The sequence below is a fragment of the Gossypium raimondii genome, chromosome 11 (assembly GCF_025698545.1).
Source record: "Gossypium raimondii isolate GPD5lz chromosome 11, ASM2569854v1, whole genome shotgun sequence".
Lineage (NCBI taxonomy): Eukaryota > Viridiplantae > Streptophyta > Magnoliopsida > Malvales > Malvaceae > Gossypium > Gossypium raimondii.
In genome coordinates this window covers 54,821,244-54,892,731 of record NC_068575.1, presented here as the reverse complement: position 1 = coordinate 54,892,731, position 71,488 = coordinate 54,821,244, and the positions used below count along the sequence as shown (strand labels likewise).

Below are 71,488 nucleotides of genomic sequence, written 5' to 3'. Positions count from 1 at the left end.
CATATAATAATCTATCAAAAAAATCAATCCCCTTGTTGCAAATTAGAACACCATTTAAACTACAAATGTATTCTAAACTTGATTGATGGAACTTGGCAACAAAATCCTCCTCCTTTTTAAAAATCATTTAATAAAAAATAAAACGTATTATCAATATCACTAATTAATCTAAAACTATAATAATAATAATAATAATAATGTATGAGCTGACAAAAGAAAAGTAATAATGTATGAAGTGAGACAATCATTATCCAAACAAAAATAATGAACTTGGTTTATGTATATAAGAAAAACGAAAACAAAAATGGCTTCCAAATAAAGAGTTATAAGTAGAATGGGTAAAAGTTAAACACAACCAAGGATAATATATGTCCAAATCAAAATATATCTTAACAAATTTTATATATTTAAATTTGAAAAAAAATCATATGCACTTAGGGTTTGATTTTGGGCGTTGTTTTTGAATAACGCTATCTAAATACGTCAAATAATTTAGTCGCTGTTATTGCACAGACAAACTTTATGAAGAACCAAAATCCCTTCATCTTAGCCACTTCTTGGTTTTCTTTTTTATTATTATAAATGCCGGTAGGCTACCCTTCTCAATTTCTTCAAATGTTTTTAACATGATTAACGTCTCTAAATTTAATTAAACTACAATACAAGGACCCAAACATAAAAAAAAATCTTCAAATCTGACCCCACACATCTCAAAAACTCACTCTCTGGTGGCCAATAATTGGTGGTCTTTAAAGTAGTGAGGGCTCTTAATTAGTCGTAATAGTAGCCGTAGGCCAAGCCCAAAAGAAAACACTCGAGGCAAATTTGGTCTCCACATGGGCTGTCTCCCTCCCTTTCCCATTAGGAATATTAAATATTAATTATCTTCCAAAGCTTCCCCATTTTCTTCGCTTCACATCGCAACAACTATTTTTTAATTATACATCTTACCCTTTAGAGGTATTAATCTATACCCAAAAAAACCAATCTCATTGCTACATTAAAGTTTTTTATGTAATTATTCAACAATAATTAATTAACCCACTCAACTTAGCAATAATTTTGATGTGATTATTAAAGCTTTAGCTTAACAAAATTGTGTGGTTAATATAACTTTAGTATTTCAGACTCCATAGAAGACCTTGTCACTGTTTCTTGTTAAGGAGGCAGCTTGAAATTTTTGACCAATTTCTTTTATATAATATATTTTCCTATTCTAGATTGGAATAAGATTTTCTTTAATTCCTCCTAAGTCAAAAGAGTTTCTTCTGATATTGAAAATATGCCTAAGTCGGAACAAAATCTTCATCCTTACCTTCATTTAAAGTTTTGTTATCTTATGATCCAAACATGCCCTCCTTTGCTTTTGATTGTTCTTAAAAATGAAAAAAAAATTGTAATTCGCCAGTCTCATATTCTAACCCTAAACAATATTCCTTATTCCTTACCGCTTATCAAAAAAAACCATAATTTAAATTTAAACACTTTTATGCCTAATGAATCAAGATTTGGTCATGTAAGGAAATAGTGGGTATACATGGAAAATTGAGGTGAAGCGAAAAAAATGTTTAACCAAGTTGTCTACTTCTTTTGCCTATGATTGGCTTAACAGAATAGTGGTTTGGTTGTTTAATTATAACCATAATCAAGGTTGAGTATATGAATTGGATTCCGTACATCCACTTATAATAAAATATCCATTATTTGCTTTAAATGAATGGTCCAACTTTAGAGACTAATAAGTCAATCTTCATTTCTTTTCTTTTTGTCAATCATAATTAAGATTAATTTTTAATTTAAGTGAAACGAGAGTAAAATTTTCCTCACATTATTTTTTAATCTAAAATATTGAATTTAAAGATTTACCCATAATTAAGATGAAAATACTTTATTTATAAACAAATTTAATTATGAATAAAAATAAAAATTTCTATAAAAACTTAAGAAATGTTGATTTAGAATGGAATAAAAGATTTCGTATATATTTTAAATAATTACAAGTTTAACATAGCAAATATTTCACCAAATGATGAGAATACCATCAGCCTCAATGGAAATTTTTCCTTTTAATATTCTCTGCTGTTGTCTCAATCTTATAATCATTTCATTCTTATTATAGAAAGAGAAAGGTCATGATATATATGAAATTATTGAGGCCTTAACCAAATTTTTGAATAATTTAATTTCTATTTATGTTATTAAAATAGATAGATGAATATGAATAAAATTTTGATGTTGGTTTATTAAAAGAATTCAACATCAACAAATTTTGTTTGCTTCATTTTTATACGTGAATAAATTTATTTGATAAATCGTTTAAAATTTATTTAAAACTCATCTATTATTTGACTATTATATAATATTACTATTATTGTTTATGAGTTTTCTTAAATATAATTATTAATTATTGTATATTTAAAAATGAGTTTGAAATTTCATTATATTAAATATAAATTTCCCCACTATTTTAAATTCAAAGCTATTATTATAAATTTTTTGCTTTAAAATAAAAGCTATTACTATAATATTTATTTTTAGTAATCTTTATTTTCCTTTTTACATCTGCATGAGTTGGTGCAGGTTATGATGCATCAATATTCGAAAGAGAGGGCTATTGGAGTCTGAGCCGAAGTTAGGGCGGGGCTGGCAGCTGACCACCCTCCCAAAATGAAAACTTGTAATTTAGACTTTTTAATTTTTTTAAAATTTTAAATTAGTAAAAGTAAAATTACAATTTAACCCTTTAAAATTATAAAATTTTGATTTAATTCTTTAAAAATTATAAAAATATAGACTATAAAAAATTAAAATTTCATTCGGCCCTCCCTAAAAAATTATTCTCGCTTCGCCCCTGATTGGAGTGTAGGCATTGTGGTGCAAAAGCTGGATGGGGAGTTTGTGCTTGCTATATATCTTTCGCGGAATTTGAAAGAAATGCTGATTTCAAAAAACATTTAGGGTTTTGGATCGATTTTTGGGATATTTAGAGAAATAAGTCGATTTTAGAGTAGAAAACGCGTCCTGCAGGTATGCTCTCTAACATTCACATTAGCTCATTTGGTCATATCGTCAATGTTAATAGTTTTGTTTTTGAATCTCATGTTCAATTTATCTCTTACTCACATTTGTATCCTTATTTCATGGTGTTTCAAGCTTTACTTTTATTTTAAATTATTGTTTTTAATATATTAGCTCCTTTGGTTAGATGATTAATTAACCGTGATTTTATCCTTGAGTCATAGGTTCAACTCCTTTATCAAGTTTTTTTAATTAATAAATATATTGTTTTAAAGTTTTTTAATTTTAATTCATCTTTTAATTATAAAATCAAATAATTATTGCCAACTATCATTGTATTTAGTAAATATATTTTTATATGTGTAATATTTTTTTCAATCTATATCATGAGTGTAGTAAATTTTAGTATTTTATATTTTTGTATGTGTATTTAAAATATTTCACATATAAACATAATGATATCTGAAATATTTTAGACATAAAAATAACAATGATATTTAAAATAATTATTTGATTTTATAATATTAGAAATCACCATACCCACGGTATAGGTGGAGAAATTAAATATTTGACATATAAATATTATATATAAATAAAATATATTTAACATAAAGATAAATATCAATTTTATCAAAATATATATTTATTATATAATTGGAAATAATTATTTAATTTTATAAATAAAAGAGTTATTAATTAAAAAGATTAATAAAAATAAAATAACTTGAAAATAATATATTTATTAATTAAAAATAAAAAAAGCTTGAAATAACATTTCATAAAATAAAAAATACAAATGTGCTTAGAAGAGAAATTAAACTTGGGGCTCAAGAATAGAATCATTATTAATTAACCATCACTCCAAAGGAGTTAATGTTTTAAAAATAGTAATTAAAAATAAAAGTAAAGCTTCAAACAAATGAAATAAAAATACAAATGTGAGTAGGAGAGGAATCAAATCCAAGACCTAAAGACAAAACTAATAACATTTAATCATCTAACCAAAGGAGCTAATGTGTTAAAAAGTCAGAAAGTGCGCCCTGTAGGATGCGTTCCACTGCATGTTAGTGAAAATGCGCCACATAAGACGTGCTTTCACTTCTTTCTCCAAAATTGACCTATTTTCTTAAATATCCGAAAATTTGACCCAAAATCCTAATTTTGTTTTTTTTTTATCAAATTCGGCCATTTATTTGAGACTTTGGATGTGGGCTCAACAAATTTACCATGCAATGCAGGATGAGGATTGGTTGTAAATAAACTTGATTGCAGGTTGAGTAACTTGTACAGATTTGAAAGTTCGTTCGAAAAGTAGAAATGTTTGAGCAAAAATATAAGTCTGGAAAATAAATTTTGATAAGATTTTTTGACTCAAGCCCGGCCTGAATTTGTCTAAATTTTTCACTGCTGTTTACTGTTGTTTTGTTGTTGTTTGCTATTATTTTACTATTATATTTCTACTATTTTGTTGTTATTGTTTTGCTACTGTATAACTTTAGTTTTATTATTAATTTTGCTACTATTTTAGAGGCATTTGCTTGCTAATTTGCAATTATTGTAGTGTTATTTAAGTATAAATATCTTTTAGTACTTTCAATTTGTTGGAAAGCATTTAATGCTTTTAGTATATTTGATGTATTATATTTTTTAAATTTGTTTTTCTATAAAAAAAATTAATACGGGCGAGTTGGGATCAGGTTTAGCATTTTTTATATGTGTTGAGTTTGGACAAAATTTTAAACCCATTTCTTGAGTCAGACCAAGGAAAGTAAATGGGTCCAAAATTTGGTATTGGCTCAGTCAGACCCATGATCTGGTCCAGTTGAAACTTGACAATATTATACTCAAATGTAACTAACTCATATTTCATGCTTGATTCCTATAAACTATGCATGTCAAGTTTGGCATAAATTAAAAACTTTTAGCTATATGTTTTACGTAAAAGCTTTTAATAGTTAAATATATATTAATATAGATAATATTTTAGATCAATTCAAAAATTTACATGCATGATAAGTACAAATATCTTGATAAATTCAACTACTGGATCGTTAAAATAGTAATTGTATAAAAGTTATGGAAGGGTGTAAAACCGTTTTAAGTTTTACACCGATTTAAGTGGATAACTCCCCTATAAATATAAATATGGATGTAATTAAGATATATTTGCATATATCTATCATATATTTATATTATTAATAAAATCCCTGACTGAATTGGTGTCACGAGTCAACCGGACACCAACTCAATTAGTAAATGACTAAAATAACTTTACATATTTAAAATAAGTTATATTGAAAGAATTTTTGTCTTTTAATAAAAATAACATTCCGTATTTAAAATAAACTATATTATTTGAGGTTACTTATATATGGTGGGATTTAAATCCATGCCAATTATATTAAAAATTCTAAATTTACCACTCCACCAATGCCTTATTTTAATTTTGTTATGAATACTCTATTACTTCCATTAATTGAGAGTTGCATGTTTTAAACACACATCTCTTTTCTAAATTTATGATTTTCATACTATATCTTATAATAGGATTTCTAATCATTTATTAAAAGCTAAAAACTAAAAATTAAATTATAAATATATATTATGAGAAATATTTAAAAATATCGATAAATTTATAATTGAAACTTAGATAATAAAAATTTATAATTTTCTTTCATTTGCTTTTATTGATTTTTTTAATTTAGAAAATTAAATTATATTGACTAATTTGAACAAGCTCTTAGACTTATCATTAGCAAGGTCCTCGACCAAGTTGGGGGCTTCCGCTATCACATTAATACCCTTTGAACCATTGTGCACCATCTTGATAATTCGATATTAACTTCCCTAGAAACATGTGATACCACCCAATGCTCATTATCTTTTAGCAATTGATGAATGCATTTGACTAGTGCTGACGTCGAAAAATCCGAATTCTTCATAAAAAAAAACCCTAGTCAAATTGTCCGTTATTCTAGAAAGAAAATATTTTAATAGGGGACTAAATTAAACATCACCTTCTTACAAAATTGGGTTAACTTAAATTTAGGTATAATGATTCAATTATTAAATCAATGTATTTAAAGTTGATCACTAGCTCTTTAAAAAAATAAAAAAGGTTGACCATTAGCTGCCAATCGAGTCTTAAAAAAATTAGCCTGTAAAATTCATATAAACTTATAATATTTTACACGTACGTAAAAATTAGAATACCGTACAAACAACTTTTCCCTCTAAATGTAGCCACCAAGACAAATATTATGCGCAAAATAAATAAAAATATATGAAATAAACAAATAAAATATTCTCTAAATTGAATCAAAATAATAAACTAAAAGATTACAACATGACACATTACTTACAGAAATGCATCAAAGTTTACGCAAAAGAAATTATAACTTATAAAAATATAAATATAAATATATAATATTCTATATGTAAAACTGGAAATGTAAAAGAAAATAACATAATATCTAAAAAACTTACCCCATGAAAAAAATCCTATGAAATTGTATATATATATATATATATATTATGGCACTTTTAGCCTTATTTGTACTATATTTAAGTCATTTATTGAGTTGGGATTGAATTAGCAATAAATGTCATTTTTTTAATTGGTCAAGTGATTTTTTTTTTTAAGATTTAAGAAAATAAGTCGATTTTGAAGAGAAAAAGTATGAAAAGCGCGTCCAACTGGGCGTATTTTCTACACAGTTGGCAAAAAAACTAGGCAAGCTTTCCGCACAGTTGTCAGGAAAGCTCGTCTAGCTAGGTGAGCTTTCTGCACAATTGTCAAGAAAGCTTGTCCAGTTGGACGAGCTTTTACTGATATGTCAGAGAAAGCGCTTCTAGTTGGATGCATTTTCTTTGAAATTTTTAGAAAAAACTTCTAGCAGGGCACGCTTTCCTAACATGTCAGTAAAAACTTATCCAACTGGATGCATTTTTTATACTCTCTCCAAAATGGACCTATTTTCTAATTTTTTTTGAAAAAAAGCATATCTTACCAATTAACAAAAAAAAAAGAGAGAGAGAGAGAGAGAGAGGCATATATGCACAAATTAACTTGAGTTAGGACACCACCTCAATTAGAAAATGATTAATTATCATTTTATTAAAAAAGCAACAAATATTATTATATGAATATTTTTACTTTTTTATATTTTATTTAAATTCATGTGAATATTAAACCTAGCACACCGATATCTTTAAAGACTCATTTTATCATTCTAATCGAAGGTGCATTTGATTTATACATCATTTTGTAAAAATATTTTTACATTTATTTCATCGACATGTATATACCATAATTGAATATACTTTTTTTTCAATTTTTTCTTTCCTACATTATGGATATCTAATCTAATTTCTGTTTATGTTTCTTAAAAATTCAACCTTCTTTCAAATTGACTGACAATCAGAACAATTCTTAATTGTACATAAACATAGTATGCTGTATTGAAAATTGAAATATATATATATATATATATATATATTTAAAATCACATACTTAACATTGATTCGATGGTTCCAATGAAACACAAGCACCAAAAGGAATTATCCACAAATTTAATTAATTTGATAAATTTTATAAAAATTATTTTAATACGATAAATATGATTAAAAATCACACCATGGGTAGACCACCCATCCATATCCAAAACTGACCATAAAAATTCATATTTATGAAGAAATTGAAAATAAGACCGGAAATTCTCTGCCGGGTCTGCCTGCCATGATGCAGACAAAGTAAGAGGCAGCGAACGCCGAGAAAATCAAAGGACAAAAAAATAAAAAATAAAAATATCAAACGGCGCTGTTAATTGTAACGCCCGTTCTGCTCCCTTCTCCTTTATATCTTTGGTCAATTTTTTATTTTGGTCCCTCTAGTATACTGAAATTTGATTTTTAGTATATATTATCTTTTATTTTTATAATAATATCATTAATTAATTAAAATAATTGACATCATAAACTATTTTGATAAAAATAATAACATAATAGTTTCTTAAAAGCACTAATTTTATATCAAAATTTATTACCGGCATAATGTGTTAGATGTTATTATTTCCATCGGGATAATTAATGGTGAAAATGATTTGAACCATTTAAGGATATTATACAAATAAAGGAACTAAATTTTATCAAATTGAAACATATGGACTAAATTTCAACATTGAACATAATAAAAAGACTAAAACCAGAAGTTGACCTATATCTTTCTTCTGTTACGTTTTGTGGATGTGGTGTCAAACGAATCAAGGCTATCCTTACGTGATGTACAATCATTACGGCTTATATTCAGTCTTAGTTTACAATACATTTAGTAATGAAATAATTATGGTTTATTATTAAACTTAAAGAAGCCATTTTCATACTTACTATCACATTTTAATTCAAATGAAAAAAACCATACATTTTTATGTTATTATTAAGATGTTTTGATATTTTATGTAAAATTAATAAAAAAAAGCTCATGTATAATAAAGAATGAGGTTTCTATATAAACTTTCATTCAGATCTGTCATAATCTAACTTTTTATTACAAAGAGAAAGTAAGTATTTTAGGCAATCAAGCACATTGAATATTACTAATATAAGTACCGACAATTACACAATCATGATCAACATTATACTTGTAATTACATGTTGTTTAAAAAAGAATACATCTTTTCTGGTAGATGCATTTAGAAAAAAGAAACGTGTAAAAATGAAATAAAACCATAATTAGTAAAAGAAAATAAATTAGTTGGTAATTTTAATCAATAGAAGAAACAAGGCAGCGAAAATCACATGATGGGAAGGGGGAAAAGGCTTAAAAAACTCAGACTTTGATACAAACTAAAATAAAGAGAAGTCAAAGTGGAGAAACTATTGGGTGAGACACAAAGAGATCCGGTTTTAGGGATGTCGTAACGTTGATACATTGTCTCTAAGCTCTGATTTAGAGAGGGAGTGGGAGGGGCAAACAACAACGACAAGAACAGCGAAGGAAAGCAACAACAGCTTCAGTCTTACATTATTATGAGTGCTTAAAAAAAAAAGGCAAAGCAGTATTGGAGACTTGAAAAGGAAGGTGGTTTTAAGGGGACCAGACAAAAGCAGAAAGCGGTTTTGTAACTGAAACGGGGCGTGGCCAAAGATTATTAAAAGAGGGAAAAGAAAAGAAAAGAATCCTCACTGTCGTTACACAAAAACTACCAACAATGAATTCATATATAACCGTCAGGCCTAGTTAGTCCTTTTTTTTTTTTAAATAAAATTTCTTTCTTTCCTTATTTCGACTCTTCTTGGGATCTTCTCTGTTTCTCATTAATGGGGTAGACTTTGCCACTCTGCCTGGCTTCAAAGATTTTGGTTTTTTTTTTTTTTTTTTTAATTTTGCTTTTCTTCTTTTGTGCTTTATTTTCTTTGCATCGTGGATACAACCTTGTTTTGATGGCTCATTTAGAAGGTAATCAAAGGGGTTCCTCGACTGCTCATGCGGTTTCAGGTGAGTGTTGAATTACATACAAAAAAAAAAGTGTCTCTTTTGGTGTCTAAGAAAATGGCTTTGTTTGGTGGCCGAGAAACTACAATAAAACTAAAAGTGGGTTTGTTTTAGACGGTTGTATCGTTGCGGTACCGACATTGTTGTTTTTGCAAGAGAAAATGAACTTAGCTCAACTTGGTTTCTTTTATCAGCTTTAATTTTGCTTGGGTGGAAGCTTTAAATCATGACAAATACTTGAAGGGTTGTTTTTGCTTGTTTCTACTATCTATATGCATTTTTCTTGCGTTTTCTCAGCAACCCACCGGAGCTCCAAGTTAGAGTTTTTCCTATATGGTTTCTGTTGGACCTGCTTTTACCTTACTTTTTCTCTTAACTCCCGACTTCGAGAGATTTTTTTTTTATGAATTTCATTTATTATATTTTGTTTGATAGGTTCGGCTGGTGATGATCTATATCAAGAATTATGGAAGCTATGTGCAGGCCCCTTGGTGGAGGTTCCTCGGGTTCACGAGAGAGTTTTTTACTTCCCTCAGGGTCACATGGAACAAGTAATTCTCTCTTTTTTTTTCTTTAAGAAATTATTGGATTCTTCCTCTCTTTTTTGTTAAATTGCTTCCGATGGAAAATTCGAAATCAACCATGGTCTTGTTTATAAAAAAATTCTGCTATTTTTTTTTGAGTTTGTACTGATGTGTTCTGCAGTTAGAAGCATCGACAAATCAGGAACTTAGCAATCAAACCCCACTGTTTAATCTTCCTTCTAAGATCCTATGTCGTGTTCTTCACGTGGAGTTACTGGTATTCTATCTCTGATTTTGTTTCTTTTTATTCCTGTATGTTTTGAGCTTGAAGAGATCATCTTATTATTATTTGTATGTTTTTTTCCCCTTTTTAAATAGGCAGAACAAGAGACAGATGAAGTTTATGCTCAGATCACTTTGCAGCCTGAAGATGTAAGTAAATGCTATGTCGTCCTTACGTCATGCCTTTTCTTTTTCCAGTGGATAGATTTGCCGAAGGTGAAGAAGGTTAGAGAAATAATGGGTTACTCTAATTGTTTTTGATGCATCCTTATGTTATCATTACAGCAAAGTGAGCCTACAAGTCTTGATCCCTTCCCAACCGAGGCTCCAAAGAGGAAAGTTCATTCCTTTAGTAAGATTCTAACGGCATCAGACACTAGCACTCATGGAGGGTTCTCTGTTCTCCGAAAGCATGCAACTGAGTGCCTTCCTCCTTTGGTGAAAACTTTGCTTCATTCTTTTTTTTTTTTCTTCACCTTTGCTTTATGCTATTACTAATCAATTTTAGACTTTATACTATAGGATTATGGCGCTTGATTAAATATCTTTCTATTTACTTTTAAACAGGACATGAATCTAGCAACTCCAACTCAGGAGTTGGTTGCCAAAGATCTTCACGGGTATGAGTGGCGGTTCAAGCATATATTTAGAGGTAGTTTCATCCCCTTTTGAGATTTACTTTCTTTACATGTGATGGTTTGGAAGCAGTAAATAAACCTCTTTTGTAGAACATCGGAGCTCTAATTTTAACTTGTACTCACAAATGATCAGGGCAACCACGGAGACATTTACTTACAACAGGGTGGAGCACTTTTGTGACTTCGAAGAGATTAGTTGCTGGAGATGCATTTGTGTTTCTTAGGTACTTGGACATTTGGATTTTTTTTTTTGTGTGTGTGTGTATGCAGGTTCAGGGGTGGCATTTTTGCATGACTTTGGCTGTAATTGCACTTGCATGTCCTATTAGAGGTGATAATGGAGAACTAAGAGTTGGGGTTCGGCGGCTTGCTCGTCAACAGAGCACAATGCCTTCGTCTGTGATATCCAGCCAGAGCATGCATTTAGGAGTGCTTGCTACTGCTGCTCATGCTGTTACAACTCATACCCTCTTTGTTGTGTATTACAAACCAAGGTTGAATGTTCTCTGTTCATGCACAGTGCTAATATTGTTGTTCTGGTTATCTCGAAACTGAGTTTCTTTCCTTTGCTCTTCTTCAGGACAAGCCAATTCATAATTGGAGTAAACAAGTATCTGGAGGCTATTAACAATGGATTCTCTGTTGGCATGCGTTTCAAGATGAGATTTGAGGGAGAAGACTCTCCTGAAAGAAGGTATGTTCACGCGTGTATGTTATTGACCTACTCTTTATCTTTTGTTCTTCCTATCCTTTTACCTATTGGGATTTCTTTTTCAAAATCAGGTTCACAGGTACCATAGTTGGGGTTGGAGATATTTCCCCACATTGGTCAGAATCTAAATGGCGGTCCTTGAAGGTTGGATAATTAGTGATTTGAAATGCTAAAATAATTCTTTTCTTGCTTTTGATGGTATTTCTTCCCAACTATTTCTTTTAGATTCAATGGGATGAACCTGCAGCAATACAAAGGCCAGAGAGAGTTTCTCCTTGGGAAATAGAGCCGTTTGTAGCTTCTGCTTCTACAAATGCACAACCTACTATAATGTGCAAAAGACCAAGACCTGTCGATATTCCAGCTTCTGGTGTGGGAAAATTATTCTTTCAAGTGTTTTCTAAATAGAGTCTGAGTACTGACTTTATTAACTTTAATTCATTAATTGAAATTGTAGAAATTACTACCAGTTCAGCTGGTTCAGCCTTCTGGTGTCGTGAGTCAATCCAGTCTCATGAACTAACACCAGTGGGAAGCACACTTGAGGTCCAGAGCAGTGAAAACCAGGTTATGTGGCCTATGAGGCAGAAAGAAGCTGATAATTGTCTTATCAATGGTAATGGAGGTTACAAATCAAGGACTCCACCTGAAAATGCCTGGCCACCTTCTCCTCTTGTGAATGTATCTTTGAACCTTTTTCCTGACTCAATGGAGAACAACTACAAAACAGGAGCATTGCAAACCGCTCTCACTGGTTATGCCAAGGGCCTAATGCATGATCAAGTTGAAAAAAGAAAAACTGAGACTTTCACAGGTTGCCGGTTGTTTGGGTTTAATTTGACAGATAGCACTAGTGTAGCTGCCCCCCCTGACAAGGAACAAACGAGCACAAGTATTGACTACAATGGTGTGAGAGGGCATGTCCCTGCTGCGTTTCATGTTGAACAGAAACCAGAAACTTCAAAGGAGCAGAAGCAAGTTGCATCGGAGACATCAACCCAGGAGATGCAAGCTAAGCAGGGTTCTGCAACTTCCATGAGAAGTCGTACCAAGGTAAACTTCACGGTTTCTGCTAGCTTAGACTGCATTCATTATTCAAGCTCATGATGAAAAATATTTGTGGATACCAAAGGTACATATGCAAGGGATTGCAGTTGGCCGTGCTATTGACTTAACTGCACTGAAAGGATATAATGATCTCATAAATGAGCTGGAGAAAATGTTTGAGATCAAGGGAGAGCTTTGTCGTAGTGGTCAGTGGTCCATTGTTTTTACTGATGATGAGGGTGATATGATGCTCGTGGGTGATGATCCCTGGGTGTAAGTAACTTAAAAGCACCTCTGCTATATACATATATTTATATTTTTCCAGAGCTGGTTATCAGTAAACTGTTTACATTACTTTTAATTGTAGTGAATTTTGTAAGATGGTGAGAAAGATCTTCATATATTCAAGCGAGGAGGTGAAGAAGATTAGTACAAGATGCAAATTTCCAGCATCATCTATGGAGTGTGAAGGGACGGTTGTAAGCTTGGACTCAGAGCATAGGTCTGTTTGAAAACCCTAACTTAGCTTTGTTTTGTTGTCGTTAGTTTGCAATGGTGGAAGAGAAATGTAGCTGGTTTATTTTGCTTAGTTTTTTTTATTTTTAATTTTATTTTGAGAGCTTTGCTCAAGGACAGTAGAAGAGTGAATGAAGTGCAGAAACTAAACTCTTTAGTTGATGGTAAAAAAGAATAGGAAGACTTTGATTAGTTAGAAATGGAAGGATTGAGTTTAGCTTTTGCTTTGTTTGGGTGGTAGCGTGGTTTCAGTGACAGAGTGAAGCAGCCTGTAAAAATATAAATGCTTGCATTTAGTTGTTTTTGGCTGGTTTCCCCTGGATGCCATATTCTAACCCGTAGCCTTCAGATTTCTGTTTATTTCGGTACATTTTGGAACCAATCTCGATGACTCTGACACCTCCTGGTCAGAGGACCCCAATGTGCTGTCATAAAGTTTGTGATGGCCTAATGCCATGCTGCTGCTGGTCCCTATTACTCAGGTTTATCCACATTACATGTCCTCTCATTTTATAAAGTGAGTGGTCCCCCAATTTTTTATTTGGGAGCAAGTTAGGTCCGGTTTCAGGCATTCATGGGAGCCGGGCTAGTACAATATAGAGTTAATCTTGTTAGGTTTGGCTTCATTAAAGGTGCAATGCTTGCTTATTACTTACCCGGCCATAACATTAACTAGGTTTTTTACAAGCTCACGCACACTGGTTCAAAGTAACCGGTTTGCGCTTTACAACACACACACAATGTTGTGAATTTATAAATGCTTCACAATCTTAGCCATTACAAGAGCCTAAAAAAAGAACCAGGTGTGAAGAAAGAAGGTGGATTAGCTAAGCTGTCCCTTTTGCAGACAAGTTGTAACTTAGGCAAGGGTTGTTTTCGTGGAGATATCTCTGCTTCTCCTAAAGGTAGGCATTAGTAACTTTACCAAATTAAGGACCGGAAAAATAATGACTTTTAGTATTTGTCGAAAATCCATTTGATAAAGACATCCATGATGTGTAATCCATTTGATTTTAATGACTATATGCTTCAACTTTCAATCCCTTTTTACTATTTTTATAAGAACAAATACTAACACAAGGCAAAGACTCTGTCCTATTTGTCCAAAACAGGTACATTTGAGTAAAATGAAATTAGAGTCACACTAACACCAAACAAGCCTTTAGTTCTCGTTTTTATTTGATGAGAAGGAAACAATGTGAAGAAAGTAGGAAAGGGAATGGTACCCGTTTTCTTTGATTAAGGAAAGCCCAACTTTTAAAAGTGGAGCAGACAGGGCCCAATACTTCATGATTATGTTGTTTATTAGATAACTTTTAGGCCCCCAGACCCAGGCAATTATGTTTACCCACGTGACCGCTGCTACCTTCGATTAGGGATGGCAGCAGAGACAGTTTTAATTTCGATTTGATTTTGTATTTTCTTCTTCTTCTTCTTCTTTTTATTTAAAATTTTCATATTTCACTTTAACCTCGAAAAATATTCTTCTATTCTTACTCAATTCATCTCATAAAATACATCTTGTAAATTCTTATAAAAATTTAAACCTTTTAACTAAAATATATAAAAACTTGAAATCTTATAAAATTCCAAAAAAATTATTTAAAATATATAAAACTAGTTATAAAATTAAAAATCGTTTCTCGATAAAATGTTTAGGGTTTGATCCAAACTGGACTCGACCTGAATTCAAAAGTTCTAATTGACCAAAGGAAAAGAAAAACACTAGAAAGCAAATCAGATCAAAGTAAACATTGCATAAATCTGAAATAAGTTGGTAATGGGCCTCCTAAGTCGTTTCGTAAGACTAATACAGTTGGGCCTAAATGGTTCACTGTTGATGTGCCTATGAATTATTAATGAATATTTAGGAGACGAAAATATTTCCGTACACTACAGCACAGTTGGGGGGGTCCCATTTGCTTATATTTTATTCAGTGATTAGTGGAGAAAAAGAAAATGGCAAGAACTCAAGCTGGGAATTTTGATTCCAAAGTTTCACGGCATCATTGCGAGCTTCAGACGAAGAAAATGGTTAGGGGAAAATTGACTTTCCAGGAGTTTGGCAGTTTGGTTTAGTGTTGATATTCAGAATGGAATTCGTCAAATGTGGGCATTACCTAAGTATCCTATTACTAATATCTCGAATTCTTAATATTTGAGTTTTATCATGTATAGTTATTCTAGTTTCATCATTTATATATGTCATGTATGGGGTTTACCTATTTTTTTTTGTCTATCGTGCTTTATATTTATTTATTTTACGTTTTAATTATTTGAATATAAATTTGTATTTGTAGTAAAACGAAAAAAGAAAACATTTTTGAAAATAATACTTGAAATTTATTTACTATATAATATAAAACATACCAATCTAAGATACCTCATTATGTTATGATAAAAAAGATACCGCATTATCTTGTAGCTTGCATGAACCATGTTGAGTCATTGACAAGCATATGGTTTTTTGGGCAATATTTTTGAAGTCATTTTCAATGAATTTATTTGATAATTTATGATCATCTTGATGTGTTGCACTGGAGGCTGAAACTGCTTACAGAATTGTCGGTGCTTTAAAAGCTTCAAAACATTAGCATGTTGCAGAGCCTGATAATAAAGAAAGAAAGCAGGAAAAGAACAATGGTTGTTTTGTTGCTTTATGGGTAGTGACACTAATTAAATAATAGCGACGTGTTAGTTGCTATGGCAATTTTATTAATGGAAGGTTGTGTAAGACAAAAACCCTTTGCTTCATTAAGTTTGAAATAATTTTATTAATGGAACAAAATGCTAAAGAATTATAGACATCAACCTTTGCATCTGAAAATGTTGCTCGCAACAATTTTCTGGATTCTCAAAACCTCCAAAATGGATTCTATAATAATTAAACACGGGTTGAAAGATGATGAAAAAGAAAATGAGAGATTGGTTAAATATTTTATATTGACATTTTCAATATAACATTAACGAAACTAGAACTAATTCGTTGTCTTAGCATGTGATACAAATAGGATTATTTTTTATTATTATAAAATTGACTCTAAAATTTTCATTAATTATGAAAATGATTCATTTTTTTATTATACACGTAAATGACTTGAAATAAACAGTAAAAGTTGGTAGATCCAAAGAATTTGTCATCACTAACATGCCACATCAACCACCGGAATAAAAAATTTAATTTTTTGGTGGTGTCAAGGAGAATGACAATTTTTACTATAGTAAAAATATAATTTTTGAAGGATTAAATCAAAATTTTATCATGTTAAACTAAAAATGATAAAAAATTTTCATTAAAAATAACAAAAATTAAGATGTAATTTAACCTAAAAATGTAATTTATCAACATATCCTTCATGTTATCATGTTAAACTAAAAATGATAGAATTTTGATTTAATGGTTATTTTTGGTTGCCACTTATTTATTCAGTAACAAGTTCAAATTGGTTATGTAAGTCTTTCCGTTGGTTGTGGTAGGACGATAACGGGTTCAAATTGGTTATGCAACCAATGAGTGTATTATTTGGGATTCTGTAACAGCCCAAGTTTTAGTAGTATCGAAAACTGTTATTTGGGATCACTAAATCCGACAACTAAGCTTGAAAATTCAATAAATTAATAACTATGGGTCAAGTATGAATTTAGAAGAATTTTTGAATTAGTGAATTCTGTGATTTAGTGAATTTTATGATTTAAAAAGAATTTAATTGGTAAATTGGGTCTAAAACGAGGTATCGAGACCTCGAATCCATAAGTCGAGCCATAAATATTTTTATAAATATTTATGGAGTGTCATTGAGTTAGTATAAAAGTTTCGTTAGAAAACTTTAACGTTTGGATAGTCAATTAATTAAAAGGACTAAATTGAAAATAATGTAAAATTTGTTAAATTGTGATTAAATAGTTTAAGTGACTAATAAGGAGGGATTTAAAAGGCAATTAGGCCTAAAGTATATGGGCTGGACGGTTTGGACAAGAAAATCAGCAAGAAAATAAGGAGAAATAAGGGAAAATTGGAAATTTTACAAATTAAACATATAAAATAAAGACAAAATTGAAAAATCTAGAGATATCATCATTTTTCTTCAGCCAAAACGCCATAGGAGAGAGTTTTCAAGATTTTTTTCATATTTTTCATCATGTAAGTTCAATTCTTGCTTTTTCTTTGTAATTTTTCATGTTTTGTGACTTTTACAATTAAGTCCAACTATTGAATTCATTTGTTTTTGATCATATGAATGATTTTGAAAGTTACCATGAGTGAGTATTGGAATTTTATGATGAATTATCATATATTTGAAGCTTTAATTTTATTATATTATGATTTTATTAAGTGATTTTAGTAGAAATTGATTTTAGGACTTAATTGTGAAAAAGCTAGGAATTGGGGTTTTGTACTGAAATTATGAATATAAAAGGCTGTATAATAGCCTAAAATTATTAGATAAAGTGTTATTTGATGAAAAATTAGTTCAATTAAAGTGTTAATTGAGTAGGGACTAGATTGTAAAATTGTAAGTTTTGGGGTAAAAGTGTAATTTCAAAAATTGAAGGGCATAAATTGTGAAGTGAATTAGTATTGATTTAGATGCTAATGAATGGAAAATTTTATATTATAGATCGGGAATCTGAAGATAAATGCGGAAAAGAAAGAGTATCAAAATAGTCTCTGAACTTTTACAAATCCTACAAATTGGCCTAGGTAAGTTCATACAGCTGAATTTTTATGATTAATTGTTAATGTGGGAATGATATATTGTATCAATTCTTATATTGTTGTTGAATTATGATTATGGTAAAAATGAGAAAAAAAAGATTGTTAGTTTAAATTAAGGGATACGCAGGATTGAGTACATACGTTCTGTAATCAGTGATGAATTGAAGAATAAGCCCATGGTGAATCCATGGAAAATTGTGAAAAGTAGGTATGGTGTTTCAGTGAAGAAAATCATACTGAGTTGTGAAAAGTAGGTATGGTATTTCAGTGAAGGAAACCATACTGAGTTATAGCATTGTAAAATATTCAAGCAAATCGTGGCACCGGGCAAACGATGTACTCAAATCCGTAAGACAATCCTTAATTTGACAAGTATTTGTAATTGCAATTGAAGCTAAATGTTGGAATATAAGTTGATATTTAATATTGAGCTCAATTGAGTAAATTCATTGTTTGAGATTGTGGTTGGCAGGAAATGTTGTATTATACCTTGAAATTTCATGAATGCTATGGTATGTTATTTTATATGAATGTTATTAAACTGAGATAATTGTGAAAATATTAATGTTTGAATAAAAGTTCTAATTTAGTGGAACATTGGATTGAGTACTTTCGTTCAGTGACTTATACGCATTGACGGAAAAGACCATGGTTGGACCGTGGCAACATGTGATATGTGATTTTCGTATAAGACCATATCTGGGATATGACATCGGTGTGATATATGCTTCCATGTAAGACCATGGCTGGGCTATGGCTTCGGTGTGTGATTATGTGCAAGACCATAGTTATACTATGGCATTTTAAAAAACGAAGTACTCAATTCCGTAACCGTTTCCTAAATTGATTACGAAAAAGTAAGAATTAGTGAAATTATATATTGTATAACTGTTATAAGATGTTCGGTAAGAATTATTTTCTATGCCTATGAACTTACTAAGTTTACATAAGCTTACTCCTATGTGATTAATGTTCTTTGTAGATTGATGTGAAATCGGTGGATCGGATCAACACATCGGGGCACACTATCCAGATTACTTCTGTAAATTTTATTGTGCATCTTAAGGTTTATATGGCATGTATAGGGTTTAATTGAAAGAAAGTGAAGGTGTTATAAACTTAGTTATCAATATTTTTCACTAAAACAGTTTTTGGACAGCAGCATTGACATGATTTTGAAAAATCACCAAAAATAGTGGAAATTGAATTAGAATCTGAGTGAGGTATGAAATTAAAGCTGAATGAGTCTATTTTCACATGAAATAAATATAGTAAGAAAAAGAGTTGTATATTTTAGATATTTGAATTTTAGTGAGACAGGGTCAGAATAGTTTTTGAAATCCCTTGTTCTGACTTTAGAAAATCATTAAAAATTGTACAGAAATAATTGGAAGTTATAATTTATATGTATAGATTCCTTAGTGAGTATATTTTCAATAGAAATAAACAATAATGTTATCTGAATTCTGTACAATGAGATAATTAATTTTTAGTGAAGAGGGGTTAGAGCTGTCGAACAATGAAACAGGGGATACTTTAAAGAATAAAATTTACTAATTGGATTAATCAAAAATTCTAAAAATTTTATGGTAAGAAGATATATGAGTCTAGCTTCAGGGAAAATTTACGGATCTAAATTTTGAGTTTCGTAACTTTAGTTATAATTAAATTAGTGACTGTTGCGCAGGTGGACAATTTTATTCTGAATAGTGAAATGAATTGTTTTGATTTGTTTTAGTATTCGGAAAATTATTAATGTTCCCAGTTTGGACCCGAACTGTTTCTATTGAATGATTTAGGGTCTCGAGATTCCTTTTTAGAGATATATTGAATGAAAGTGAGTGAATTAATTTTAAAAGAAAATTTTTATGCTCCGAACTAGTAAGTTAAGTTAGGTAATGCCTCGTGCTCGACTCCGGCAACGGTCTCAGGTAATGGGTGTTATAGATTCTCTGGACTAACGAGATGTTTGAAGGTTTTAAGGAATCCCAAATTCAACTGCACATGTGAGATCATTAGTATCAGTAACATCCGAGCTACAAGATAATAGCACTGAGAAACTTGCTCCTGTTGCGGTTAAACAATTTATTTTTCAAATTGTAAGACACAATGCTATCGATATTGAACAAAGTTGTTTAATTTTTTTTATCACCGAGAAAGTTGCTCATATTGTAAAATTATATATTGTAAGTTAAGTGAAATTATTTTAAAATGTTAGAAATGTAAAATTATATTTTGTAAAATATAATTTTAAATTATGCAAATTGAGTTATATGAAATGTTAGCAATGTAAAATAAATTTTATATAAATTATTTATGTAATTTGGATTAATCGTTTGATAAGGGACATTCTTAATAGAAGTGGTAGCATCATTCTAAATGGCTCCATCCAATAAAATAACCTTTTTTAATTTAAAAAATAAAAGAAAATGAAAACCATAATAAAACTAAAAAAAAGGTTGGCACAAAATAAATAAAATGGTGACGCCATTTTAATTGAATCCACCTAATAAAATAACATTTTTTTAAAAATTTTAAAAACCCAAAAATAAAAAATAAAATACCCCCGACACATTAAATAAGTGGTGGCGCCATACTTAATGGATCCACCAAAAAATGGAATTTTTTAAAGCTTCCAATTATTGAGAAATAACAGTATTTTCCTAATATTTATACATGTGACGCCATTCTCTTTAGTACCACTAAAAAAATTAATTTTTTTTTTCATTTTGGTGGTTGACGTGACATATTGGTGGCGTTAAACTCTTTAACTCTACGAACTTTTATGGTTCATTTCAAGTTATTTAAATGTATAATTAGAAAAATAAATTATTTTTATAATTAATCAAAATTTTGAAGTAATTTTTATAAAATAAAAAAAAACGATATAAATATGAAGAAACCTTGAGTTTTCAACTCAGAATTGATATTTGATCTGCCAAACTTGATGGAGAAGGGACGTAGACATAGCGTGGTCTAATATATATCCGTGATTTCTCCGACTCATACATCTATTGACCGTACATTCTTATGTATTATTGAACAACAATTGATTCATCAAAAAATGACTCTTGTTTTTTTATATTCGGATGACCATGATAAACTAACGCCCATGCGGCAGTGTATTAATGTCTTATTTTATTATAATAATATTATATAATTTTTCAGAAGCAGGATTAGCATTTAAAATTAACTAATTTAGTTTTACATTATAGTATGATTAATATTTTAGTAAATCAATTATCTTATTTCATTATATACATTATGTATTGTTATTGTTAAGTTTTTTTCTAATTATTTGTTTTATGCAAAGAAAAATTTTTCAAACCATATATATTATTTAAATAGTAATTGAAATCAAGATGACAAAAATATTAGATTAACTCAAAATTTTACAAGTGCGGATAAATTTGATTCTTAAATTACTAAAACAATAATCATATAAAAAGTTATGAAAGTAAATACTACTTTAGGCTACTTTTGGTTTGGCTTTTAATGCCAGTGAGGTGAGTTGGAGTCAAAATCTGTTACCAACCTCATCTGCTATCTTTGTTTAGTTCAAAGACATCGATTCGAGTGAGAAGACATTTCTACTAATCGAAATCTTTGAAAATCAGCTGGAGCTGAAAGCAGCAATTGAAATTAACTGAACTGCTAGTATTTTTGACAGACAAAAACACCCTTACTTTTATTTATTATTTTACCATTTTATCTTTGAAAGTTAAACTAGTTTCTTTCCCAATCTTATTTTTCTTCAGATTTGGCAGCCAAATTCTGCTGAAAACGGTGAAAGCTCTTCAACTCTTCCTCAATCGACGACCGATATTGTAAGCCTTTCATTTTGTTGATCTGATAGCATTTTTTTTTTTGCTTTTTCTGCATTCTAATTTGCTGTTTAAAGCTGCATTTTTACTTGACCTGCTTGCATTCATTCCTTCTCGTTCCGCTCCGTTGCCTATTGGGAAAGCGGTCTTGGGACAGCGGCCTAGCGGCCCCTTTTCATCATCAAGACGGCTGGTCCAAATCCATTTCTTCTCTTCCTCTTTCTTTGCCTTCAACTGCTGATGTGTCTCTTGCATATAAATAAAATAAGCTTAAGGTTAATAATTTGATACAAGCATGCAAATTTTCTTTTGTTGATGAATATGCATGATTTCCCTATGGTTGCATGCATTTTGTTGAAAACTTGAACATTGAGAAGTAGAGAGATCGATATTATCTCTTTTTCTGCTAAAGGTACATTTAATGACAAAATAAAATATAAATGAAATAAATTGGAGAGAAATTCAATTAGATTGCCATTGTTTTTTTTTTTTTTGGCATATCGTCTTACAAAACGCACCCAGGTGCACTATGTGCACCTAATCACACGCGCCTTGCCCAAAATGGCTTAAGGTGCTTTTGTTGTCTAATGCTAAGCATAAAGCCTAGGTACGCTTTGATGCCCACCTTAAAAGCACTAATTCATGGTGCATTAATATGAATTTAAATAGTCTCCTACTGCATACATACATTATCTCACTTAACAACCCTACAAAACACCAATATCACAAAATATTTATTAGTCTTTACTAGCTTAACTATTAAATTAACAAATTTGACATCCTTCATGTGAAGCAGAGCCTTCAGAAATTATTAGTCTTTAAAATATGAGAAACAATTCCCTCCTCAACACAACTAACATAAAACGAAGGCTAAAAATAAACATTACTGCAATGATCCAAATCCAACTGAGAAATATGCTTTCATGTGAGCTTATACTTAGCATCTGGATATTCACACATATTCATAAAAATAAAATGCAACAGGTCAACATATATGTATCTAGAAGGAGCTTGACATGCAAATTAGGATAAGAAAAGAACATAAAAAGCTTGCATGATTTCTATCGTAAGCATAGTTATTGACCAGCTTATTGCATGTACTAGTCGCTGTACATAAAATGCTCAATCAGAGCCCACTTACCAAGCACATTAGTAGATCCTCATTACACAACCTTAATTTGGAGCTGTAATAAGGAGTTTGAGACAAATAAATGCTAACAGTAAATCACTAAGAACCAGAGGCAGAGTCATATCTCATTACATAACTTTTAGATGTGTGAGTAGACAAATTATAGATGTCTGACAATTCAGTTCATCTTGACAAATTACCGTAATCTTGAGTATAGTTGGCTGTTGAATTCTGCATTTACTGATGCCATAATCTTGAGTGATTAAATGCATGCTTTTTTTTTTAGATTAAAATAAAAATTTGATGATTAGTGTTGCTAAGAAAAACCAACTGCTCAACTTTGCTTACACTTTTGAAAAAATAGTCATAATCAATTATTCTTTCTATATCTTCGTTATTGTTTACCATAGATCTTTGAGAATTTTTTCTTTAGTGTTCATCTTATGGCTTTCATCCATTCGTGATGTGTTATTCTTATTTTTTATGAAACTATATTATTATATCTAATTATATATTTATGGTTTTATGTCGATTGACATTTAAAATAAAAATAAAAATAATAGATGGTAAAGACACAAAATTTTGTGGAGGGAGATAGTACCTTAGCAACAAAAGCCGTTTGGGATGATAAGCTGACGTTGATATTTTGTGAGCTTTGCGTGAATAAAGTCAATGCTGGTAATAGACCGACAACTCATCTAAACTCAAAAGGATGGGAAAATGTGGTTGCTCTTTTTCAAGCAAAAACACAAATTATGGAAAACCTCAATTGAAAAATAAGCGGGATACATTAAAAAAAGGAATGGAGGTTATGGAGGGAGTTGCTTAAGGAATCTACAGGTATTGGATGGTGTCCATCTAAAAAGACGGTCGATGCTACCAAAGAATGGTGGGCTGCAAAAATATAGGTTAGTGTTAACTTTATCATTATTTTAATGCATAAAGTTGATTGAAATTAATAATTTACAATTATAAAAATCTTAGTATAACATTTAACATTTAACATGTTATGTAGGAAAATCCTGATTTTAATGGATTTAAGAAGAAAGGAATTGAACCACGATTGAATGAGTTAATGTGGCAAATGTTTGGTGGCATTGTAGCCACTAGAGAGAACGCATGGGCACCTTCGTCTGGTGTTCTTCCAAGTGGGGTTCCTATGGGAGATGATGCACCTAATGAGGGATTTGGTGATTCAGATGAACATAGTAACGAGAATGAAGGTATTCCTCCTAATGAGGTACCATCAAACCCTTCTCATGAAATTCCTAATCGAAGAAATCAAACACTTGGGGCTGTACAAGGTAAAGGAAAAAAATCAAGTTCAAGTAGAAAATCATCAAGAAATACATTAACTACTCAGATTGAGAAATTGTGTGAGAGTATGGCTAGTCCAAGGAAGTCAGTGAATGAAATTATTTTTCCTCACTCTCAATATACTATTTCAAATGCAATGGATGCTTTGCGTGCTTTGGGAGATGAAATTCCAAAAAAAGATGAACCGTACTATTTTGCCACCAAAATGCTCCAAATACCGGTGAAACGAGAAGTGTTTTTGAACTTAAATCCAGATGATAGGGTTTGGTGGCTTCGACATGAGTATGCTGAACAAAATCCAATTGCATCATTTTTATCCTTGGTAGCAACATCCTTATTTCCCTTCCAACCATACCATCAACCACCTCCACCATAAGTTTTTATATGTAAAACTAATGTATGATACTTTTTATGTTTGGTATTTTTATGCTATGCTTTTAATCAAGTTTCTGTGTTGTATAGAATGTCACGAAATATTAATTTATTTTCATTTGATTACTTTTTCAGGTTATGGATGAATTTAACAATATGTATAATAGTTTTGATATGAATTATGATACCCCTGAATTAAGTGAAGAAGCTCAACGAAGAATAGCCACAATTGTTACCCAAGTTGAGCACAACAATTATCATGAAGAGGAAGAACATGTGTTAAGCAGTGTATTGGTACACCATGAAACTTATTTCACTATCCAACCGTGTATGGATTCAAATTATACAGGTCAAATGTGGGTGGACGAAGTATTAAATGGGTACGATGATCGTTACATGAATAGTTTTAGGATGCCAAAAAATATATTTCACAGCTTGTTGCATGATTTGCAAACAAATTATGGCTTAAAGGATGAGAAAGTATCGTCGATGGAGAAGTTAGCAGCATTATCATTGTACCTTCTTAGAAATAGAGAATCAAATTCAAATGCAACAGAGCGATTTCAACGATCTGGGGAAACTATTAGTCGAATTTTTACTGATATGTTGCATATATTTGCTCGAATGAGAATAGACACGATTAAACTCACTGAAGGTCAATTCGAGGAAGTACCGAACCATATTCGACATGATACAAGATATTGGCCTCACTTTAAGGTAAAATTTACACAATCTTTATATTTTTAAAATATAAATTATTTTTAACTTTTATCTCATTACTTGTATTTATTTTAAAGGATTGTATTGGGGCCATAGATGGAACACGCATAAAAGCATGCATTTCGCCTTCTTGTCAAATACCTTATATCGGACGGAAATGTGAACCAACTCAAAATATTATGGCAGTTTGTGACTTCAACATGTGCTTTATTTTTGCATTTCTTGGTTGGGAAGGAACATCACATGATAGTAGAATTTTTTTGCAAGCACTTAGAAAACAAGAGTTAAAGTTTCCACACCCTCCATCAGGTTGAACTTTAATTTTTTTAATTAATTTTTACATAAAAATAATTTTAATTTATTTTTAAACTTGATATTATGTTTTACTTTTTTGTAGGAAAATATTATCTTGTGGATTCAGGATATCCACAAATGGCAGGTTTTCTAGGTCCATATAGGGGGAACGATATCATTTACCTAATTTTTGTCGAGGTAATCATCAAGTATCTGGAAAAAAATAAATCTTTAATCATGCCCATTTTTCGTTACGCTCTGTGATTGAACGAACATTTGAAGTGTGGAAAAAAAATGGCCAATATTAAGAGATATTCCAAGTTATTCATTCAACAAGCACGTTTTAATAGTTATTGCAACAATGGTTTTACATAATTACATTCGAAGACATGATTGGTCAAATGATGAGGATTTTCGACAATTTGAGAATATACCCGACATGCCAGTTTCTTCAGGCCATTTTGATAGAGGTGAATCGAGTTCTTTTAATAGAGAAAGTGACCTTGAAATCACAATGTTAAGGGAAACCATTGCAAATAGTTTAATGAATCCATCTTTGTAAAAATATTTTGTATCATAACCTAATTTCTAGTAATAATGAAACTTGTTATGTCTTATGTTACTATATTTTTTTTATTAAAAATCATCCGTTTAGATACTTCAAAATTTGATCAAAGTATAATGTTACTATTTGTGAAAATAATATTTATCATTGTTATAAAAAATATTTAACTATAAAAATTAAAAATAATTATCATTTTATCTAATAAATAATTTAAATTGATTATATAATTCATTAAAATATTGGAAGATACATTTTAATATTTTATTAAATGAATTTATAAATTCACATATTTTAATAAATTTTAAAAAGTAAAATAATTTTAAAAAATTCTATTATATATCAATTCTAATATGATATCCTTAATAGTTATTTTTTATTCTCACCTCACCGCTACAGCTGCATTTGAATCCAAACACACACTCCACCATTGTTTCTAATCTCACCGCTACAGTATCTAATCTCACCGCTATAATAACTAATCTCACCGCCACCGCTGTTTTTAACCTCACCGGAGGTAAACACACCGCCCATCCAAACTAAGCCTTAGTTTTATTCTTGATGTAAATGAATTTTTCTCCTTGGCCTTCCCCAACATTTTGAGAAATTGTGATTTTTTTTCTTGAAATTTTTAGAAATATTTAATTAAGTGCTCCAAAATTCTCATTAGTATAATAAAAATTTTAAATCATACCCCAAACTTTTAAAAAAATATAATTACAATAGTAACATCAAAAAAACAATTATCCAATTTAGTCAAATTCGAGTATTAAGGGGATGAGGTCAATTGGCATCCGATAATCTCCGAGCAGCAATCATATGGACTCAAGATCACCGTAGTTGCTTGCACCCAGGTCTTTTATAATGGTAAAAGTATATTTCCCAAAATTGTTGTTGTTGTCGTCGTCGTCCTTGGTGCCACACCTCTTAATTTGAATGAAAGACAGCGCATGCAAGGAGGAACAGTTGAATAAAGCTGAAATCACCGCACAGTTGACTCGCGCTCTTAAGTGCTTTCACTGTTCTTGTTAAATAATTTATGTTTCTTTTTTTACCCTTTTTTGTTTCATTAACAAATGAGAGAGTTAGTCAAAATGACTTTTTAAAGGCATATATGGATAGCATGAGTAGTAGAGAGTTGATTGCAAAAATATGAATCACCTTTGCTAGATAGCGACGAGAATGATTGACTTGAAACACTGCCTTTTTTTCTAACTTTGTACCTTCCTTCCTTCGGCCCTTTTTATACGTTACGTACATTAAACTTTTCTCTCTCTTTCTGTGTGTATTTATAAATGGCATTACTGAATTAGATTAGATAAATAGAGGGTAGAGAAAGAAAATTATGGGATCCGAGGAAGAGAAAGAGCCAAGCTACACACCGAAGCTACCGCTGTTTTGAGCTTCACATGCACACATGCAGTCGCCGCAAAGATCGGGGATGTTAACCCCACCACTACACGCCTCGGCCTCGGTCCCATTTCGCTGGGAAGAGGAACCAGGGAAGCCCAAACCATCTACCGCACTCACCAGTTTTACTACCCCAAATGACTCTGCTCCAAAGTGTCTGGAACTCCCTCCTAGGTTGCTACTAGATGCCAAGATTGCCAAACTGTCCTCACCCACCACAGTCTTGGAAGGTCCCTACACGGGCAGGCCTAGGTTTCAGTCTTCTTCTTTCAGAATGGGAAGTGAGTGTTATGGATCATTTCGTGCTAGTCCTGAGACGCTGCAGCTTGGGTCTATGGTTCTTGGCAAGAGAGGGTACAAAGAGAAAGGGTTTCTTGGTTTTTGGAGGGGAAGGTCCTTGAAGGCTAGACCTAGAAGAGAAGTTAGCGGGAACAGTTGCGTTAGGGATAGTGAATGCAGCAGAGACGGAGACAGAGACAGAGACAGCAGTGGCACCACCAGTGTTAATATCACAACAATTAGAAGGATTGGTAGCTTTCCCAGTCTCTCCAGTTCCAAGTCCCACTTCTGGGTAAGTTTCTCTCATTTCCTTCACATATATATTCGGTACCTTTCAAAGCAAAGGGTTGTGCCGCTATGCTACTTTTATGGTTTTCGTCAGGACAACTCAACACACCCATTCATTTACTTCCTTAATTTTATACGGAAATTAACAAACGGGGGAATAAATTCGGTTCCTGATCCATTCATGGCACTTCTAGGAGCACTAAATCAACTTCCCATTTCTTGAAAGCACAAACAAGCATTTAATTAAAGCTTTGCTCTTAAATAAGCTCTCTGGGTAGTTTATCTAACTCCTCAGTCCTCACTCCGTTTCACCCTGCTTTCTTTTAATTCTTGCACTACTACATCCAAGAGAGTTGTTTGATTTGTGGTTTTGGACACGACAGGAAAGTATCTATGAAGGCTTAATGCAAGTGGTCCCATGGACTAAAAAGGGTAAAAAGGATGGCTGACTTTTCCCTCTAGGCAAACGCTACTATATGATTACAAACAGGGGATAAATTACATGCACTGCACTGCTGGCCAGGCCGCTGTTTCCAGTCCATCCGAGGCAGTTGATGGAAATGAGTGATCGAAGCCCATTACTATTTTTGTTTCTTCTCTAGATGTGGGGCTATTTTCAGCTAACCTTTTTTTCGGATGCCATCTTTATCGTTTGGATATATATCGATGTGGAAGTTGGCAAATCCAGTTGGTAGCAGCAATATATGTATAAAGTGGCCATCATTATCATACCCTCCGCAGCAGGGACTTGGAACGATGTGTAAATTATGGCTTAGCTCTTGCCAGTCTTATATTTACGATTTACTACTAGCTGTAGTTTGTTCTCGTCTCATCAATGCCTTCTGTTGTGTCTTTATTTAAGATAGCTGCAGCCTGACAGACGATTCACTGATTTTGGGATTACGTAGACAGTAGGGGAACTTCAACACCCATAGCAAGGTTTTGTTGCATCCATCCAGGCAAAGAAATGAACCAAACATTGCCCATAAGATGGAGAGAGGTTTTGTAACTCAATAAGTTGCCCAAGTTTCATGTCCAGCTTTATTTTTACAGCTGCCTTTAATAAACTATTTAAATGTTAGTAGCAGTTTAAAATATATCCTTGACTCTGTATCTGCCTTAATAAGATTCGACTTATTCAGAAATTAACTGAAAGAAAGTTACAATTCAACCATGTCAGCAACATATTTGCACATTGTTAATGTCCATGAAAAACAACAGAGGTCAAACGGAAGCAATCAACCAAAGAAACAACTTTAATTGTAGGGAAACAAATTAAGTAGATGATATCAAATTCCAGTCTGGTATGAATCATCCGTGATTTTTGAGAAATCCTCCACCACTGAAAATCAAAACAAATTAACACTCAAATTCCTCATGCTAAAGATGAAGTTGAAGGCGCAAGAGTTCAACTTTAAAGTCAAGTTTATTTTGTTGCTGATTACTAGCTACATTTGAGTGTCTGCTTCTTCCCAACTCATAAATCACATCAGCCCTGCTTTTTACCAGTCACACCAGCAACCACCTACAACAATGGAAGCACATCAGTGTGTTGAAAGCCAGAGCAAAATAATAGAACGCCCGAAGCAAAACTAAGCCTAGAAATGTCCTTTGGGAGTATTTAGAGCTCTACTTATTAGCATATGCCAGTGTTTGGATATTTAAACTCAGAAACAATTTTGAAGTATATACAAATGATTCGTATGTAGCAAGTTTAGTTCATTGGCATGTCAACTCCAACAATACCAATTGAAATCGGTATCTTTTCTCCAAGAGATGCATCAAGTGAAAGAAGCAGTATAAATCAGATAATAAAAGCTTATGATAAGCCTCGCCTTATCCCATATGCAAAGAACAATACAATCTGCAAAACTTAGGCAGAGATCTGTATTACAATCTTTTTTTTATCCGCTTATAACTAGATGAGAACAGGTTTATTACTTTCTACCAGCAGAAAAGTAACGAAGGTTAACAGGCACTAACAGTAAATTTGTCACCCGACTAGAACAAGCTAAACTTAAGATAAAACAAATCTCTTTACTACCAGCTAGAATGAGGTGTTCTTAGTTGTGGAAGGATGCCAATGACATAACCCATTGTCACTTAATGTGGAAATTATCCATCAATTTCAAATAGTCTTAAAAGTGCAGCCATGGATTAGAAATTTCTATATCACAAGAAAAAAGTTACCCAGTAAATGATTAAACAATACCCTTCACTGATACTCAGAAAACAATCGCAAAAGTTCTTGTAACATGTCCAACCCAATTTTATAGTTGGTATGTACTAAATACTCAACCCCCCCCCTACACCCCCCCCCCCAAAAAAAATAATAATAAAGACTATAAAAATATCCATATTGCTAAGTGCAATACTCACATCTCTTAAAGCAGGCTGAGGGACTTGCTTCGATGATTCTAAGGAATCTAGAATGGGCCTTACAACAGCTGGTAGAAAGAGACCTGCATATTTTTACAACAGTGTGAGTTCAAAAAAGAAAAAAAAAAAAAAAAAGGTTGCAATCTCCACACAAGTCGCAGAAACAAATGGAAATTCAAAGCCAAACTTGATAGAATAAGAAAAAGGAATGATGCAACAAAGTATTAATTTTCTCTTCAGATAGAGTCGTACTAGCATCTCTGAGAGCACTCGGGTCTCAAGCATTGCTTCGCAAAATAAAAAATTGCCTTTAGAATTTTCACCATTATTTTGATTATGAGACACATTATTGCTTCAATCACATTGGTTTCTAACAGAGAATGTACCCACTCTATACAACATTCAGATTTAGAATCCTTTGTGAAGTTGTCCTATGTGAACAGATCATACATCGGATAATCATTTATAAATTGAATTTTAGAACTCCAGCAGTGTCTGCTATGACACAGTCAAAGGGGCATAAATTTCTACAAAAAAAAAAAAAAAAAACCTAAAGCATTAAAATTTGATTCCTCTTTAGCTACACCAAGGATTATAACCAGATAGTAACTAACTACCATCAACAATGAAACCAAAATTGAAAGAATCCCTTGTAAGAAATTTCAGTTAATTAAAAATAAGTATATCTGATTAAAACCCTATACGATTCAGGAAAAAATAAAACCCTAAGTTTTTCCCTAATTCAAATAATTGATAACCAAACAGAAAAAAATCTAGGGATTGGGTATCAAAGAGAAATGAGGTGAAGATCGGTGTTAAGCACAATAGATAATGAAACGGATGATTAATTAGATTAAAAGAAAGAGAGGAGGAAAATTCACCAAAACCAGCGATGAGGCAAGAAGCTGCAACAACTGGCTCTTGCACCACGAATATTTTCAGCTTCTGCATCACCGCCATCTTTCTATCTCTTAATCGAATTTTTTCCTGCTTTCACTCCTTTTAGAAAAGCAACTTTGTGACTGTTCTTCGATGGATGCAACAATAACTGAAACGGATAGTCCAGATGATCCACCTCTTAAGAAATAGAACATCGGGTATTTACGGGTCGGGTCGGGTATCAGAAAGAAATTGGACATTCTTACATGTTTATTTTTCCATAAAGGCCCCAAATTGCTTCTGAAATTACGTTCAGTCCAAAGTTTGTTGGACTGGGATTGTCGGAGTTTCAAGAGGGTAAAAAGGTAACAAAAGAATGGAAGCTCATTCCACATGCTTACTTTATCTGATGTTAGTAGAGAATGTAATCGTAAATTCGTTTCTAAAAATTCGAGAAGTCAATTTTTTGTTCTACTTGTAGACATATAAAAATTCTGATTTATACCCATTAGAAATATTTCATAATGTTACTTTTTTATATTGTTTATAGAATATATAATAAAACTTTAACTGCAATCTTTAAAATTTACCCAAAATATTAAAATACACAAATAATAAAATAAAAATAAAAACAAACATTATAAAAAGAAAATCTTTAATAGGTTTTGATGTAGCTTCATCTTTATACGTTTAGTATAGATGGTTTTGTTCTTTTGATTTGATAATGATATTGATGAATATTTATAATTTATTTGATATTTACATAATAGTTTTATATGCATACTAAATATTAAAATATTGATAAAAATAGATCAATATGGATACTTCTAGTAAGTCATGTGTTCAATTAAGGTCCAATAATGTGTCACCTTATGTTCAATTGGAAGTTCCCAAAAACAAAAGCAAAAAATGAAAAGGGGGCCCAGCTAACCCAAATCCCTTCTTCCCACTCCCTCAGAAATTTAATGACAGCATTTACCATCTTTTTCCTATCCCTTACTTTTGTGTCTGACACTAATATATTCACAAACCACTCGAAACAATTTCCGCATTGATTTTACCAAAGATAAATATATTGAGAAACTCATTTGTCTCAGCACATTTTCACCCAATATATATACAACAGCCACCGCATCATTTACGTTCCCAGAAGACACAGACACTACTAAGAAGCAAAGACCTACAAACTTGACAACAACTACAAGAGAGCGGAAAACAAAAACTACTTACATACAACATACAGGGCCTAATACATGTTAAATAAGTAGAAAAGAACTTCACATACGCATGGAAAGTATATATAATCCCAAGTATCCGACCATCCTTTTTGCCGCAAAACAATTTTTACGACAGTGAGGGGATTAGTTGAACTCTCTAGTTGTCTAGAAAGGTAGCATCCACCCCACTGTCCATCCCAACAGCAAACCAGCGCCAACGAGACTGAGCCCCAGGGCTAAAGCAACAGCATACTTGGTTATGTCAGGTCTAAGTTGGCCTCGCTTCCCTCGTCTCTCTTTTCCAGTCTTTAGCCAGCTCTTCCGAAATTTCTGGTTTTTGTAGGGCGTCCATGGAAAGACTACAGGCTGCTCGTTATTCTTGATCTGGTGGTAAACGGGTTCTAGCTGCAGCATTTGGAACCATTGTTTATAGGCAAAGAGTTGCGAGGCTTGTTTGAAGAGAAGCTTGATGACATGCTCCTTCTCTTCATAGGCTTTCTGTGCTGCTTTCTCAGCTTCCCTTGCACGTGTTTGCGAGTGACACAGTGCTTCTAGTAGCTGAGCCTTGGTAGGATCAGACTCTGTAACTTGCTCTAACATATCCTTTTCCGTTGTACTTGTACTGTAAAAATGAAGTAAATAAAGTTTAACAAACAGAGATGATAGTTTTACCATAATGCAAACTTTTTTAACCTATCTTAATCAATGGAATTGATAATACCACCACTTAAAAGGCTAAAACCATTGTAAAATAAATATACCTGGACAATGAATTGGAAGCACATTGCATCTTCCCTTCTCCAACTGAAGACATCTGTCTTCCATGTTTTCTTACGGAATCAGGAGACATCTGTGCATGATTAACCATTGGACTGCGAATTGCAACTGTCTCGGACTTCCAAGCCAAAGATGATACTTCACCACTGTCAAAAGAACCAGAACACACGTGCGAGTACCCCCTCACATGCACCTTCTGAGGTGGGGGAAGATCACAATTCTCAATAAAATCTAGTGACTTTTGTGCAACCAAGGAGGTCAGCTCGTCCTTATCTGTCGTGCGCCACCATGGCTCAGCCTTCCCACCCCCGGACCAGGGAGACTCTGGTTCAGAACAGAAGTCATTGGTTTTCATGGAAGCACAGCATTCAACAGATTCCATCTCCAAAAATTCAAAGCTTTCCATTGTTTCCTTTGAATCAAGAGAATAGCTATTGTTCTTTTTTCTATCAGTAATGGAACTATCATGTGCATCCTGCTGAAGATCACTACTTACTTTGGAGGAGTTTATTTCAGCTTTCAAGCTTTCCACTTCATCCTCCAAGGCATTCAGCTGCTCATTTGTTAAACCCATTTGGGGACCATAGTTAGGTTGCAGCTGAAGCCACCACCTCGTATCAGGGGGTAGATTGGAATAAGAAGGGTTCCTGTTGAGAGGCATGAAACCTATTGCAGGGTGATTATGTTTATCTGCCACGCCACTGGGGTTGGAATCGGCTTGTTTAGTGGAAGATGATGATTGGCAGCAAGCTAACTTGGGAGCTCTTTTGGCATCTTCTTGGACAAAGCAACGATTAGCTGTTCTTTGCCAGGCTGCCCTTGCCTCCGCTGCTGCCATTTACAATCTTTCTCTGCTACACATTTAGCTGTTTAGAAAATAGCTACCACTCATTAGAAACGAGATTATTAATCACTAAATCAGTCAGTCACACATCGCCATCCAACTGAACATGTTTAAGAAAAAATACTTTCTAAGTTGACATACATAAATAAAACCAATCCAAATACATGCCGCTACAAAAGCTTAAAGTTCTGTCAATGATCACTAAACAAAATAATAGATAATCCAAGTCCTTGTCCCGTAAGAACTACACAAAACTTCAAGCATCATACGATACTTCACAATCAGAAACGATAGGCAAATCTGAAGTTCTTTCATCACCTTCAATCAAAATCTAAAAGAACATCTATTTCAAGTATACACAAGAACTGTACATCTAGAAAAGCAGGGCAATACAACTCATGAATAAGACTTGATTGAACTTAAAAAAGTTGATTTAACCCCACCGTCATTCATGAGATCACCCCAAAACACATAAAACAAAAGATAGAATGTCAAAAAATATGCAATGTAAATCGTCATCGGATTGGAAAGTTATAATTAAAAACAAACAACAGATAATTCGATAATTATTAGTAGGAATGAAGCATACAACAAAAACCAACTACCATTCAGAACAACCGCGAGTTGAAACCATAACATAGTTAACAAATGAAAATGAAAAAACAGTTTAAGGGGAAAAAAAGCCATAATTCAAGAACAAGAACCACAAAAGTCGTCATAGAAAAGAAGATTAAGGCGGTGCACGTAACAAGGTCGAATAATTCAACAAACTGAACATACACAATAAAAGAGAAAAATAAAGGCATAATCAATGAAATAAGAGAAAGATCACAAACCCAGGAAGGAGGAGGATAGAAAAGAGGTGAGTAAGCGGTAACTGCATAGATCTAGTATAAATTAGGAAGTAAAGTAAAAGAAGTCGTTCTTTGGACAAAAAGGGAAGGTCAAAGAAACCGTTGGATTGCAATGGATAAGAGGGATACAAGGAACAAAACAGGACAGTCTTGTAGAAAACAGTGTTCTTTTTTCAGTTATCAAAATTTCTGGTACTTTGGTTTTTCTGCACTAACTTTAAAACGAGGGGTGAAACCGAACGGCAGCGTCTCCGTGTCACTTCCATGGAGTTCTGTAGGGGGCACGTGGCGGTCGATTAGGGGAATGAGGGTGCTGGTAATGGGTCCCGATCAGAATTTTTAAGATAAGGGTTTCCTATCTTGATCATTTTCAAGGTTATTCAATAATAGCAAAAAGAAAGTTAGACATTCATTATTTAAAATATAAAAATAATTATATGGTAATTTTTTAATTGAAATTAAAAGATGTTATGGTCAGATATATCAAAGTTGAATTTTAAAAATAATGATGAATAAATTATGTGTAATATGTTCCATAATCCATATTCAAGGACTCAAATCACACTTTTGATTCTTCCTAAGATAAATAGATACAAAGAAATAAAAACAGGAATTAGTATTTTTATAGAAAGGAGGTGAGGGTCCATGCCATACAATCTCTGCCTGCTTTTGAAAGCAACGTCGGGGTTTTATATAGATATTTTACAAGGAAAAAAGGTGGCACTTGCTGTCTTAATAAGGTAAGCCCTATAGGTGATTTTTTATACTATGTAACGGTTCACTTCATTTATCAATTAAACCAAATAAAGGAATAAAAACACAAACTTGAATGAATCATAAATGTATGGGTAAAATTATAGGTTTGATATTGAAATCCTAATTTTATTCTAGTTAGTTAGTTAATTTTATTTTAATTAGAATTAATAGTTAATTATTTAATTCAATGCGGTTGATTCTAATAAAGCTGATGTAATTTTTAAATAGTAGAGTTTTATATTAAAAAAGACAAATAAAATCCAAAGAGAAAATCTTATTTTGATGGTGAAATTAGAAAAAGTTCAATATTAATGAAAATATCATATGTTTACGTATTTCATTTGATTTAGCAAATATCCACTGAATTACAAGAAGAAACCGTGGGATTGGCTTGGGTTGATTTTAATTTTTAGGAAATTGGGGTACGAAATATCCCAGCATCAACAGAACAGAACTCGTGTATATCGAAAATCAGCTGGGACCAACGATTTCATCGTGATGATATCATTAAAATGTAACACCACAGACGTCAGGTTTTGAACTTTTGAAGTAAAACAATGGAAGTGCCCATTGATTTTATTGGTTTCTACTCTGCTAGTTTGGCAATTGCCGATTGGCTGTAATTATGTATTAGTGAAAACGAAGATTAAGGCTTGGGGACGAAGTGGCTATGATTGAAACTTGACTTAATGGTAACGCAAAGCTTAATGGCTAGTACTTGTTCCCTTTCTTAACGCTTGAAATTGAGTTTTAATTATAATAAAGTCCGATTTCAACAACATTATTTAGATATATTTATTCATTCATTTATTTATTTGTAAGTCAACTTCATAAAGATTCAACGGCTTGACCCAATGGCATACAGCACAGGCCAAGCTTTGGGTCAATGGTTTTTTCTCTCAGAAAAAGGGCCAATTAAGAGTATATAAATATCACCACTTTGAAATAGTTCCTTATATGCAAGTACATTTACAAGAATTAAGACTCGCTACTCTTCTCTCTCATATATATACTGCAAAATCACACCAAAATCTATCCAGGGTACCAAATAAAACCGAACCCGAGAAAACCCAGATCGGAACCACGTAGAGAAAACAGAGTGGACTATCTACAACACTCCGCCAGCCAGAAAACTTAAAAAGATGTATAGAAACAAAAATTGAACTGTGAACCCACAATTGGAGCCTCACATTCAGCATTTGTCTCACCAAGGGGAATTTTTTTTTTCAGAGAGTAAAGCTCAATGGAAGAGAGATTGAATGACTTTAGCAGACAGTTTTTCTCTTTCCCTGATGATTTTGGTTTTCATTGCCGGCGATTAACAACTCAGCAGGAAATATGTTGGTGATGCCAAGTGAGTGCAAGAGATACCAAAGGCACTGAGCTCATAATATCAACCAAGATCATGAAACGCAGCTTTTCTTTTCACTGTTCTGAAAGAACAAAAGACCAGCTTTTGTTCACCTTAACTGCTTTTGGACTCGAATAAGTTTCATCTTGATGCCACGTCACAAATCGTTAATCATTGAGTTGAACCAGTTTTACAGAGCCATCTCCACCACATGAAAGAAAACCATGTGACACAACTTGAATATCAGTAACAGCAGCCTGTGACATTTAAGCAAATTATTGCATCAGTGCAAATTCAAATCTTGCATTAAAAAAATTAACTCTTTTAACATCAACAAGTAAAAACAAAACAAAACAAGGAACATGAACAAACTGGATGCAAAGGTTCAAACATGGCTATAATCACAAATGATTACCCGCACAACGCCACCGAAACCACGGGAACTTGGTTGCAAAAAGGTGTGCCTTTCATGCAATTTTGACCAATGATGAACCAGTTTGGCTGCTTTGGCATCCCAAAGTTTAACATCTCCATCTTTGCTTCCCGTTAAGAACAAACTGGTATTTGGGATGGTAGAAATTTTGGTGATGCTACCTTCACTCGTACCATTTGATAAAATAAAGATTAGATTAATATCAAATCATACGCAAGTAGCACTTGAGGGGGACAATAAGAAAAGCATGTACCTAAGTGAGCCTTTGGTATGTACCAAAGCATCCCACCATGATTTTGGTCTCGTTGTTTACTAGCTCCTGTTTTCATGTCAGCATTAGAAGATGTGTTGATGCTTATTTCAACACTATCATGGTGCCTGTGCCTTTTAGTCCTTCCAGTAGCTATGTACCGGAAGTCATGAAGTCCAACATCACCATTTTTACCACCGGTTACTATTAGGGGAGAAACAGAACCACTTCCGATGTCATTGTCAAACACTGCAATGGAGCGGGCACCACCTGCACAGAGAGATGCATAAAACATTGGTACCACAATAGATTGAAGTTATCAAGTAAATGCACAAAACACTAAGGTAGTAAACTAATTAAGACAAAACAATCAATATAAACATTGAATACAAATATAGTGAAAGTTATGCTGCAATAATGTAGCACATTTATAATCCAAGTTACTATGCGGAGTAGTCAAATTCTGATTCACCTCAAATCAGAACTATAGCTACTCTGCACATGGTTTCACTGCATAACACAGTTTCTAATGAATTTGATAGAAATAACTTTTGTATGGGAGATTGTGAAGGGGGAAACTAACCTTCATGGCAAACAATGGAAGCTCGAGAGGTTGCAGACGGAGCCAATGTATCCCATATAACCACATTAACACCATTGGAGCTACATCCAGCAGCAGCAATGACAGATCCACTTGAAGTAATGTAAGTGACATCCCTGCAACAGAAAATAGCTTATTGATCGCAGTAATCAAAAACACATTATAACGTTTTAGTAACAGGAAGAAATCTATACCAATATACTCATGGTGGAAATCTAAGGGGAAAAATAGGATGAGTATGAACTTCGGACCCAGCAAAACCACACAGGACTAGATACAGTACAATCCTTGGACTATGATAAATTATTCTATTACATAAACATGTAATACATGTTTAAAGTAGGGACAGCCAACGCTTGTTTAAGCATTTAAAAGCAGAATACATACGATGCATGGTTATTAAAGCAGAGAGATGATTCGGTTGGACGGATATTGCTCCTGCCTCCCACCTCTAGTTGCCACGTGCAAACAGTTCCATCAAGAGCAGCAGTAACAAATCTGTGTCCACAACGGTCAAACTGCAAAGCTGATATTGAGGCAAGAGCATAAGGTGGAGCAACATTTGCAGCAGGCAGCACTCCATAAGTTGCTGTTGCTTTATCCTTCCCAAACTGCAAGCATTAACATTATACATGGGCTAAATGCCTTACAAGATAGATGAAAAATGGAAATAGAAGTTCATGAATGCATTTTGTTGGATGACTAATATGTTGTGTTTTTATATCTGGTACAGTTAAAGCCACTTCAGTGCCTCCTGGAGGCACATAAGTCCTATCTTACTTGCTCCATTTCTAATGCATTCAGAGACAGTGTCTTAAATTTAAGATAAGAAACTCGAGATCGAAACTAATACATGCCCAGTGAAAAATTATGAAAACAGTATGCAAGATACTCTTAGAAAGATTGTAATTTTTGCTGTCAAAGGTTCATACCTCCCATAAGTAAATATGTGTATTGATAGAACCAACCAGGAATAAAGGCCTTGAGGGATGACTAGAGAAAGACCTCGTACTGATGTTTTCCACAGTGGCAGGCAGATCAACAAACTCCTCAAAATCCTCTTGTGTCTCCCAGCCTAAGCCAGAGGCTCCGATACCAGCATAACCTGGAATTCCAAATGCTCCACCACCTGTTAGGTGTCTCCCTGGTCTAGAAAAAGTATCCACACCAATGGTTGCTCCACCCAGTCCTAGGTGAGCCCCTTTCTGATTACCAAGACCAACACCAGGAGATACACAGGTTGGAACTGGGGTTGATTCACAACCAGCCCAACCATTGTGTGGCCAATCTGCACCAGACCAGATATAATCTGATTGGCCTTTGTAAGGTATACCATCTTCCCAGTTAAAGAAAATTATGCCCTGAACCGGAGAGAATTGAATGGTTTAGTACTCTTCAAATGAACACATGCATGTAATTTATTATAAATTCAAGGAAATTAGTGGAGGAGAAGAGAACTGTCTTCCAACATTGACCAGCATCACAATGATATGATCACATGGTCACCTTTAGGGTATAATTGGCCGACAACCAACTCCATGATGAAGAAAAAAAATCTAAACATTTGAGGTCTTCCACAACAAGAATGGCCAGCAGGGAGCACAAAGAAAAACATGGGTATCACACACTTCACTAAATTGCTAACTTAGAGGTGTAACCTTGCAACTGAAACCCCTATCAAATATTCTCATAAGAAAGTGTTTTCAAGATTAAAAACCACATCTAATGGTAATGGAAAATGGGGCTGAAACACATGGACTAACCTTTCGGTTGCTAGCCAATGCAGCTTGCCTTTGATTAATGGAGTTGACACACAATGCCTGAGGAAAACACAGTTTTTAGTTGTAACGAGAACTAAAGATTTAGGATCTGGAAACACATTCTACTCAATCTGAAATAAGGAAAAGGAACTATTACCTCTAGAAGCTCCCCATTTCTCTTATATATTTCTTTAGGGTTTTGGAAAGGTATGACCTCCTTTTCCGTGCTTGTTCCTTTCTGCCAGGAACTTAAAAAAGCATGGCCGTTCCATAACACACTCCTAGAAGGTGATCCAGCTTCACCACCAGAAGAGCTATTGCTTATTTTGCCTTCATGATTTTGGGACTCATCAGTTTCATTCTCCCTCCTAATGTCTTTGTATAAATCATCCCATCCTCTGCAAGGCTTAAAATGAAGAAAACTTGACCAATTTACTTTCTCTTGTGCAAAACTTTCTGATATCATAGTAGGATCAGCACACATATTCCATAAGATATCAGAAGCAGAAAGCTGATTTGTGCTGTTTGTATCTTTAGTCTGACCCAGATGCTGCTGTAGAGTCCTAGAAGACGATCTATACTCCTCCAACCAACCAAGAGTAGGAGGGTTAAATCCATTATCTATTTTCTGCTGCAAGAACAACCCAAGTTGCTTCACATGGTGAGAAGAAATATGTTCAAGGGCAATTTTCAGTAAGTTGGCTAATATCCATGATGCTGACCTAATGTTTTCTCTTATGCTTCTGTTACCTAATCCAACATCCAATGATAAAGGAGCACAAGAAGAAAGTTTATCATTGGAAAAGCCAGAAAGATAACTGTCATCAGAAATGGCTAATGAGTTCAACTTATGTTTCATGAATCTGGACATGTGTTGCCACAGAAAAGCCCCTATAATATGCCATCTCTCATCCTCTGGAATCAAATTCAATAGCTCTCCAACTTGTTTTTCCTCAGCACATCTATCAACCTCAAGGCCATCTATTAAAACATCAGTCACTGTATCTGGAACCTGGTTTAACGTTTCCTTCAAAGCCGTCATATCAACTTCATAAGGAGTATGCCCACTAGTATATGTAACTATGAGAGGTTGCATCATCAAAACTAAACCTTCTGAATTTTTCTGAAGCCAAGCAGATGCAAAATTTGCATAAAATTCATACAAATCAAGAAGGGTGAGAAGTTTTGGGGACATGACCTCTTTGAAGATGCCAGAGAAGATCCTCATAGCTGCTCTTAAACTCGACAGTGAGAGTTTGACCCCTTGAAAATAAAACCCCCAGGTATCTCCAGAGTTGGATCTACCTTCATGGGATATACCATTTTCTCTATAACATAATTTTGATGGGGACCATGTTGTGCTGCAGACAGCAAGAAAATGCGAAAACAAAGAGGAGATATCCTCAGTCAACTTCAAAAGTGGCTTGTGGAAAAGAGGATACCAAACGGCATTGTCATCCATATGATTCTCATGCTGGGAGTGTTCATGACAAAATCCATGTAACATATCATATCCAAGGAACCAGAACCCATTATTGCATAAGGTGACAAAAATCTGAAAAAAGGGGGGAAATATAAACAAACCGTACATAAAAATTAGCCAAAAAAGAGAAGCAGACATAAACAGTGAAGAAACAACATACCATATTAATTAGATAGGATGAAACCAACGAGAACTTATGCTCAAACTGTGCAAGTCCTGTGTGCAACTTATGGTGAAAATTTTCAAGTAGTTCATCATATTGATTCTCATAATCCTCAGAACATGTGTTTGTTCTAACAGATCCAAAGGAGGTTCTAGGCCAACTAGGATGCTCCCTCATCAATTTTGAGATATACTGGAGGGCCAAATCAAATTTAGCATATGACTCAAGATGAGAAGCAACACCACCCAAGAGCCAAGGAGAGGAACCACCAATAGAAGGTTTCAAAATTCCCAGTGAAGTTTTAGAACATGCAAAATCTGATACATTCTCTTGATTCATACCCCCCAGAATACTCAGGGAAGATGAAAGGCACTCCAAGGCTTCAAGCTTAAAACAAGAAAGCAGGGAAAAAGTCAATTATGGTTTCTCATCCATGAGTAGTAACATGCTCCAAAAACAGGCATAAATATAAAAGAAACAATTAAGTACCCTACTTTTCATTTGATATTATTATCTTATCCCAACTAATCAAACTTACAGGAAGCCCACATCTGTTCAAGGAAGTAGCAGTCATCAAAGATGCCCATCTAGCAAGAACTCCAGCATTCTGGTCCCCTGCAGCATTTCTCAGGCTAGTTTTGTTTGCAAGCATGAGGCAATACAGACCTCTACTGGGGTCCATGAAAGCAACATGGCAGGATGAAAGAGTGGATGAACCAATAGCAGAACCCACTTGTAAACCAAGCATGGTCAGGAAAGATTGAGAGTAGTTCCCCAATTCCCACTGCAAACCAAGAGTCTTCAGAGTCAAGGCATGTAAAATTTTATGCATTCAGTAAACCATGGAGAAGTATCCATGACATTTTTGGAGGAATAATGTGAAAATTCAACAGTTCATTTATAAGCACCTCTAGAAGGCTTGCAAGCCAATAGTCACTTCTCTCAATTGCAGATGGAAGTATAAGCTTAGTAATCAAGTGACGCTCTAATGGTCCACCTCGCCCCTCGACAAGTCTACATATTACTAGTGCTAGCTGCTCATCCCCAAGGTTCTTTGCACAAACAGTAACTGCAGAAGAAGTATCACCTCCAAGCAGAAAAAAAGCAATAGCCAACTCTAGTTGATGTCTCCCCATCAAGACATAAGCATTTTTCAAAGCTGCCGCCTTATTTTTCTCCTCCTGTATCAATAACCAAATTGGATACAGAAAAAAATTAATACAATAGATATCTTCTACCAAACTGTTCTTATACATTCCATCAAACTAAATAAAAAAATCAACGGCAAAAATAGGAAAAATACCTGAAAATTGCGTGAAAGAAATCCAACCAATGGTTTATCCTTCTCATCCTTGCTAATTTTAAATAGACCAGCCAAAACCTGAAGTCTATTTAATGCTACATACAGCAGTGTACAATCCTTGGGATCTTTCTTCTTAAGATATTGCATTCTAGCCAGCTTTTCCATCTGCAGTAGATGAACAACATCAGAGTCAACTAAAGTACATTCTTCTTCTTTTGGAGGGGAGGGGGAAAATGCAGAATATTGTGTAATCTTATGCTGAACACTGTTCCATGGAATTCAACAAAATGCAAACCCACCTCTTGCCAGGCATTTCACGTAGCCTCCTACAAAGGGAATCTTTGGCACAACTAACAATTCACTCAAATTGTGACTTTTACATAAATAACGGGGTGATAAACAGTCTAGCAGTATTAAAATTGGCATACAAACTAGCAATTGAGTACACAGATCAGATTCCACTAGCAAATAAGCGTTGCAGTACCTTCAAAATAGACCACCTAGAACCCATTCATGACAGGATCCTCACTTTTATGTGTTTTTCCTGCCTGCCTGCCCCACTCCACTTCACTCCACCCCCTCCCCTCTTTTTTTTCTTTTAACCGTTAAGTGGAATATATATGGTGCCACAGTAAAGCATACATGATAAATGGTTGCCAGATTGTATTTAGATATTAAGGAACAAATACTACTCCAGAAGAATAAAAGACAAATCCTTGTTTGCAATTGAGATGAGATGTTTCCTAAAAATCAGAACCTCAGACAATTACCCTTGTGCGCAGTTGAGTTGCATTAGTAAACCAAAATCCAATGCCCAACGTCCGCATTGCTGGCCAAGATGGTTCATTTGGTAGAAATGAACCAAACAGAGTTTCCTGGCAATCGGAGTGGAATGCCCATGCTATAAGCCCTGAGTCAACCACAAGATCTTCCAAAGATGCTGATCTACCAAACCTTTGCAAAAAAAGCAGCTGCTGAAACCTTAATGTGACCCAAAACCTGCAGAATTATATAAAAAAGGAACCAGTCTGAGAGAGAACTTTCAGGAAAGAGGATGTTGGAACTACAATAAATATGAAATCTATTGCCAGTAAACAACCTCAAATTTCGTTAGGCAACAAATAAACTTCAGTATGGTACTGTTAGTTAATGTCTTGGAGGCATGAGCTAAAATGAAAGGTAGTTTGTACTATGCATTTGTACAGTTGTTATTTTAATAGGTTCAATGCCTCTATCTTTCATTTTCTTTTAACCAATTCCCACGAAAAACAAATTGATTCATATAGACAATTCAGTGCAAACCCATGAATTCAAGTAAAGGCTAAAAGGTACTTTTCTCCAAAACTGAAGAAAAACAAGATATTAAGTGATAAATATAGGCTGAGATATTTGAAGAGGGAAAACTTTCTATGAAGCATGTTCATTACAAGTTTGCTTAGCATCCCACAAAGACTCAATTACTGGATTCTTTAACTTCCCAAGTAAGACTCAACTTACCGAGTTCTTTAAATTCCCAAGTTTTTTTTTTACTTGAATGAATATCTCCATACTTGGGGTGATATTTAACAGACTTGCTTTCAGTTTGGCTCTTCAAAGATAACAAAGTTACAAAGTTTGAATTGACCCTAAGTTAACCTCCATAGCATAAGTACATCTTCGATGCCTAGTACTTCCAATGATCCTAGAATAATATACACTGTAGGCACCTCTACTATTAGATTTCCTAGCTACAAAATTAATGCAATTAAGAAACAAACATGTTTTCTTTTGAGGGCGATAAGCAAAATCTGGGACCTATATCCAGTTCCACCTCAGAAGCTCATTCACCAAGGTGGAGCTAAATATAAAACTATAAAATAATTATAATATTTCCGAGAATAATTTATAAAGATAGTTAAGGTTGAACACTACCTTCGACCTGGATCATCAAGATTTTCATAAACAGAAGCAGACTGTGGATTGCTAACTTCATTTAGAAGATCTACGATTGCAAGAATCTGCATCTTCTCTGTGGCAGTTATAGCTGCCAACTCATGCAACTTATTGATTGGTTCAAGGAAGTCAATAAGTCCAGATTTTGTTGAAGACGAGCTGAATGCGTTGCTGGAAGCATTAGGCTCAAAATTATAAGCAAACGGCACCAAGCCACTTTGAAATTGTGAAGACAATGTCATCGAAGTAGCATTCTCATTCCATTGGAATGCATTACCAGTTGAACTTTTGGAGAGAATCCCTTCAATGTAATCAGATAAAGGCATCTGCGGAACAATGTCACTGATCTTTGGATGGTGACCTCTCTTCTCGGAAATATGACTGGAACTAAGATATTCAACCAGATGCTTCACAGAGATGTATGCACGTTTCCAATTGCCTAAACACATTGAAGATGACATGCTTTAAGTAACCTGAAATTAGCAGCCTGAAGAAAACAATTTATAAAAGCCTACTCAAAGAACAGCTTTGCCAAATTAATAAACAGGATATTTCAAGTATATAACCAACAAAGGTCAGCTGTTCACTATTTCAGATATATTTATCATCGTAAATGGGTTTTAGCCAAAACTAGTGCAGTGGTTGTCATTTGCCTCCAAGAGTGCAATCTATCCATAAATATCATATAATAGACAGGGGGAATGCACAGATAAATAAAATGGATAAGAAGCAAAGAAGAAAAAAACTCATTTCAACCTAAAAAACATATTTCAAAGACAGTTTAAAAATATAGAAATATTATTAGTTATTGCTATTCTCATCTATCAGAGTGACAAATCTTAACCAGCCAAGTCATTGGGAGGTTTGAAAAATAAAAGAAAATAAGTATAAGCAATATTATAGGCTGCTTAATTCTTCCACAGCCATATGAAGGAATACTAAGAATCTAATTGGAGGAGAGAAGAGAAGTACAGTCAGATGCGCATGAGTAATTTATTTAGTAGAAAGGCATTCCACATCAAATTAAATATCATTGCTGCGGAAATTTTAGCCAATATCTTTATAACCTTCTTAGTCAAGTGAGAAGTAACCCCAGATGTACATTAAGAAACAAAAGTAAATAGAAAAGCACAATACCATTCCAATAGTGGCATAGTAGCAATAATCAAGGAAAAACAATGCAAAAACCTTATTGTTCATCTAAGCCTCAAACATGAGAATTCAAAAATGAAAGTGAACTATTACCTGAATATATATTTGCAAAGAGTGACTCCGGGTGATAAACAGGCAAAACTCTGGCTAATGTCTCCACTATGTCTAGCATACTCCAGTAACCGAGTAAAATCTTTGACTTGCATTTTATTTGACCCCTTCCCACTAAAAATGCACTGGATAGGTGACCATTGTTGGTATTTATCTTCTTAAGAAGGTCGGACTTGCATCCTCCATTACTATTTGCAATTAATGTTTCTTTGTGATTAACAACATCATGATCACTAAAAATTTCAGAAAATGTGTCCTTGCCCATATCAATATCAGAATCAAGAAGGCTTTCTGGGTTAAATTTTTTATAGAAATCAGTCTGATGTTTGTTATCTAAAAGAAACAGCCATGGACTTAAAAGACTCAAGTAACTAGCATGCACAACCACACCTGTAGTCCTGGGGCCCCACAAGAAATCATGAATAGCAGAAAAAGTATGACTGATCCCGATGCAAAACCAGAATTGCACACCCGGAGATTGTTTAGAGTCTAACAAAGCATGACCACCACATCGCTTCTGAGCATATACACGCAACTCATTGCGCATGCAAACTGCAAGTAATAACTGACCATTTCCTAGGGCTAACCAATTTAAAACAACAACGTCTTCATCAAGTGACAATGTGTCTTCTAACATAAAAGTCCCCGAGTCTGGTAGGCGTATAGAGTCCCATATACGAAGACTGAAGACAGTATTTGACGGACTATCTGAGCCAGTGGTTGCAATCTTCCTACCACAACTGGTCAATCGTATAGCAGTGACAGGTCCTTGATGTGCACTAAACATGCCCACAAGTTCCCATGATTTGTGAGAAATTGATGGTTCATTGGGGCTACATCTCCACAATTTTATACTACCATCAGAGCAGCCTGTGGCCATAACATATGCAGGACTTCTACAACTTAAGGAATCTTTATGAAAAGGTAACTTTTGCTGCACAGGTGTCAAACCACCAGGAGAGATCACAGCAAAACTTGTGACCTGATCATGAAGATGAGGTTCAGGCAACTGTGCTGATGATGGAATAACGTGAAGACAATATCTTGTGCCAGAAATAGTTTTTTCAAATTTCCTTGCGTTGCATTCAACAATATTATCATCATTGAAATTACATTCAGAGCAGCTTCTTGTCAGATCATAAGCATGCATGGTTATTTCCCAGGAAAGAGCCCGAAATACTTTCATCCAAATGCCCAAAAGTAAAAATCCATCACACATATAAGTTTCATTACGAGACAAAGACAATGGTACTGTATATATGTTGGTTGGACCATCCTCATAAGGATCATGACCTGCAAAAGGTATAGTGCATATGAAGTAACATTCTATGCCATCTCCTTCACCATGAAAATTCTTTACTGCAAAGCAGTCAATTCCTCCAACATGTCCCAGAAGAAGAAACCGATCTTCACCCAATACTAAAGGTGCCCAATTCAAGCTTGAATATTTAGAACATTTACCGTGGGTTACATGCTTTCCACTAATTCTCCATGCAGGAATCAATGTTGGAAGGTCAAGAATGGCATTCGAATTGTTAGAAAGTGACCAAAACAGAAGTAGCCCATTAGAATCCAAAGAAACAACGAAATCAACTTCACAAACATAGGGGTGTATAGCAACTTGTAAGATTCTACTGGTATGACCATCTATATCTAAAATTCCTTCTACTGAACATGATAATAAATTTTCAGTCCTAGATTCACTAGGAGGTGCATTCTCTGTATCATTTATCATTTGGGTATATAACATGGACCAGGCCAAATATTTACACGGATATAAATGGATAGAAGAGCATACAGTTGGGGGTCCAGACGCACAATTTCTCATGATAACAACCTTTTTAAGAAGCAATTGTTGCTTTAGAGTTGAAAGTCCATTTCTATTAAGATGTTCAACTTCAAGGCCCTGAAGCTCCAGTCTCTTCCACAATGTAACCCGGGGGAACCTCATTGGTGATATGTCATCAAGACAATGGATTGCCCAGAAAGTAACCAATTTTCCAGGGCCAAACCCTATTAACCACTCGCAGCTGCCAACTTCATTCTTATGTTCTTCTCTAAAGAAGTATTGGTTAGTTTCTTCAGTGGTTTTAACCATGCCACCAATTTCCATTGCCCATGTAAAAGATATATCTGCTCCCAAAGTTCCACGTAATGCATTATCTATCTCAATTACAGCAGCAACACAAAATGACCTCCTTGTAGTTTTCTGATCGTAAACACTGCCTGCTTTCTTAACTCTAACATTGTCTATCTCACTCCATAATCTTATAGTTCCATCTAAACAGCATGTTAACAATATATGTCTCCGCAAATGTTTTCCATCTCTCAACAGTTGTTTCCCTGCCGATGGCCTCCATTGAAGCATTGAAACAGGTTGAGGATGGCCTAGCACAGTTTTTGCAAATCCAGAACTTCCATCACTGTAAAATACCAAAACAGACTTGCTTGCCTCATTGACTCCTTCAATTTGCAAATCCTTTGAAGAAGATGCAGCTGCGGAAGGGCCTTCTATTGACCAGGAGGCAGAAACCATATTCTGAGGCTGATCTGCTTTGAATTTCCAAGCTATTTCCCAAGATTTACTCTTCCTTTTCCACAAAACAACCTCCAGTCCACCGGCTATTAGCCCATCCCCAGAAGCCGTCCATCCAACTGCCTCAACTTTAGTAGACTGTAAAAGTACTGCATTCTGGCTCCAACAAAAAGAACCTGAATCAGTAAAACAGGAAATTCCATTTTGAGATAATCAAGCCATTTATAACTTAAAAACAAATACAAAACCGTAATTTTTATAGCTCAAAATTTACAACTGCACGAGAACCCATTAACTCAACAAGCAGAACTAAAATTTCCAAACTTGAACGTTGCTAGTAACTTAAAGTACCTACCAAAATTGAACTCCAAAAGAGATGCATACCTTTGGGATTGGGCGTCGCTGAGTCGTGAGAGAACAAGCAAATGCAATTATCCGAGGTCACTGCGAGCTCGCCAGAAGAAGGCGTGACCGGAGACCACGAAACGGCGGTAACAGGGGAAGAAGCGACAGAAGAGATCTCGAAGACTTGACGGAAAATTGAGCCCATACGAGTTTGTTCGGTGGAGAGAGGAGAAGGGAAGTGAGAGATCACGAGAAGGGAGGAGGATCCGTAAGCTGCCCATGAGTAACCGGCAAAGTCAGGTAACCAGTCTATGGCGGATTCGGATCGATTAGGAGCAGGCGGGATGAGCTCAGATCTAAGGAGGGACAGCGGGAGGTGATCGGTGGGATCCACCTCGGAAATGGAGGTTGCGTTTTGAGAAGTGGAAGTTGCCCATGCCCCAGCCATGTCCTTCCAATGCTGAAGAGGGAACATAATGAGTGATACAAGAAACAGGTATTTATACTGTGTATGTTCATTTTTAGGTTAAACTGCCAGTTTAGTCACTTATATGTGCTTGAATTTACATTTTAATCATTAAACTTTTCAATTTTACTGTATCGTTGTGTTATAATCACAAAACCGTTTAACTCACGTTAATTATTGTAACTTCAAGCTATTAATATTATTATTTCAGATAAAATTTTTAGCTGAAATTAGATTGCTAATCTTTGTCGTTTTTTTCTTTTTAAACAATTTAATTCTTTTTATTTATTTATTGTCTTCTCCTTTTCTTCTTCTTCTCCCTTCCAAGTAGTTTATTTGGTTTTGGTATTGAGGTTGTTACTTCTCTCTTTTGTTTCTCACTTTATTTTTAAAAAAATTTCATCACTATTTATGATTTGACCCCTATATAGTTTAATTCTTTACGCTTATTGGTATAGTATATGTAACACCCCTTAACCCTAAACCGTCGCCGGAACAGGGTTACGGAGCATTACTGGATATATCAGATAACTTATAACTAGTTCACAATTAAATAACAGATATAGCATACTTGTATCAAATATGTCATATTGGTTCCATTTCATACTTATAATCAATTTAACCATCATTCTACAACCGTAATAACAAAACTTTTATACTTAACCTATACATCACCTAGGTACATGCCACATTATCAAACAAAGGTACATCACTAAAATTTCTCTGAGGTCGGGATTGCTCTGGATGCTGGACCGGACACTGACTTTCTACTAACTGCATGACGGAAACAACTGTCACACGAGTATAGGAATACTCAGTGGTATTACCATAATTCAAATTAATAACATTAATCGATAAATTATATACATTTAAAATTATGTCTACAATTATTCATTAATTACCTCGTACTTTAAATCAACTTGATAATTAATAACAATAAGCAATATTTCAATCTTTTATTTAATTGTATTCATACCTTATTTCACTTTCTAAATTTTATTGGATTTTTCAACAACAACAATTATAATAACTAATTTTATAAAATTGTATTCAAATTAACTCATACACTATTTCTTAATTCAGTTTATACCATTAATCTTCAATAAACATTTAATACATTAAATCAACTTGTTTCAACAACAACAATAATAATCACTATCTTTTAATTGATTCGTTCATTGATAATCAATTTACACTTATAATATTTTAACGCACAATTTATTCATTAAATCCATAAATAAATTTCAATAACTTGTATTCAATTAAATTCACATATTATTTCACTATTTCAAATCATTTTATTTTCACTTCTCATTTCTCAACAGTAGCTATTTTAATTTACTTTTCTTCACTTAGATTTTTACATCATCTCATACTACAAAACCACTTCATGAACTATATCATTATCTATTTCTTGAACCCGTGGTTCATACATTTCATTACAATTATCACTACTAATAAACAATTCAATCTTTTAATATTATCAATTAATTATATATATAAATATCATTCTTATTTCTTTATTTCGAATTTCACTTTTCACATATACTATATCATTCGAGATTAATTTTATCAGTAATTTATTTCATTTGCCCTTATTAACTTGACTCGGACTCTGACAGATACGCGGATTCCACCCAAACACACCAGAATATCCAACCAAAACACACCCGAAATAAATATAAATCCTCCATAACACACCAATATATCATATCCTCCCAAACACACCAATAAGGCATTAAATGCCTCTTCGGATAAACCGAAGCATATAATAACATAATCATCTTCTCGGCCGAGCTACAAATCTCTTCATCACATCACAAATCCTATGGCATGCCATTTGTATCCAATCGAGTCCGATAAGTTAATAGGGTATTCGAATCACATTTCAATTCAATCACTTTCTCATACTTTCAATCCCAATTTAATCACAATTTAATTCAATACATTTTTTTCACGTTCCAATCAGTATACCATCAAATGCTCATACCTATTCATACTTCATTTTAATTTCATTCAATTCACATACAATTCAATATCGATATTCACCTTATTTTATTTACTAAACATATTATTCAAAATTCAACAATAATTACTATTAATAAATTCAATACCAATACGTATTTTTCATTTAATTCAATCATGATTCTTACCTCAATTTGCTTATCATGTATATTAATTTAAATTTTAACAATTAATAATTAAATTCGAATTATGGTAATACTAACCGTAAATTTTCTCGAGTCACTCCTTGTTCACCTTCTCCTTTCTTTTCTCGGACAATGACTCTTGCACGACATTAGCTACGTAATTAAACAATTAAAAATCATTAATACACAATTTCATCAAAATATTTCCATTTATACCTAAACTTTACCTAAATTCTAATTTAATCCATTATCAATACTAATTTTATTTTCCCAATCTAACTCCATATTCTCTCTTAATTCTTACTATAAACTCAATTTAGCTCTTCAATTTCACCATAAATCCCTAATTTCGTTCTTTCAATTTAGTCCCTACTATTCAAAACTTATACTTTATTTTACAATTAAATCATTTGCTAACTTCTAACTTGAATTTCAATCAATTTAACCCTAATTCTTTCATTTATTCAACATAATCAATGTCTAGAAATATAATAACTTCCCAAAACCTCAACTTATTTTCAACAAAACTTTATTTTAAAACTTCTAAAACATTTAAATTAAAAGAAAATGACTTGATTAAACTTACCTTTAAAGCTTTAAAACCTTAAAACCTCAATTTTCCTTTTCTTTCTTTCTTTTCTTCTTTCCTTTTTCCTTCTCTGTTTCGTTTTGCTCTCTGTTTCTTTTTGTTTTGTTTCTTTCTTTTCATTTGCTTTTTTAATAATACAATATAATAATATAATAGTTTTACTTAATTAATAAGTAAATACATAATAATCACAAATATGTGTATTCTATTTACACACTTGGATTCATTTCTACCACACACTTGTCATAATTTTGGTTTATTCTTTTTTTTCTTTTTTTACATAATAATGTTATATAATATAATATATTTAAAACATAAAAATCTAATATTTTTATCATCCTTATGCCGCCTCATCTATGGGACTTGGCATATTTACCTATTTAGTCCTTTTGACTTTTCTTTAATCTATTATTCAACTTTCACCTTTATTTCAATTTAGTCATTTTAATCAATTAACCATCGAATACTAAAATTTCTTAACAAAACTTTAATACTATTCTAATGACACTCGTAAATATTTATAAAAATATTTACGACGCTTTATAATATCTAAATCTCGATACCTTGTTTTTGACCCATTTACCTAATAATTTCTTTTAAATCACAAAATTCACTAATTCTAAAATATTTTTAAAATCACACTTAACTTATAATTATTAATTAATAAATTTTTCTAACTTTTTCATCAAATTTAGTGATCTTAAATCATTATTCTGACACTACTGAAAATTGGGCTGTTACAGTATATAACAGGGAGGAGGTTAAAGAGGAGAATGTGATAGTGGAGAAAAGGTTGGTTCACCTAACAAGGCGGAGAGTTGAAATGGGACAAGAGGACAGGCTGAAGATTAATGAGAGAGCTGGAGAGAGGAATGTTTCAAGGTTGCTGGAAATACCAAAAATATCCCTTTTTCATCGTTTGGGAGGGTGTATATAGTGGAGGTCCTCTTGTCAACTAGTGTGACATGATAAGTCGTTGCGAGGAGTTGCCATCAAAGAGTGCGTGTAAGTGGTGCAAGACGTGCACCATGGGTCTCATTCTTTATGATAGTACGAGGTTGTCACGCTCAAGTTAGATCCAATAATCATCAAAGACGTGTTCACACCTAAAAAGTGGGTGTCTCTCAAGGACACTTGTTGAACGGATGGATGGTCTACGGGTAGTGTAGGCTTTTAAGAAGGAAGTGAGTAGTCTAAGTTTCATGTTGAGGCTGAGGATCCAAGGTAACTAATTGTGAAGACACCCGAGTGGAATCAAAGGGTTGGCCACGAGCACTTCTTGAGTAGCTTGTCATCATGACATGTGTCTAAGTCTAAAGAAAGTATAACAGTGCTAATCCAAATCTCTTGGATGCCATTTAACTCTTTATGTGTTTATAGTATTTACTATCCACTAATGTGCATCTCATGTTATTTTGGGTATTAATTTGCTCAAAAATAAAGGATAATGTTGTTTTGATATTTGCATCTACAAAGCGGATCAACTGTATTAGTATATTTCTAGTGTGAGAGGCCTATGTTTTAATATTTTTCTTTTAGTATAATAATGATTCAAACTCAGATTATTTTTAGGAAAGATGAATTGGGTTCCTAAAAAGATATTTTAACTTTCCAATTAGATGAATTTTCTATATTTATACAATGGAATCATTCTAAAAATTTTGATTATGTAACACCCTCACCCTACCTATTCGTCGAGCCCGGGTGAGGAGTGCCAGAAATGAACTGAACGAATTCACACAATTTTTTACCTAACAACTTTATGGACTGATTGAATTTCTTATTAATAGATGTTCCCACAAAGAAACCTTAAATTAAATAAAATTTTAATTTTTCAAAATATCCAGACCTTAAAGAGATCTACTCAAATACAATGTAGTTGTTCCCGAGGCTAAGCCTTTGAAGGTACCCTATTTTGAATAAGGTATGGATGTTAAGGTTTTATGTTATTTTTAAGCTTAGTAGTGATAAAAAAGCATAAAATGGTGTTAAAGTAAAGATTTCTATTGAGGAAATATTGTATTTTGACATGTTGATGAAGAGAGAAGTTAAGTGAATCAAGTGGTAGGAGAAGAGAAAAACAAGAGATTTTGATAGAAAAGAGGTAAGTACCCATGAACCTTCTTGTTATTTAAGGATTAAAATGTGATTTTGTAAAGTAAGTAGTAATTAAGTAAAATATATATAGTGTGAAATAATTTCTTAAGTGAAGGAGGAAATTATAATAAAATTATAATAGTTGGGTTATCGTCACAAAAATATACAAAGTATTAGATAAGTGAAATTATGGGAAAATGTGAAATTTTATGGAAACAAGGCCTAAATTGAAAGACTTGAGAAATATATGTCGTGGAAATAATACAAGTGAAATACATAGAAATTTGATGTGGAAAATGAGATAGTGGAATTAATTATGTGAATTAAGTGAGATGTGAATGAAAAATTGTTTAATAGTGAATAGAGATTTTTTTTAAAAAGTGATTAAATAGGAAAGTTATAAAAGTTTACAAGGAAATTTTGATAATAAAGCATATAGTGGAAAATAAAAGAATATATGAATTTTGTAATCCAAACTATAATTGTTTCCTAAGTTGTGGAAATTAAGGGTTAAATCAGTAAATTTGGGAAATTTTATATTAGAAATAGAAAAGTGAAGTGCATAAGACTTAGAATGAGAAACATTGATGTTGTAGTGAATTTTGGAATATTAATAAGTATTGAATTATGTTATATGTGTTATTAAAAGTAAAATATATTGCTACATGAAATTTTGTGCTAAGGACTAAATTACAAAATATATAAAAGTGATATGTGAAATACATGATAAGTATTATTAGTGAATTATGGATGAATAATGAATTTAGAAATATATTACATGTATTAAAGATAGTGAAGATACAAGTATACGAATTATTAGTGCAAGGACTAAATTATAAAGTATGTAAAAGCATTATGCGAAAAGTGTAAATGTAACACCCCAAACCCGGTCTAAATGTTATGACCGAATCTGGCGATGTCACATTGTAACACCCCTTACCCGTATTCGACGCCGGAATAGGGTACAAGGCATTACTAGAAGACATACATTTGCATACGTATTAAACCGAGTTACAAAATTTCATCAAAATTAAAACTTTCAAATTTTTAACGTGCTTTTATAATTCTTTACAACATATCCTCGAAATATTATATTCATAACAAATAGGGCCTACGAGACCCGATATTTACTCATGTAATTCAAAGCTTCAATTCCATTTCATTCAATTCACAATTTCTCATGTTCACAATTCAAATCAATTTCTCAATCCAATATATATATATTTCCATCATCTAAGAATATAATTCAAGTTACACGAACTTACCAGGCTAAATTGCGGAAATACCAAAATTTAGAGACATTTTGGTAATTTTCTATTTTCCTCGAATTTCCACCCAATCTTGATATAAATTAATATTTCATTCAATTTATTAATTTAAATAATAAAATAATTCATTTCATGCAATTTGGTCACTTTTTGACATTTTTACCAATTTACCCTTAAAATATTACTTTTATTCAATTTAGTCCTTGTACCTAAAACATGCAAATTGGCCATTTTTAATGAGAACTCATGCTAGTTGAATAATCATTTATTTTCCTCCTCCTGCTCTCCATTCCACGTCCTTAATGTATAATATGCTTATATGTAACATTATCTATAATTCCACCATTTATTTATATATTAATTCAAAGTTGTCCACTTGAGTCATAGCCACTAAATTATTTATATCTTGAGGTACGAAACTTCAAATTAAGATCCACTAAATTCCTATGAAACTAGACTCACATATCTTCTTACCATAAGATTTTCAGAATCTTTGGTTTATCCAATAAGTACAGTTTATTCTTTAAAGTTCCCCTGTTTCACTGTTTAACAGTTCCGAGCCCTCTTCACTAAAAATTAATTATCTCTTTGTACAAAATTTGGATGATGTTTCCGCTTGTTTCCATTGAAAATAGACTCATTTAGGATTTTAAACATATAAATTTAAGCCTCTAATTATTTTTATTCAATTTTTGATGATTTTCCAAAGTCAGAACAGGGGAACCCGAATTCATTCTGACCTTGTCTCACAAAATTTATTATATCTCATGATTTACAATTCCATTACTTATACCGTTTCTTCTATGAGAAACTAGACTCGCTTGCCATAGAAGCACTTAAGTAAGATAGGAATGAAAGAAAGAACGAAAGCAGCTATAACTGCATCCAAGGAAATTGATTTCCACAATTTATGGTGATTTTTCAAAGTTAACCTACTGTTACTGTCCAAAACTGTTTTAGTGCAAGATGTTGATTACTAAGTTTATAACTCCCTAATTCCCTTTCTCTATAATATTTCCCCTCATTTTCACTTATTTCCCTTCACTAATATATCAAGAACATAAGACTTTATTTAAGAAAACTCTACTATAACATCATTTCCATACTTTTTCAACAATAACAAACTTAAAAATATGTTGAAATCTTGATGTTCTTACCTTGTACTATTGATTTCAATCTTTGACTTGATTTTATCTCTCCTCCAACTTCTATTTCTTGAATCTAACTTGACATTCTAGCTCCCCATTGTCTCCTTATTATTTTTCTCTCTTGGAAGCTATGGAAATTCTTTTGATTTCTAAGTGAAAATAGTGAATTTTTGGTGAAAAGACCAAATTGTAAAGAAAGCAAAACATTCTTTCTTCTCTTCTCTTCTCTTCTAACGTTGGTTGCATGGAAAGATGATAATTTTTTTCATCATCTTTCCTCCCTTTTATATTAATCATTTAATAATAAAATAATACTAAAATCTTAATAAAATATTAATTAAATAACATTTATCTAATTAATTAATTAAAATATCACAAACATCATCATTACCTTCTAGAATTATCTCTCTCTATTTGACCATTTTGCCCTTCATAATCTTTTGAAATTCCATCCTTGAGTCATCACTTAATTTGGTAAAATTATAATTTAGTCCTCAAAATTCTTCACCTTTTCAATTTGGTCCTAATTTATCCATTTTCCTTAGTTTCTAGATTATTCCACCCTTAAAATATTTACACTATTGGTCCTTCAAATTTTCATATTTACACTTTAACCCCTCAAATTTTGAGTATTTACTCTTGAGCAACAAAACTTTTCTCACATTTGCAATTTAATCATTTCTTGAATTAATATGTCATAATATACTTCCCAATGTTGACATAACTCAATATTACCCTTTTTATCACTTTATTTTCTTATTTTACTATATCAAGGATATTATCTTACTTTCTTACTATAGTAATTTTCGGGGTATTACAGTAGAAGTGATGTGTGCATGATATAATTTGCCCAAGTAGACGAGATTAGAACTACTAGGATATTAGTTGCATGCCACTAAGGAACCTTAGCGTGCTTTTTGATTATTAGCACGTTAGTGCTATTCGATTATTAGCACATTAGTGCTCTCCGTTTAGCACATTTGTTCTCTCTGTATAGCACTTTAGTGCTCTCTGATTATTAGTGCATAATAATGCACCTTTGTATCGGTTCCGTATATCCTAAGTGTTTTGTTTAGTTTACTGGGCCTCTACTAAAAAGGTAAACAATTTTCGTTACAAGGTAAAAGTTTATCTCTAATTCATGTTTGAAATATTGAATTAAAAATAAATTGTGAAAGAAATAGTGAGAAAATCATGAAAATTTACACTAAATGGTGGAATATGATACATGTATAAAAAGAGTAGTAATTTTTATAAGTAGATTTGAGGACTTAAGGACTAAATTGTGAAATAAGTAAAAAGTTACAAATGAATATGATAAATAAATAAAGAAACGAGATATTGGAAATTAAGAAATTTAATAGAATTTAAATATCATGGGTACTTACTAAGTCTTCACCGACTTAACGCGTTTATTTTCAACACGTAGGTACAGTGATTTTGAAAAGTTGTAATTGAGGTTGTGAGCATCTATCTCATCACATCTCCAAGTGCCAAAAGGGTATGTTTCAAAATTTTGAATAGAATGACATGTACTTAAGAAGATCAAGTGTGTACCAAGTAGTAAGGACTAAAATATAAGTTATGAATACTTTATTTTTTTAATGTTCAAATATATTAGTGATTAGTCAAAATCACTTTGGCACCAAATGTAATATTCCTATATTAAGTTCCTTGGCTCGAACCGGGTATAGGGGTGTTACATTACACCTAACAAAGTGAACTCTATCTTACTCTTGATCATATCCACTGATGGATAGATCATTGGGCGATTTGCTTTTGGCCATCTTATCTTCCTTCGATTAGCCTGGACGGTTCCTCTAAATGTATCGTCATCACTACGGATTGTTGGCAAATGTGTCCATATTGTAGTAAACATGTAATTGTTTTCTATGTATTTGAACGATGAATCAATAAATAAAGTTAATTTCACATTTCACTATTATGTCTTTTGTGTTTCTATCTTTCATATTTTGCATGTATAGCAAAACTATGACAAGTAAATATTAGTTCATTGATTGTTTAAGTTCAAACTGATGATAAGTGGCACTGTAAGAATGTTTACATTGTGAGAAAGATAACTCACTTTAGTAGATAACCTAAACGAGTCTGTAATCTCGTAAAAGAATCAAAGTGAGCATTTGATTCAAATACTTAGAAGGATTATTATGTCGTCTACAATTCCAATTTGAGAGATGACTAGTCTTGGCTATTGGAGCAGTTGACTTTACGGGTAGAGACATAGATGTATTCATTGGAAGAATGATACATTGGACTGGACCTAAAATGAATTAATTCTGAATCAGTTTGTGAATTAATTCACTTGTGACGTTCATGGTGTGATTTTAAAAAATAGTTTAATTTTTTTTAAAAATAATTAATTGTTAACGTGACATAGACGTAAACTACCATGTGGATGTCAGGTCAACAAAGTTAACAAACATTAATTTTCCATCAATTTTTTGGTGATTTGACAAATAATACAAGTTTAAGGGCTAAAAGAGAATACAAATTAAATGGAGAACTAAAATGACTTTTTTTTTATTCAGTTGGATAGCCAAATAAGTTATTGTGCTTGTTGAAACTATTTTTTGAAAACAAAAATTTTAGTTATCGACTTTAAAAAATTGGAGTCGCCACCGATCCATGATTTAGGTGTGACAGGCTCACCTAAAAAAACAAATTTGGTCTACGAAATTCGAGAAAACGGGTTCGGGAGTCAGTTACGCACGAGGAAGGGTTAGCACCCTCGTAACGCCCAAAAACCGGTACCAAATTGATTATTTAATGTCTTGGTGTCGAAAATTAAAAAGATTTTTGTTAAGCTCAAATGTTGAAATTTAAAAAGGACAATCAATTATTCAAGTCATGCGGAAAAATTGAGACCCAATATGTTAGGGTATAATTTCTCAAAATCCTCAAATTTTGAATATCGCTTTTTAATTATTTTTTAAAAAAAGAAAATCTTCATTTTGAGAAAATAATATGTCATGCCCAATGCGTTAGGACATAACATATCGAATTCCCGAAAATGATTTTTGTTTATAAATTTTAAATAACGAATATTCTCGGTTATGCGGAATTAACGAAGAAAATTGGAACCCAATACGTTAGGGCTCAATTTTCCTCGAAAATCCCTAACTTTGAATATCGTTTTTATTTTGAAAATCTTTAAATCATAAAAAAAATTAATGTTTTGACAAAATCAAAAAGTATTTAAAAAAATGTATTAAAAATGTCAATGCAATATGAAACAAATATTTTTAATCTAAAATATACATGTATATGATATATATATAAAAATGATATATAAGTGAATTTTGTAAGCATGTATATGACCATGAAATAAATATATAAAAAAATGCATAATTATTATAAAATGTTAGTGCATACATATATATATATGAATACAAAAGTCATGAAAATAAAATAATAATAAAATACATACAAAATATATTCATACATTAAAAAATAAAAGTATAATATATTAATAAATTATGAAACTATGAAAAGATATACATAAAAACATACGAAAATATATTTATAATAATTTGAATAATGTAAAACATGCATATTATAAAAGAAAATATATAGGATTATAAAAATATGAAAAATTTATAAACATTATAAAATAATAATGCATGTACGATATATATAAATTATAAAAATAAAATGGTATGATAATAAAATATACGAACTATATATATTTAAAACATTTATAATATACACATATATATATATTAACACATATATATATGCGTACCTGTATACATAATAATAATAATAATATAGTAATAATTATACCAATAAATAATATTAACAATATAATAAAAACTAAAAAAAAAAATTAGGGATTAAATTAAAAAAACAGAATTTAAAAAGCTAATTTCTAAATAACGTGAAAGGGAGCAAATTAACACATGCACAACAAGAGGAGGACTGAACGAGAAATTTACCCAAACTTCCCAAAACACTGCGCAGTATTGGACCGATTTGAAACAGTAATAAAATATTTTACAAAATTTAAAAGAAATAAAAAACAATTTTAAAGCACTGTAAAAACAAAGGGACCAATTGCGCAAATTATCCATTTGAGAGAAATGCGCGGATCCTCCCTGGGTCGAATCGAATTTTTTTTTGGGTCGGGTCACGCAGTCATTCGGGTACACCAAATACAGCACCGTTTTAAAATCAATTAAAAACCCTTTTTCAAACCCTAAAAACCATTTTCTTTCTTTCTTTGTCATTGCGCCGTATCTCTACCTTTAAAACTCCTCCCCTGCGTCAATGGTAATGAAACAAAGGGCTTCAATGATGCCACGCTGGTGAGTTTTCCTTTACTCCCCATCTTTAATCTCTTTTGTTTTAGAAAGCAAAAGAAAAACAAAAGTAAAATGAAAATGGTAAAAGAACAGAAGAAAAGAACAACAAGCCGTCACCTTCAAAATTATCTTTTATTTCTCTTGTATTTTCTTTTTTTAATTTTTTTCTCCAAAATTTGCTAACCCCTATAACAGAAATCGATTGGCTTTTTATATCCCAATCTTTTTTACAATTTTCTATCTCTTCAATCACACCCGCTGTTTGTGGTTTACTGCAGGTGAAGGAGAACGTGGAAACGAGCATTGCAGGGCTGCTGAACGTGCGAGTACGACGTGGGTAATGGAAAGGTTGCTGCGGCATGGGCAGTTACTAAGGCGCCAATTTGCTTCAATCTGCTTCCATTGCTGCTGAAGACATGTTGTGGGCTAGGGTTTGCACACTTGGGCCTTATTGGGCCAAATGTAATTGGGTCAAGACTGGCTCAAGTTTTATTGGGTTTGATTAGTTAATTTGGGCTCCAGGCAACAATTAGGTATTAAAACTGGGTCTGTAATTTATTGTATTTTTATTTTAAGCTTTATGTATTTGGGCCCGGGCTAAAATGGCCTATTACAGCTGCCCCTCTTTGCTCGTTATCGTGTAACGGGAACAAAGCAAAGACTTTAAGATGGCCTATTACAGTGCTTTTTTTATAATTTTTTCTAAAAAATTATTTTAACTTTTCAATTAGATGGATTTCCCACATTTATTGAAAAAATCATTTCAAAGAATTTGATGATTTTATCATTTTTTTAGTTCTCTTTCATATTAAATACAATGTGTGATAAATTATTGGGATCATAAAAGAAAAAAAAAAGCATAATGATTTTTTTAACTCCCAACTTTATAAAAAGTTATTTTAGTCATTCATTTAATTTTTGTCTCTTTTAATTCTTGAACTTGTATTTTTTGTCAAATCACCCCAAAATAGATGGAAAAGTTAACGATTGTTAACTTTGTTGACGTGACATACACATGGATTGCCACGTGGATAACATGTCAGCAATTAATTATTTTTTAAATTTAAAAAGATTAAAATATTTTTTTATAATTTTTATTTTCTAAATAATTTTAATGATTTTTATTTTTTAAAAAATAATTTTTATATATTTTTTATTTTTTTAAAAAATTAAAAAATAATTAAATACTGACGTGTCTTCCATGTGGCAATCCACGTATATGCCACATTAGCAAAGTTAAAAAAACGTTACTTTTTCATCCTGATTAAATGCTAAAGTTACATATTTTATGTAATTAATTTGGTTAATTTATGAGAATGCACCACTAATTTTACGATATTTATTGAATTTTGTGCAGGAATGCAATTTGGGGCTAAATAAAAGAAAAAGGAAACAATTGGGCTAGATTGAAGAAATAAGCAAAGAAGGAGGGCCAAAGCAGAATTTTTCCAAGAATAATTAGCTGAAATTGTTGACTTAGTGGGAGATTATTTTGGGATATTTTTTATATTATGGAATATTTTCCTTAATTTTCTATACTAGTTGGCTCTTAATTTAGCAATGCCACTAGTATAAATAGAGGCTACATTTGTTCATTTTAATCATCAATTGAAATATCAAGCATTCATCTTTCAATACATTCTCTCTTTTCTCACAAATTTATTTGTTGTCTTTAGTTTCCTTTACTTTCAATTCCTAATTTTCCAGCTTGTTACCACTTAAACCATTTTCAATTTCCTTTTCAAACTTTCTTTCCATCTCCAGTAGCTAATTCACTTTATTACTTTATTTCACCACCAAAATTTCAGCCCCCCCAAATTAAATCACGCTTCCCATTCCTTTCATCCATTTTACCTTGTTTAATTATTCCAATACCAACATGCCTCAAACCTTAGCCAACTAAACCCATTTTCAGCTTTAGGCCATAATTAGCCTCGTCAAAACCCGTCAGTTACGAACCCGAGCGATTTAACTCCTAAATTCCAGTACTTATTACTTCTCCGGATTAAGAGTATGATTTTGTCAATTCATAAAGTCAGATCAACACTAAGTCAAAAAAGACGTCGTTTGATTTAGTGTGGTTAGACATACAGTTGGAATTCCAAAAGGAACATTTCTAATCGGTTTTCTGTGAACACATTAGCGTGCCAAGTGGAGATTGCTGTTTGGTTCTGTCAAGGGAAGTAGTAACCGGATTTAAATGTCCCACGCGGTTGAGAGCATTGGTTCGAGCTAGGCTCTTCTAGAACGCAAAGCTGCTGGAGTTCTAATTCACGAACGTTTCGTGGTTGTTCGATCGGTAATAATTAGTTATTGGAAGTTCCATAACTAATTTACATAAGGAAGAGTTGGTGTCCGAGGCGTCCTTGGTAGCTATAACTAGGTTATTAGAAAAGAGGAGTTCATCCAATTTCGAGGATCGGTTCAAAGACGAGGAAAATTCGTGTCTAAAGCTGAGCTCATTCTAATTAATTTTTCTTCAAACTTATTTAACTGCATTTTATTATTTCATTTTCAACTTTTACTTTTTACGCATTTTATTTATTTATTTCAGGTTCCAGGTTTTCGATTTTATTCTCCCCCTAATATCTTGGGCACGACAACTGCCCCGACATAAATCTGGTCAAGAGAGCAACAATTTGAAGTAAACCCAGTCTCTGAGGGATCGACCCTACTCCCTATACTGCTCAAATTGCAAACTAGGCGTAGGTTTATATTGGTGGACTCAACTCCCATCAGTTTTGGCGCCGTTGCCGGGGACTGACAACACTTACAAATTGTTTAGATTATCTTCATGACCAGATCTTCATCCGGAGATCTCGAATACGACCCAGAGATCGAAAAATCAGCACGAGCGCGACGTAAAGAGACGGAAGTTCTTAAACGTGTAAAAGCAATTGAATGTGGAAAACAAGTCGAAGTGGTTGAACCTGAGACCAAACCACTTTGTGAAATAAAAGAGGTGGAAGACAACCTCAGTGAACCAGAAATGATGGCGAACCGAACCATTCGTCAGCTAGCCGCAGCTCCCAACAAGCAAACACCGTTATGCATCAACTATCCAACCGGAGAAACCCCATTCGAGTTGAAGTCAGGCCTGATCCACCTTTTGCCCACTTTTCAAGGCTTGAAGAACGAAAATCCACACACTCACTTGAGAGAGTTCCACATGGTCTGCTCAAGCATGAAACCACAGGGAGTAACCGAAGATGAAATCAAACTTCGGGCCTTTCCATTTTCTTTAGTTGATACAGCAAGAGAATGGTTATTTTACTTACCTCCCGGTTCTATTACAACGTGGGATGACTTATCTCGTGTTTTTCTTGACAGATTTTTCCCAGCATCGCGAGCAGCTGAACTTAGGAGAGACATAGTGGGAATTCGCCAAATAGAGAGTGAATCGCTCTACGACTATTGGGAACGATACAAAAAACTTTGTGCAAGTTGTCCTCAACACGGTTTGACCGAGCAATCACCTCTTCAGTATTTCTACGAGGGTTTGCTCTCTATGGAAATGAAAATGGTTGACACTGCAAGTGGAGGGGCGCTTGTCAATATGACTCCTCAAAGGGCAAGAGAACTGATATCCACCATGGCGGCAAATTCTCAACAGTATCGGCTAGAGGTGCTCATGGGTCGGGCCGGGCCCAGAAAAAAAATTCAGCCCGATTGATAAGCCCGGGCCCGGCCCGAAATATGGGCCTGAGATTTTACCTAGGCCCGGCCCGTGGAGAAAATATGAGGCCCGGGCCCGGCCCAATTTTTTTTTACTAATTATTATTAAAATTATATCAAATATCAAATTATATTTCATAATTCATACTCAATTTAATAAGTAAGACAAAAGTAGTCAAAAATTACTTATTTTGAGTATCAAATAAAATTAATTACCAAATACAAAATCCAATAATAAAATTTTAACCAATTAAAATCCAATTATTTAGGAAATATATTTTTTTCCAGCTAATTTCGTAATGTTTCACAGTGGTCAGTGGGTTACCATAATAACCATAAATGGTAGCTAGGGACTATATTTATAAATATAAAAGGAAGCAAACAGCCATAAACACTTGTTGCAAACTTGACTGGTTTTCTAAACCTAATTTTGAAGATGAAGAAGACTCCATTACTATTGCAAAAAGCTGATTCGCCCCCAAATTTGCATTTCCCAAAGGTAATTTATGGCCTCACAATTTTATACTAAATCTGTTTGTTCTTGGCTATATTTTGTCTTAATTATTTCATTATTTTTTAATTAAAGCTGGTTTAATACAGTGATATGTAGTAAGGTCTGTCATTACTTTTCATCAAAGGATAGATTTCAATGTTGCTTGTTTCTGCAAAAAAAAACAAAGCAAAAACAAAAAAGATGAGATTAAATAGAGAAACTAAAATTGTATCCTAAGAACATAAATAAAACAGCTTTGCAGACTAGTTTTTGAGAAGATAACTACATGCAAAATGATCCAAGATCAAAGCCTCCAGCATTTATCCAGGTAATTGTATCTAAAATTGTTGCCTGATTACCTGAATTGTTGCCTATTTATCGGCCAAATAAAACAACTTTGCAGACCAGTTTCCTACGAAGATAAATACATGCAAAATGATCCAAGAATTGGAGAGTTTGTGCAACCAGATGACTGTTTAGCTGCTTTTATGATGTGGATTTCTGGTATTGGTTGAATCCTAGATAAAATTCTCCCTGTGATTTGATGCTACTGCTATACTACTAATATTTTTTTACCCTTTTTCTTATATAACTTTTAGCTACTGTTTGGAGGTGAGATTTTTAAAGTCAGATTTTATAATTATCATTTTATTATTATTAATTTTAGAAATATATATATATTTATAACAGAAAAAAAGACGACAGATATCTGCCGGAGAAGTAGAAAGGAACGTACATGCTTTTATCGACCAATACAGGAAATAGGGTCATTCTCCAATCCAAGATCAAAGCCTCCAGCATTTATCCCAAAATAAAGTCTTATTATCCATCTTATTATCTAAGTAAATGTAAGCAATCCACACTACCAGGCTTAAAAGAATATAAGTCTTGATGGATATCACACTTCGATCTCATGATTTCTACAACCAACTAAATACTCCCTAACTCTCCCTATCACCAAGCCACAAACACACTTGAGATATTAAATGTAATCTGGACAAGAATCTCGTGAAAGATCATAACTTCCTAATAACAACAGTAGTAGATAAAACATGAAATAAGAGCAGCAGCAACAAAAAACCATCAAATCCTCTAGAACAGAACATAAGAAAATCATAAAAGTATAACATCAGGAGCTTGGGATTTGCTATTGACTAAGTTGCAAGCTTTCAAAAAATTAGCAACATTAACGAATCAAAACCAAAATAATTAACATAAAAAATCATATGAACATCAACGAATCAAAAAATCATATTAACACTATTACCCAAAAAATCAAAATAATTAAATTAAAAAGTCTTTTTACCCTTAAATGCCTAGTTCTGGAACTGGGTGCAGGACCGGAGGTGGATCGATGGAGGTGGAGGTAGCTTGATGCCTTGATTTTTAGAATTGGGAAAAAAAGGGAGGAGGGGACGATAGGGTTAGGGATTTGGAATACTGTCAGGTAGTAAAGAAAAAGTTAAAATTAGCAACATTATTTCCCAAAAAATCAAAATACAACGCAAAAAAATCATGAGCATCAATGAGTAAACAAATGGTTTACCTTAAATAAGAATTTGTTAGTGATTCGGGAATAAAAAACCCTTAAATGTAGCTTGATCGGAGGTAGACCGGACTCCGGAGGCGGACCGGTTGAGGTGGGTCGGTGGAGGTCGATTGGTGGAGGACGGAGGTAGCCTTATGCGTTGATTTTGGAATTGGGAAAAAAAGGGAGGAGGGGAGGGGAGGGGAGGAGACGATAGGGCTAGAGAATAAGGAAGAGTACTGTCGGTAGTGGGAGTAAAGTAAAACTTAAAATTAAAAACTAAATGTATTATATTTATAAAAAATATATATTTAATATGAAATCGGTAGGGTGGCCAGCCCTGCCAAAAATTTTTCGCCGAGGTCTGCCCGCTTTTTAAACAGCCTCGATTTTTGCCCAAGCCCATATTTCGGGCCTATTTTTTTACCCAAACCCTCCCATTTTTCGGACGGGCCATCGGGCCGGGCCGGGCCGCCCGACCCATGATCACCTCTAGTATCGGCCGAATTCAGAACCCACAAGACGGGTTAATGGGGTAAACGTTTCATCCTTAGAAGATAAATTGGATAAGCTCACTAATATTCTTCAATCTATGCTTACAGAAAAGAAGAATCGGACCCAACTGTGTGGAGTTTGTACTACATCTGAACATCCGACGGATTTGTGCCCAATCCTTAACGAAAATTCAACGGCACATGTCGATGCTGTCGGAGGTTTTCCGGGACCTCCACAAAGACGATATGATCCTTTTTCTAACACCTACAATCCCGGGTGGAAGGATCATCCCAACTTGAATTACGGAGCTAATTCCCGATATAATCCATCATACCAACCAAGACCTTTGCAACCACCACAGCCGCCACCCAAACCGAGCATATCTCTAGAAGATATTATGGAGAGACTTGCCGTCGATGCTCCAAAATACCAACAAAGGACAGACACATCAATTCAAGAGTTAACTAATCAAGTTAGTAAACTCTCGATGGCAGTTAATCGTTTGGAGTCTCAAAGAAAATTACCTTCCCAGACAGAGCCGAATCCTCGGCAGAATGTAAGTGCAATAACTCTTCGTAGCGAAAAAGTTCTAGAAACAGTTCCAGAAAAACGTCATGGCAAGACAACGAACGGGAAAAGTAGATCTCTGATCCAAAAACCAGACCGAAATCAAAAATTCAGAAACCAGTTGTGATACCACCTCCTTTTCTAGGGAGACTCGTGAAGGATAAGAAAGAGAAGGAGGAAAAAGAAATCCTCGAAACGTTCAGGAAAGTTGAGGTGAATATTCCTTTGCTCGATGCTATCAAACAAATCCCTCGCTATGCAAAATTTCTCAAAGAATTGTGTACTAGCAAGAGGAGGTTACTAGGTAACGAAAGAGTAAATGTAGGAGAAAATGTCTCCGCAGTACTACAAAAAAAAAGTTCCGCCCAAATACAAGGACCAATGTATGTTTGTTATTTCCTGTGAGATAGGTAATGTAGGCATTAAGAAAGCCATGTGTGATTTAGGGGCTTCCATTAATGTTATGCCTTATCCTATTTATAAGTTGATTAACGCGGGTCCTTTGAAAAAGACAGGAGTAATAATCCAATTGGTAGACAGGTCAGTCGTCTATCCCGAAGGGTTGCTTGAAGACGTCCTTGTTAAAGTTAACGAATTAGTTTTCCCTGCAGATTTCTACATTATTAATATGGAGGATGATAACTCAACTAATTCGTCTGACATTTTGCTTGGAAGGCCGTTCTTAAGTACCGCAAGCGCAAAAATTGACGTTCGGAGCGGAACACTGACAATGGAGTTTGACGGAGAAATCGTGAAATTCAATGTCTACGAAGCTATGGGTCATCCTAACTCACTATCAAATATCTCTAGCATTGATATTATAGATTGTTTAACTCAAACTTATTCTGAATATCAGGATTTTGATGAGTTAGAAACTATCCTTTACAGAAGCATTGACATGGATGTTTTAAGTCGCCTCGATGAATTATCAATTATAAAAGATCTGTTATGAGAAATTGTCAAACACTTAGAGACTCAACCATCGTCGACGAATCGAGGTAACTAATTTGAACTATTAACTTCCCAAACTAAAATGTTGCCTTCGATTTTGTATCCACCAACCTTGGAGCTTAAAGCATTACCAGACCACCTCAAGTACGTCTTTTTGGGAGAGAAAGACACTTTACTGGTGATAGTGTCAAACAAACTAACCAAAGACGAGGAGGAAAGTCTAGTTCAAGTTCTGAGGGATTATAAGGAGGCTATTGGTTGGACAATAGCTGACATAAAAGGGCTAAGTCCATCCACCTGTATGCACAGAATTTCCATCGAAGATAACACGAAATCAAAAGGAGATGCTCAGAGGCGCCTTAATCCACCCATGATGGAGGTAGTGAAGAAGGAAATCTAGAAATTGTTGGATGCTGGAATGATATACCCGATCTTCGACAGTGATTGGGTTAGCCCGGTTCATGTCGTGCCTAAGAAAACTGGCGTGACAGTAGTGAAAAATTCATCAGGAGAGCTAGTTCCTACCCGAGTCCAGAATGGATGGAGGGTTTGCATCGATTACAGGAAGTTGAACGCAGCTACCCGAAAAGACCATTTTCCACTTCCCTTCATCGATCAAATGCTCGAGCGATTAGCTGGTAAGACTCATTATTGTTGTCTCGATGGATATTCAAGATTTTTCCAAATTCCGGTGGCGCTTGAGGATCAAGACAAAACGACTTTCACGTGCCCCTTTGGAACGTTTGCGTATAGACGAATGCCGTTTGGACTCTGTAATGCTCCGGCCACTTTCTAAATATGCATGGTAATCACATCCATTTTAGGGTGATTTTGTAACACCCTTTATCTGACTCGATCTTTGGGTCCAAGCTAAATATGCCACATTTGTTGCCGGAACAACTATCATTAAATATACAGTAAATAAGTCATTCAAATATACATTCATAATATGATACATAAACAAATCCGAGTATTAATCAAGCTTACAAAAGTTCTTTTGTTGACTCAAGCATGAAATATGATCAAATTGTAAAATTTTGAAAATTCAAGGTTGACGTCATGATGTCACCTTTGTCACGTTGTGACGTTGCCAAACAGTTTGTCATGTCACGACGTTAAGCCATTCGACATTGTGACGTCACATACTATCGGTCGGCGTTGCAACAAGAAAATGTGATCGTCGAGACGAGGACTCTGTTTTGGTAAAAATTTAGCCATTTGGTACCTATTTCATGTCATCCGTACAAAACTTAAGTTTGGTACATAATTGCACAACTATACCTTCATAAAACCATTCCAAAGACATACCAAATAATAACATTTAGCCATTTCAAACCATTCAATACAACATTTCCACAATTTGGCATGAAAAGCTATCAATTTAAATTATTCAATTTCATCTTATTCAAATAATATATTTAGCCTTTCAATACCATTATTTTTCCATACCATTTCATGTTCAATTATACCATTTAAGTTCTATTCAAAATATCACATGATGTTACCAAAGCAAACACATATACTCATGAACATTTACTTTTCCAAAATCAAGCATTAAATAAAGTTCTAACTAAGTAACTTCCAAGCTAACACTTATAAACACCTATGTACATGCCACACATAATCGAGTCTTAATACGATCAAAAGACTACCGAGTTAATAGGTGGATAGTGTGAGCTTCTCGTAGATCCAATGACATATTCCACAATTTGGCAATCTATTAGAAAAGAAAAAATAATGAGGTAGGCATAACGAATGCTTAATAAGTTCATATGTATTTAAACAAGAAACTTACCTCGATTTACAATTAAGCATGTTAAATTAATTAACTTGACAAAGTTTACCTAACATAACAAGTCACAACAACAATGTGAGTTTTGATACATAACCAATCATGTAATATGCCAAGTATACGACATACCAATTCAAATAATATAAGTAATATTACATGTATACCAAAGCTTTATATTCAAAGCATTCAATAATATCATATTTAAACATCAAATATATAACACCCCTAACCCAAATCCGTCACCGAAACAGGGTTATAGAGCATTATCAAAATTTACAAATCAAATAAATAGATATTTTACATCATATAGAATTCATATCAGAAACCAATTGAAATCAAGAATAATGTCCCTTATGTGAGCCCTCGAGGCCCAAAGTACACATTAGAAACAAGTCGGGACTACATCGGGTACTCGGAAATTTTTTTAGAAAAATATTAAAATTTTTCAAAGGTGCAAGTGACACACGTCCATGTGGCTAGGCCGTGTGGCTCACACGGTCAAGAGACACGTTCGTGTCTTAGGTCGTGTGGGTATTCAAAATAAGGGCACACGGCCGTGTCCAAACTTGTGAGCTCTCTGACTTGGGTCATAAGGCCAAGCCACAAGCCCGTGTGCTAGGCCGTGTAAGCATTCTATTTTGAAAATTAAAAGATACAGGGGAACATGGCTGTGTCACTT

General features: G+C 33.3%; 7 protein-coding genes across 9 annotated transcripts; 4 read left to right on the top strand and 3 right to left on the bottom strand.

Moving 5' to 3' along the window:
- The first annotated feature begins 8,877 nt into the window (after nt 1-8,877).
- LOC105802809 (auxin response factor 18) lies at nt 8,878-13,565 on the top strand. 2 transcript variants are annotated; one of them, XM_052623980.1, is made up of 14 exons: nt 8,878-9,255; nt 9,947-10,062; nt 10,217-10,312; nt 10,414-10,467; nt 10,603-10,755; nt 10,885-10,969; nt 11,089-11,179; nt 11,285-11,449; nt 11,536-11,649; nt 11,739-11,811; nt 11,893-12,037; nt 12,125-12,720; nt 12,800-12,987; nt 13,082-13,565. In XM_052623980.1, exons 1-14 carry the CDS (start codon nt 9,228-9,230, stop codon nt 13,224-13,226), a joined length of 2,049 nt encoding a protein of 682 aa, XP_052479940.1. In that variant the 5' UTR covers nt 8,878-9,227; the 3' UTR covers nt 13,227-13,565. The 2 variants fall into 2 exon arrangements, with proteins under 2 accessions (XP_052479940.1, XP_012490132.1); XM_012634678.2 differs by lacking the exon at nt 8,878-9,255 and adding an exon at nt 9,350-9,514.
- Nucleotides 13,566-23,463: 9,898 nt separating this feature from the next.
- On the top strand, nt 23,464-24,593 carry LOC105800936 (uncharacterized). Its single transcript, XM_052623698.1, has 3 exons — nt 23,464-23,625; nt 23,916-24,140; nt 24,264-24,593. The coding sequence occupies exons 1-3, from the start codon at nt 23,464-23,466 to the stop codon at nt 24,591-24,593; spliced, it is 717 nt and encodes a 238-aa protein (XP_052479658.1).
- Nucleotides 24,594-27,447: 2,854 nt separating this feature from the next.
- Nucleotides 27,448-29,239, top strand: LOC105802810 (uncharacterized protein At4g00950). The gene is made up of 2 exons (XM_012634681.2): nt 27,448-28,146; nt 28,526-29,239. The coding sequence occupies exons 1-2, from the start codon at nt 27,583-27,585 to the stop codon at nt 28,589-28,591; spliced, it is 630 nt and encodes a 209-aa protein (XP_012490135.1). The 5' UTR covers nt 27,448-27,582; the 3' UTR covers nt 28,592-29,239.
- Nucleotides 29,240-29,257: 18 nt separating this feature from the next.
- Nucleotides 29,258-31,583, bottom strand: LOC105802812 (uncharacterized). Its single transcript, XM_012634682.2, has 3 exons — nt 31,403-31,583; nt 30,522-30,604; nt 29,258-29,667 (listed from the first exon to the last, which is right to left on the bottom strand). Exons 1-3 carry the CDS (start codon nt 31,479-31,481, stop codon nt 29,632-29,634), a joined length of 198 nt encoding a protein of 65 aa, XP_012490136.1. The 5' UTR covers nt 31,482-31,583; the 3' UTR covers nt 29,258-29,631.
- Nucleotides 31,584-32,455: 872 nt separating this feature from the next.
- Nucleotides 32,456-35,313, bottom strand: LOC105802813 (uncharacterized). Its single transcript, XM_012634683.2, has 3 exons — nt 35,075-35,313; nt 33,379-34,260; nt 32,456-33,239 (listed from the first exon to the last, which is right to left on the bottom strand). Exons 2-3 carry the CDS (start codon nt 34,230-34,232, stop codon nt 32,783-32,785), a joined length of 1,311 nt encoding a protein of 436 aa, XP_012490137.1. The 5' UTR covers nt 34,233-34,260; nt 35,075-35,313; the 3' UTR covers nt 32,456-32,782.
- A 1,450-nt stretch (nt 35,314-36,763) lies between these two features.
- Nucleotides 36,764-52,037, bottom strand: LOC105802814 (uncharacterized). 2 transcript variants are annotated; one of them, XM_012634684.2, is made up of 17 exons: nt 51,963-52,037; nt 49,308-49,728; nt 46,370-49,099; nt 45,104-45,563; nt 43,963-44,191; nt 43,193-43,357; nt 42,798-43,070; nt 42,428-42,673; nt 41,887-42,276; nt 40,401-41,798; nt 40,247-40,303; nt 39,416-39,844; nt 38,871-39,094; nt 38,466-38,599; nt 37,886-38,152; nt 37,615-37,793; nt 36,764-37,456 (listed from the first exon to the last, which is right to left on the bottom strand). In XM_012634684.2, the coding sequence occupies exons 2-17, from the start codon at nt 49,714-49,716 to the stop codon at nt 37,367-37,369; spliced, it is 7,680 nt and encodes a 2,559-aa protein (XP_012490138.2). In that variant the 5' UTR covers nt 49,717-49,728; nt 51,963-52,037; the 3' UTR covers nt 36,764-37,366. The 2 variants fall into 2 exon arrangements, with proteins under 2 accessions (XP_012490138.2, XP_012490139.1); XM_012634685.2 differs by lacking the exon at nt 51,963-52,037 and having other exon boundaries at nt 46,370-49,079; nt 49,308-49,450.
- Nucleotides 52,038-64,102: 12,065 nt separating this feature from the next.
- On the top strand, nt 64,103-69,018 carry LOC105800937 (uncharacterized). The gene is made up of 7 exons (XM_052623697.1): nt 64,103-64,398; nt 64,639-64,933; nt 65,420-65,482; nt 66,815-66,842; nt 67,607-68,116; nt 68,212-68,370; nt 68,477-69,018. Exons 1-7 carry the CDS (start codon nt 64,103-64,105, stop codon nt 69,016-69,018), a joined length of 1,893 nt encoding a protein of 630 aa, XP_052479657.1.
- Nucleotides 69,019-71,488: the final 2,470 nt, after the last annotated feature.

Bases quoted from the DNA above. Each gene is read 5' to 3' on its own strand.
- LOC105802809 (XM_012634678.2), top strand. From the start codon at position 9,460: ATGGCTCATTTAGAAGGTAATCAAAGGGGTTCCTCGACTGCTCATGCG. The intron at 10,756-10,884 runs GTGAAAACTTTG...ACTTTTAAACAG, and splicing joins CTGAGTGCCTTCCTCCTTTG to GACATGAATCTAGCAACTCC. The intron at 11,650-11,738 runs GTATGTTCACGC...TTTCAAAATCAG, and splicing joins GAAGACTCTCCTGAAAGAAG to GTTCACAGGTACCATAGTTG.
- LOC105800936 (XM_052623698.1), top strand. From the start codon at position 23,464: ATGGTAAAGACACAAAATTTTGTGGAGGGAGATAGTACCTTAGCAACA. The intron at 23,626-23,915 runs GTTGCTCTTTTT...CATGTTATGTAG, and splicing joins CAAAAGGATGGGAAAATGTG to GAAAATCCTGATTTTAATGG. The intron at 24,141-24,263 runs GTACCATCAAAC...TTAACTACTCAG, and splicing joins AAGGTATTCCTCCTAATGAG to ATTGAGAAATTGTGTGAGAG.
- LOC105802810 (XM_012634681.2), top strand. From the start codon at position 27,583: ATGCAGTCGCCGCAAAGATCGGGGATGTTAACCCCACCACTACACGCC. The intron at 28,147-28,525 runs GTAAGTTTCTCT...TGGACACGACAG, and splicing joins GTTCCAAGTCCCACTTCTGG to GAAAGTATCTATGAAGGCTT.
- LOC105802812 (XM_012634682.2), bottom strand. From the start codon at position 31,481: ATGGCGGTGATGCAGAAGCTGAAAATATTCGTGGTGCAAGAGCCAGTT. The intron at 30,605-31,402 runs GTGAATTTTCCT...AAAAATATGCAG, and splicing joins TTGCCTCATCGCTGGTTTTG to GTCTCTTTCTACCAGCTGTT. The intron at 29,668-30,521 runs GTGAGTATTGCA...CCATTGTTGTAG, and splicing joins CTCAGCCTGCTTTAAGAGAT to GTGGTTGCTGGTGTGACTGG.
- LOC105802813 (XM_012634683.2), bottom strand. From the start codon at position 34,232: ATGGCAGCAGCGGAGGCAAGGGCAGCCTGGCAAAGAACAGCTAATCGT. The intron at 33,240-33,378 runs GTATATTTATTT...TCATTTTTACAG, and splicing joins GCTTCCAATTCATTGTCCAG to TACAAGTACAACGGAAAAGG.
- LOC105802814 (XM_012634684.2), bottom strand. From the start codon at position 49,716: ATGGCTGGGGCATGGGCAACTTCCACTTCTCAAAACGCAACCTCCATT. The intron at 44,192-45,103 runs GTAGTGTTCAAC...ATAATTCTGCAG, and splicing joins CTTGATGATCCAGGTCGAAG to GTTTTGGGTCACATTAAGGT. The intron at 37,794-37,885 runs GTACATGCTTTT...GTACGAGTGAAG, and splicing joins CATACCAAAGGCTCACTTAG to GTAGCATCACCAAAATTTCT.
- LOC105800937 (XM_052623697.1), top strand. From the start codon at position 64,103: ATGACCAGATCTTCATCCGGAGATCTCGAATACGACCCAGAGATCGAA. The intron at 65,483-66,814 runs GTAATTTATGGC...AACTGGGTGCAG, and splicing joins CAAATTTGCATTTCCCAAAG to GACCGGAGGTGGATCGATGG. The intron at 66,843-67,606 runs GTAGCTTGATGC...CTATGCTTACAG, and splicing joins GTGGATCGATGGAGGTGGAG to AAAAGAAGAATCGGACCCAA.